At 37.4% G+C, this 70,614-nt stretch overlaps 7 protein-coding genes and 2 non-coding genes across 13 annotated transcripts in view; 4 read left to right on the top strand and 5 right to left on the bottom strand.

Annotated features, from left to right (window-relative positions):
• The window catches only part of LOC113316726 (proteoglycan 4-like), a 2,001-nt gene extending 269 nt beyond the window's left edge, over positions 1-1,732 (top strand). Inside the window, exon 1 of the mRNA XM_026564872.1 lies at positions 1-1,732. This exon is cut by the window's left edge and continues 269 nt beyond it. Coding sequence (XP_026420657.1) covers positions 1-1,732 — 1,732 coding nt within the window.
• Positions 1,733-24,594: 22,862 nt separating this feature from the next.
• Positions 24,595-26,045, bottom strand: LOC113317412. The gene is made up of 2 exons (XM_026565528.1): positions 25,972-26,045; positions 24,595-25,552 (listed from the first exon to the last, which is right to left on the bottom strand). The coding sequence occupies exons 1-2, from the start codon at positions 25,977-25,979 to the stop codon at positions 25,093-25,095; spliced, it is 468 nt and encodes a 155-aa protein (XP_026421313.1). The 5' UTR covers positions 25,980-26,045; the 3' UTR covers positions 24,595-25,092.
• An 807-nt stretch (positions 26,046-26,852) lies between these two features.
• Positions 26,853-28,966, bottom strand: LOC113318496 ((S)-coclaurine N-methyltransferase-like). Of its 3 annotated transcripts, XM_026566666.1 has the most exons (8): positions 28,678-28,947; positions 28,494-28,602; positions 28,178-28,402; positions 27,986-28,085; positions 27,797-27,907; positions 27,617-27,706; positions 27,462-27,520; positions 26,853-27,201 (listed from the first exon to the last, which is right to left on the bottom strand). In XM_026566666.1, the coding sequence occupies exons 1-8, from the start codon at positions 28,841-28,843 to the stop codon at positions 27,006-27,008; spliced, it is 1,056 nt and encodes a 351-aa protein (XP_026422451.1). In that variant the 5' UTR covers positions 28,844-28,947; the 3' UTR covers positions 26,853-27,005. The 3 variants fall into 3 exon arrangements, with proteins under 3 accessions (XP_026422451.1, XP_026422449.1, XP_026422450.1); XM_026566664.1 differs by having other exon boundaries at positions 27,462-27,706; positions 28,678-28,966; XM_026566665.1 differs by having other exon boundaries at positions 27,462-27,706; positions 28,494-28,593; positions 28,678-28,956.
• Positions 28,967-38,259: 9,293 nt separating this feature from the next.
• On the top strand, positions 38,260-40,365 carry LOC113319382 (uncharacterized protein At4g33100-like). The gene is made up of 4 exons (XM_026567643.1): positions 38,260-38,472; positions 38,562-38,646; positions 38,743-38,822; positions 40,030-40,365. Exons 1-3 carry the CDS (start codon positions 38,381-38,383, stop codon positions 38,818-38,820), a joined length of 255 nt encoding a protein of 84 aa, XP_026423428.1. The 5' UTR covers positions 38,260-38,380; the 3' UTR covers positions 38,821-38,822; positions 40,030-40,365.
• A 773-nt stretch (positions 40,366-41,138) lies between these two features.
• Positions 41,139-42,261, bottom strand: LOC113316725. Its single transcript, XM_026564871.1, has 3 exons — positions 42,058-42,261; positions 41,388-41,957; positions 41,139-41,201 (listed from the first exon to the last, which is right to left on the bottom strand). The coding sequence occupies exons 1-3, from the start codon at positions 42,259-42,261 to the stop codon at positions 41,139-41,141; spliced, it is 837 nt and encodes a 278-aa protein (XP_026420656.1).
• A 130-nt stretch (positions 42,262-42,391) lies between these two features.
• On the bottom strand, positions 42,392-44,170 carry LOC113315270. 2 transcript variants are annotated; one of them, XM_026563573.1, is made up of 5 exons: positions 43,810-44,170; positions 43,086-43,580; positions 42,845-42,997; positions 42,592-42,741; positions 42,392-42,505 (listed from the first exon to the last, which is right to left on the bottom strand). In XM_026563573.1, exons 1-5 carry the CDS (start codon positions 44,126-44,128, stop codon positions 42,444-42,446), a joined length of 1,179 nt encoding a protein of 392 aa, XP_026419358.1. In that variant the 5' UTR covers positions 44,129-44,170; the 3' UTR covers positions 42,392-42,443. The 2 variants fall into 2 exon arrangements, with proteins under 2 accessions (XP_026419358.1, XP_026419359.1); XM_026563574.1 differs by having other exon boundaries at positions 43,086-43,535.
• Positions 44,171-63,041: 18,871 nt separating this feature from the next.
• TRNAL-AAG lies at positions 63,042-63,122 on the top strand. Its single transcript has one exon. It is a non-coding gene; the product is annotated as a tRNA-Leu (tRNA).
• Positions 63,094-68,093, bottom strand: LOC113317303 (putative disease resistance protein RGA4). Of its 2 annotated transcripts, XM_026565434.1 has the most exons (2): positions 67,205-68,093; positions 63,095-66,734 (listed from the first exon to the last, which is right to left on the bottom strand). In XM_026565434.1, exon 2 carries the CDS (start codon positions 66,604-66,606, stop codon positions 63,370-63,372), a length of 3,237 nt encoding a protein of 1,078 aa, XP_026421219.1. In that variant the 5' UTR covers positions 66,607-66,734; positions 67,205-68,093; the 3' UTR covers positions 63,095-63,369. The 2 variants fall into 2 exon arrangements, with proteins under 2 accessions (XP_026421218.1, XP_026421219.1); XM_026565433.1 differs by lacking the exon at positions 67,205-68,093 and having other exon boundaries at positions 63,094-67,176.
• Positions 68,094-68,210: 117 nt separating this feature from the next.
• Positions 68,211-68,291, top strand: TRNAL-AAG. The gene has a single exon. It is a non-coding gene; the product is annotated as a tRNA-Leu (tRNA).
• The last annotated feature ends 2,323 nt before the right edge of the window (positions 68,292-70,614 follow it).

Raw genomic sequence — 70,614 nt, 5'->3', positions numbered from 1 at the left:
CGCCGATGATGTCCCCGCCGGTGTTGCCGACAATGGTTTTTCGAATTTGTCGTCGCAGCGAGCATTGGTGGAGGAGGATGAACCTATTCAACTACAGCACCGCCACCACCACCAAAATCATCTCCGGTATCGGCCTATGGAGACGGATCAACCGTGGATTGGGTACTCTAATACGAATCCGATGATGTACAGTTCAGTGGATAATCTGAGCAGTTTATCTTCTACTAGTAGTAATGTCAGGGGCGGAATGAGAAGGAATAGCAGTTCATATCCTGATCTCCGGCAAGAATCATTGTGGAATCAGGCACCGGAAACCCGAAGATTTTACGACGATATCAATGTAGATGGATATCAATATGGAGGTGAACTCAATTATCTTCATCGCCGTCACCCATCAGATCCAATTCCCGCTCCGGTACCATCTGAGTATCAGTACGGTGAATCAAATTATCTCCAGCATCACAATTCGGCACCTGTTCCGGCAACCGTGCCGGAATCTGATGATACTAAATACTTCAGTGACACAAAAACTATACCTGTTGATACATTTGTGGTGCGTCAACAAGAAGTTTCATTACCGGAACCACCACCAGTAGCAGAACCAACAGAAAAACCACCACCACCACGATCGCCAGAAAAAACACCAGCACCACCATTGCCTGAGAAACCACCCCAACCGCCACGACCACCCACGGCGGTGGAGACTAGAAGAAAAGAACGGGCAGAGAGACGAGCATTTCGGTCTATCGAACGCAGAGAGAAACCGGTTGAAGAAAAGAAAGACTTGGAATCTGAAAAAGCTCAAACACAACCTTCAATCCCACCACCATCTGCAGCACCACCACCACTACAACCAGCGGAACCGTCGAAATCAGAGCAGAAGAGTGCTAAAAGTGAAAGAAAAAGAAGTAGCAATGCAGCAAAAGAGATAAAGAACACTTTTACTTCACTATACAATCAAAGAAAGAACAAGAAAAAGAACAAACAGAAGAGTAAAGAGAGTTTTGATGATATGTTTCATCAAATGTTTGAAGAACCAGCATCTCAATCATATGTGGGTCCACCACCATCGCCGCCACCTCCGCCACCACCTCCTCCACCACCTTCGTCAGTTTTCCATCAACTATTCAAAAAGAGCAGCAAAACAAAGAAAATCCATTCAGACTCCGTCCCACCACCGGCTCCCCCACCACCTCCAACAAAACCATCTCGTTCCTCCAGAAGAAGAGTTCAAAATCAAGACCCATCTCCACCAACGCCAGAAATCACCCCACAACCAGCCCGGTCACCGCCAAAACCAGAAACATCTCGGCGCAAAAAACCCTCCACACCGGGTAAACCACCGTTGCCAACATCCAGGAGTTCAAATGCTTATTTCCCAAGTGATGAATTATATCCCAACAGCGGCAACCAATCCCCATTAATTCCAATGCCGCCACCTCCACCACCACCGCCATTCAAAATGTCAGCAATGAAGTTCGTTGTCCGCGGCGACTTCGTCAGAATCCGAAGCCGGACTTCTCGTAACGGGTCAACTGAATTGTTAGATGACGCACCATCAGCTCAGGAATCACCAATGGATACACCAATTAGTACACCAAGGATTATGGATAATGCCACTGACGGAGAATCATCAATTCCTTCATCGCCATTCTGTCCTAGTCCTGATGTTGATTACAAAGCTGATAGTTTCATTGCTAGATTCAGAGCTGGATTGAAAAATGAGATTTAATTGCATCTGAAATCGATACATTCAGCTCGGATGCACCAAGGTTCTACCGATTTCACTCAAAAATGATTAAGATGTACAAACAGAAAGAAACGAAATGTCCGAGCATGATGCACCATATCACAAATCATGGCATATAATCAAACTATGATTAAGTTTCAGGTTGATCTACATCTGCATTGTTATTAAATCATTTCATTTTTTTAGTTTTATTTTTGGATTGTTGATTACAGAAATACACATATACAGAGGATTATAATAGTATGTTCATTAATTAGGATCTGATTTTTTTAATATTAGAGATTTCTGTAAAGATTTATATATGAGATTAATGAGAGATTGGATTTGGTACAGAATTTTATATGCGTTTATCTTAATTTTGTATCTGTTAATTACTTAGATTAGTAGTTAATGGGAGAGTGGGAAAAGTGCTAGTGTTTGTCTGGCATGATGTTTGGGTTTGGGAGCAGGTTTGAGCAGTGAAGAGTTAGGTCATGTGAGGTGTAATCAAATCGCTTTATGACATAAACTAACAAATTAGTAAATCATAAGCAAAATTTGCATTTGGCTTTAATGGTTTATCCACCTGACATCAACTATCTTCAAGTGAAGTAGATCCGCTTACAGTAGAAATGGCAGAGTTTTCAAATGGAATCGAAAGTTGAGTTCTTCCCTTCCAACCCCAAACAACAAACTTTCTTCAACTTTATAACATTTCACATTTTCCCCCATTTAGGAGTAGATGTTGAGATTTTCCTTTTCCCTCTTACATCAACCCTGTTTGGTCATTTCAGATGTTTTGAGTTATCTGTTATCCACACATACTACGTTATAAGGGCTCGCCATAATTAGATGGGTTTGAATCATTTTATAATTTTTTTGATAGAAGTGTAGAATCAACTGACATCATCTAGTCTTGCACGAAAATGATATACATCCCCGCTCCCTTCCCCCACTCCTTTTCGCCGTCCATGTGTCAAGTATTTGTTGGTTAAATTCAATAATGATGGGATTCCCTGCTAGTCTCAATTCAGAAATCAAGGATTAAGACCGATAACACCTAATAGGGAAAGGGAGTGGGGATAAGTGTAGAACTTCCGAATCTTGCACTAAACAAATTGTAATCTGAAAGATAATATTCGCAAATGCTTGGGAATCACACACATTGTAAGTACAAATTTTTTGAAGTCCGGCGAAGCTACTAATTTAATTTAATCTATGTTGTTGATATATGCTCAAACAAAACACACAAAAATAACATTACCTATTAAACAAACATGATAGCCCTATTCCTATGCACACGCCAAAAAAAATGATGTTTGGCATACCAGGTGGCATGGCAAACGGATTGCGCCATTATGGGAAAATCGTCTTATCGCTGGCGACATTGTCAATATCGCTCGCTAGAAACTCCACCGCCGACGTTATAATAAATATCACCAATGTTCGAATTATTGACGCCTATAAACACCGCAGCTTACTCTCTTCTCTTCTCAATTCTTCTTCTCAAATCTTTTGATTTTCTTTAACTTCTGTTCTTAAACTTAAACAATTATCTTTTGATTTTCTTAAACAAATATGGAGAGAAGAAAAAGAAATATAAAATCCAAAAGATGTACTAGTACCCAAGCTAGTGGAATAAGTTTGATACAAATTATGAGTTTGGCAATGTCAGACAAGTAGCCGCGCGAAGGTATGTTATCTAATCACATATCTGACCATGAGGAGCGAGCTAGTTTGGTAACTTTAAGAGGTGGAGGGACTGAGTTACGTACGATTTTTCAATTACTTCCCTATGTTGTTCAAGAGAGAGTTAGAAGATTTCCTTGGCGACATCTATATCAAATATAACCTAGAAACCACATGACTCAAGGAGTTGAAGTTATTTTAGAACGATGTGGAAGACTACAAACACGTTCTTTTTCAAGGACTTTGAATGCGGTAAGTCAGTTTTTTCTAGTAATTTAATTCTTAGATTATGTGTTTTGTTTTATAAAAATCAACAAATTCTAATTATGAAAAATTATTGTTAATAGGAGTTACACCGATAGAATTGTACATGTTAACGGGAATTCCAAGTGCTGGAAACTTACTTCCATTTAACAAACTAAATTGGTTATCAGAAGATAAATGGAAACAAATTAAGACTTCCCTTATATTCAAGTGATGTAGAAGGAAATGTTTCATATAGACAATTAAAAGTGCAAGGGTTAAAAGTGGCTGGGTTGAAGGCATTTTTGATATGTTATGCTAGGAAAATGAATGAAAACAGGGTAGCTGGCAATGAATATTTGTTCCCCGACCATTACGAGGAGCTCGGACGTCTCTTTGTATTGTGGACACTAGGCCAATGTCTATTTCAAAATGCTAGCTCAGTGGTGTTAATTGGGTTTCTCGAAACATTAGAAGATTTAGAGCAAGCACCAACGTATGATTGGGGGTCTACAATTTTATCAGAGATTTACATGGCCCTCAGTGATTGCTCGACGCGTGTCAAAGATATTTTTAATTGTTTTGGGGGAGTTCTGGAGGTAAGAACCAATATTTTTGACACTATGTATTTGTTTGTCATTTTCACATGGAATTTTATTAACCAATAATGTTATTATTTTCAGTATTGGTGGTATATTAATGTGGAACAAGGTAAAAGAAAGCAATACTAGATTGCTATAAGCAAGAAGAGAAGAGAACTCAAGCAAGAAGAGAAAGATAAGTTTTGTGTTTAATAATTTGATTGAGTAATAGATAGCTCTTACAAGACTTAATCTAGCCTTTATATAGGCTTGAAGAATAACTAAACTAGGAAACTGAAAACTAAAAGGAAATCTAAAAGAATCCTAAAAATAAGAAAGACTGAAACTAGGAAACCATGGAAGCCAAACCTCTAAGCGGAATCTTATGGAACTGTAGTATGCCCTGCATCGGTCCCCCCTTCTAGAGTAAAGCTCGTCCTCGAGTTGTCCAAACAAACCAGAAGTTCATTGTCACCATGAAACGTAAAAATCTCTTGAACATTAAATGTGTTGGAGATATTCCAATCATTTGGTAGATCAATAACATAAGCATTATCATTGATCTTCTTTAAAACCTTGAAAGGACCATATTTCTTCATCTTGGTTTTGTTATAAGTACCCACTGGAAATCTCTCTTTTCTTAGATGTATCATCACGAGCTCCCCTTCCTTGAAGGTTTTAAACCTCTTGTGTTTATCAGCATCCTCTTTATATTTAGAATTGGACTTCTCCAGTTTAGATTTTACTTCATTACGTAATTCAGTTGCTTTTTCTACAAAAGAGTCGGCTGCAGTGTTTGTACTCTGTGTGGTGGGTAAGGCTACCAAATCAAGAGTATGATTAGGTACTTTAGAGTACACAATCTCAAATGGATTTTTCCCAGTAGAACGATTCACAGAAGTGTTGAAAGCGAATTCCATATGTGGCAATAACACATCCCACTGCTTATTATTATCCAGGCACTTAGATCTAATCAAAATTCCCAAGTGATCTATTAACAACCTCAGTCTGTCCATCAGTTTGCGGATGTGAAGTTGTGCTGAATTGTAAAACTGTGCCTAAGCGCATCCATAAACTTTTCCAGAAATAACTCAAAAATTTTGTATCTCTGTCAGAAGTGATAGACTTTGGAACCCCATGCAATCTTACTACTTCTTTAAAGAATAAAGAAGCAACATTAGAAGCGTCAGTTGATTTCTTACAAGCTACGAAGTGAGCCATTTTAGAGTAACGATCAACTACGACCATAACAGAATCATTACCTCTAGCAGTACGAGGTAAACCAAGTATAAAATCCATACTTATATCAACCCAAGGTGCATCAGGAACTGGTAAAGGAGTATACAACCCGGTATTTTGAATTGAACCCTTTTCTCTCTGACAGACCATGAATTTTTGTACGAACTTTTGTACATCACGTTTCAAAGATGGCCAGAAATATCTTTCTTCAATCAGGGCAATGGTTATCTCTCCCAAAATGACCACCAAGACCACTGCCATGTAATTCTCGCATAATATGTAAACGTAAAGACCCTTGAGGAATACATAATCGATTCCCTTTAAAAAGAAAACCTTCTTGTATAAGAAAATCATCAACCCCATGAGTTTGAGAACTGCATTGATCCCATAGTTTGCTAAAATCTTCATCTTCTGGATAAATGTCTTTGATATAGTCAAATGCATAACTCTCATTACGAATTGTTGTTAATAGATGACTTCTTCTACTTAAGGCATCAGCAACTTGATTCAATTTGCCACTTTTATGTCTCACGGAGAAAGTGTATTTGTTGAGTGTGGAAAGCCATCGATCATGCATTCTGTTAACTTTAGCAGAAGTATTCAAAAACTTCAAAGCATGGTTGTCAGTGTTGACAACAAATTCCCTATGTATAAGATAAGTATGCCACTGCTTAAGAGATTGAACAAGACCAATAACTCTAATTCATATGTAGACCATTTCTTTTGTGCATCTGAATTCTTCTCACTGTAATATGCAATTGGATGACCCTCCTGTGATAATACTCACCAATACCAACAACAGATGCATCACAATCTATTTCAAAAGGCTTGTTGAAATTCGGAAGTGCAAGAATTGGTGCCGTACAAAGCTTTTCTTTAAGAAGAATAAAGCTTTTATCCATTGCTTCCGTCCACTCAAACTTCTCCTTCTTGAGACAGTCAGTCAAAGGTGCAGAAATAGAGCTAAAGTTCTTCACAAATCTTCGATAGAAAGAAGCCAAACCATGAAAACTACGAACATCACGAATAGAAGTAGGAACTGGCCAATCTTCAATTGCTTGAACTTTAGAAGGATCGACATGAATACCATCAGTAGAAATCACATATCCCAAAAATGTTACTGAAGAAGCCATGAAGGTACACTTCTTCAAATTAACATATAAGAGTTGTCAGCAAGAACTTGAAACACTTGTGAAAGATGTTGGAGGTGTTCTGGCTCACTGCGACTAAAAATTAGTATGTCATCAAAATAGACAATAAAAATTTACTGAGAAAGGGTTGGAGAACCTGATTCATAAGTCGCATAAAAGTACTAGGTGCATTAGATAACCCAAATGGCATGACCACCATTCATATAAACCTTCACGTGTCTTGAATGCTGTTTTCCACTCATCTCCACCTCGAATGCGTATTTGGTGGTAACCACTGCGTAAATCCAACTTAGTAAAAATAATAGAGCCCGACAGTAAATCAATCATATCATCAATACGCGGGATCGGAAATCTATAAGGAATGGTGATGCGATTTAATGCTCTGCAATCGATACACATCCTCCATCCATTGTCTTTTTTACTAACCAAGAAGGCAGGACTGGCACAAGGACTGTTGCTAGGTCGTATCAAACCCTTTGTAAGCAAATCATTTACCTGTCCCTGTAATATCTCATGCTCAGCAGGACTCAAGCGATAGTGTGCTTGGTTTGGTAACGACGCTCCAGGAATAAAATCGATGCAGTGTTGAATATTCCGTAAAGGAGGTAATGCAGTTGGTAGTTCATCTGGAAATAAAATATTATATTGAAATAATAAGGGCTTCACCTTTGCAGGCAACTCAATCATAGGCTTAGAATCTTCATGGGAATGTAAAGAATGTTGTGGGTGCAAAGAACGAATAACAGTGGCTACGACAGCATCAGTCTGCGCACAAGAGTTTGAAGTGGAATTGGATGGAATAAGAACCTTGGTTTTCCCATTATGAACAAAAGTGTAAGTATTCTCGAATCCATTGTGAACCGCGTGAAGATCGTATTGCCAAGGTCTGCCAAGAAGAAGATGGGTTGCCGTCATATTAATGACATCACATAAAACTGTGTCTTCATAACCCTCAAAAGAGAATGACACATAACACTGAAGAGTAATCTTCTGTGTGCTAGAGGCATTAACCCATCCTACAGTGTAAGGTTCTGGATGAAGTTACTGGTAGTTCAAGCTTCTTAACTACGTGATCAGCAATATAATTATCCACACTGCCACTATCAATTATCATCTTGCAGATTTTACCCCCAATATAACATCTGGATTTAAAGATACTGTGTCTCTGAGACTTGCATTGTTGAGTAAGAAATAATGGACGAATCATCCCAACAAACTCATCATCATCACCAGGTGAGTCTTCATCTTCGAACTCATTAAGCGCACCAGTGACTTCATTAATGAACTGAGGTTCACTAATCAAAGCATTGAATTTCCGATAATCACTAGACGTGTGCCCCGATTGCTGGCATTTATTGCACTTATCTCCACGAAATTTTGCATAAGTATTAGTAGTTCTCTGTTGCGGTGGAAATTGTTGTTGCCTGTTATGAAACCGATTCCCTGTAGTAGAAGGAGTTGGTTGCAGAGAGTGAGACTGCTGACCCGGCTGAAGATCAACTGGATTGGCTAAGATAGGTGTAGCCAGAGGTGGAGTATAAGGCACAATATGGCTAGGTTGTCGATGTGAATGGCTAACATCATCATAAGGAGGCATGGGAATAGTCAAAACAGTTGATGAGTGCCAAATATTGTATATATTTATCCCTTTTTGTTGGCATTTTACTCATCTTTTGTGCATTAATTCTACATTTTATCCCATATTCTGTATTTTCATTGTTTTCAAGAATAAATATTTTTATTAATTAATTTTGCATTTTTAGGCAATAAACAAAGTTCGGATGACTTGCGGAGCAAAAGAGCAGAAAAGTAGTGAAAAGCCTGGAGAAATCACGCAAGGAAGCCGCGAAGAATGGTGCGCACAACCTCATTTTCTACACACAAAATCGCCTCCGTTCTCAGCCATCAGATCAGTTCTCAGAAGCATCCGACGGTCGCTCCTTCATAGAGCATCAAAATCTGAAGTCTCTGCCGAGCACCACAGCGCTGAAATTCCAAGCCTTCAGATTAGATGGTAGTTGAATCCAACGGTCGCTCCCTTGCTGTGCATCAACGTTTGATATCTCCGCCTTACACTACAACACCTAACCCCATCTAGAGCCGTTAACTTCGTTGTATCAAAAAAATCTGACGGTCGCTACAAGCTTCACTTCACATCACCGTCCGATTCACCTACCAGCTTCGCATCCAGTGACTCAGCGACGCAGAACATCAAACTCGATACGCCCGACTAACACCCTATCACCCGAGCCCTACCACCTAACCAAACAACCCCCTTCTCCCATTCTATCGAACCCATCTACCACCATCACCCCCCTCTCTGCAGAACCACCTCCTTCCCTGCCGCACCACCATCATCACCCCCACTCTCTGTCACCACCTGCTCCGCCACCCACCTCTGTCACCACGTCAAACAATGATAACCCATCATTGTTCCCATCCCCCTAGTCCATCTAATTCACTTATTTCACACATTTTCAACCGAAACCCTAAAGTGTGAAATAGGTAAATTGGGTTGAGCTAGAGTGAAATTGAAGGCATGGAGAGGTAGAGAAGGACAAGTAGAGTAATGGGTTGCGTTCAATTTGATGTTGCTACATCAAATTAGGTAAGAATTCACCAACCCTAGCTCTGTCAGTTTGGGAATTTTTTTTGTAGAACCCTAATGTGTTGTGGGTATATACAAGACTGTGGGTATGTTGTAATAGTTATGTTTGGACTAGCCAACATCCAGGACTTTCATGTCCTGTTAAATGTTCAATTTCAGCTCAATTTAAGTTCATGATCACTATGTTCTGTTAATATCAATGTGTTAAGTTGCAATATCCTGTTAATGTTTCTGTTGAATGTGCAATGTCATGTTAGTTCACTGTTAATTTGTCATGTTAATGTTTGTTACTTTGTTCTGTTAATGTTTTTATTTTCATCTCCTGTTAACATGTGTCCTGTTTAGATGTTATTCATTATTAGTTCAGTTAGTTGTGTTCATGTTTGTTGTTGCTCCTGTCACTGTCAGTTACATGATGGAATGCTAGGCTAGATACATTTGAAGCATTGATGTGATTGTGTAATGGAAGAAATCAGTGCTCATAGCAAGCTGATTTTCTTGCCATTCTTGTTGTATGCTTAGGTTGTAGTGTTGATTGTGCATTGGGAGAAACTAGTGCTTATAGCAAGCTAGTTCTCTTCTCATTCTTTTAGTATATCTCCTGAATGCCTTAGCCTAGCCTTGCTTCATTTCAGTTTCTTCACCTCATCTCTGCCCTTGGCCTTAGGCCTTGGTTCATCTTGCACTGTTTTCTGATTGTTGTTGATGTGTTCTTTCCCTTTGCTATTTTGCTTTGTTCTCTGCCTGTTTAGTCATTGTCCTGTAATTTTTCTCCATTGTCTTTCCTGTTAACTGCCTTTGTTCTTTGCTCCTTGTTCTTTCCCTTCATTGCCTTGCTTTTGCCCTGTGGTTGCATCTCTTGCACTGCTTGTGCAGCTGCTGAGCAGCACTTGTGCTGCTGCTACTTCTTCTCCTGTTGCTTTCCTTCCCCCACAGCTGCTGTTGCTTTCCTTTCCACTGCTTGTGCAGCTGTTGTACAGTGCTGCTGCCATCTTTTCTTTCTCACTTGCCTTGCACTGCTGCATTGTTTTTCTTCATTTGTTTTTGCTTCACTGCCAGCTCTGCTTTCTTCTCCTGCAGTTCCTGCTGCATTACTACCTGCTGTGCAGCACTTGAGCTGCTGCCTTCCTTTTTCTGCCTGCTGCTGCTGCTCCAAAGCTCACTTCACTCCTGAGCCCAAGTCCAATTCAGTGAAACCAAAGGCTAAAGGCCCAACCAACTGAGCCCAAAGTTCAGTTCACTCCCAAAAGCCTCTGAAGCCCAGTTAAGGCCAAAGCCTAGTTCACTACCAAGCCCAAGTCACAAGTGAACCATTAAGCCCAATTCACTCAAAGGGTATTCAAAGCCCAACAACAATTTAGGAACCCAAATAGCTAGAAAACTCCAAAACACACCCGATCTCTGTGGATCGACCCGTACTTGCACGAGCTACAACTGACGACCGTGCACTTGCGGTATTACTGTAGGCCCCCGTTTTTATTGCGCTTAATTTTATACACTTCTCCGGGCCCACCAAGCTTTTGGCCGGGGATAATTTTTAGGAACTTTTTCAAAGCCTGCCAAGTTTTTGGCGCCGTTGCCGGGGAATGTTTTGCATTTAAATATAATATCTTTTAGAAGCCTATCAAGTTTTTGGCGCCGCTGCCGGGGATTGGTGCTGTGTTTTTCTTGTTGTTTTATTAGCTATTTTTGCATTTCACTGCATAGCATTTGCATCTGCATCTGCTTCACTTCATTTGCTGTTGGACCTGCTGTTCTGAACCTGTTTTTCCTCTGCTGGGACGCCACCAAGGAAAAGAACCAAAGCCCAACTGGGTTTTTGCAACAATATCAGAGCAGCTGGGCTGTGCTAAAAGGTAAGCCTAAACCCATTCCATTGAGAGAACCCAACCTGTGGGCTTCCAATTTTTTAATTGTGGGCATGTAATATTAAAGCCAATTTTTGGGCTTCTCTTATTTTCTGTTGGGTTTGTAATAATTTATTTGTGGGCTTGTTTGTTTAATTTGTGGGCTTGTTTAAATTCTTTCATTGGACTTGTATTTTGGACTCTGGGTTTAAACCCAGCTGAGCTTGTAACCGATTGTGGGCTTGCTTCCACTCAAGAGTGAACCTCGAAACCAAAGTTTTAAAACAAACGTCGGGCCTTAACAACTGGGCCAAATTAAACTTTCAAAATTAAAACTTGGATTTTCGTAGGCCGCAGCCTTCATTCCATTAGAGGACCAACAGTGGGCTTGCTCCCAATTTTAAAAACCAAATTTTATTTTCTTAATTTTATTTTCTTTTTAAAAAAAATAAAAAATATATATATATATATATATATATATTTTACGTTACTTTTTTTTTCCTTGTTTAAAAAAAAAAAAAAAAAAAAAAAAAAAAAAAAAAAAAACCCAAAATTTTTACTTTTCTCCCATCCAAAAACCAAATTTTACTTGCTCCCATTTTAAACCAAAAGTTTTCTTTTGCTCCCATTTTTAAACCAAATTTTCTTTTATATCCCATCAAAACCAAAATTTACCCATTAAAACCAAATAGTGGGCTTTGTGTCATTTCAAAATGGGCCAACCTCATGCTCTCCACGAATACATGTATCCGTCAATGAAAATTCCATTATCATGTATTGTATTACCTCAAACCAATAACCCTTTTAAAATAAATGCAAGCATGATACAAATACTACCTATATTTCGAGGGTTCGATTCTGAGAACCCCTATACTCATGTAAGAGAGTTTGAACAAATTTGTCGGACTATGCAACCTGATCATTTGTCCGAAGACTCTCTGAAATTGCGTTTGTTTACATTTTCTTTAAAAGAAAGGGCCAAAACATGGTTTTACGGTTTGAGACCACAATCAATCACCACTTGGGAACAACTCACTAATCAATTTTTCCAAAATTTTTTTCCACATCATAGGACCATCGCTATTCGTCAAAGTATCAATTGTTTTGTCCAATTGGATGAGGAAACTGTTTTTCACTATTTTGAACGTTTTAATGATTTGTTGAATGAATGTCCGCACCATGGAATTGAGAAGTGGAGACTTGTCGTCATCCTCTATGAGGGACTAGACTTTAAATCTCGAACCATGGTTGAGTCTATGTGTAATGGTGAGTTTATTGATAAATCTGTGGATGATGCATGGAATTTTTTAGCCGAGATTGCAGAGAAAACCCATCAATGGGAATCCGTTAGGGAAACAGGAACAACACCACATGATATGAGTCACCCCCATGAATTAGAGTTTTACTCTTGTAATAACTCCGACCTTAGGATTGAAAATTATCCTAGATTGCAAAATCCCTATCATGATGATGATGATGATTATGATGTTATGTTAGAAGAACATGTCTATACTGAAAATGTTATGGAACCTTTGGGTTCAAATACATTAGGCTTCTCTGCCCCGACCTTAATGCATGATATTTCTTCTAGTATTCCATGTGATGTTTCCCCTGATGTGCCGATACACGAGAATAAATCTGTTGATGATGTTGATAATTCTGATTGTAATCTTGCTAAACTGATTGATGATTGTGAGCATGATGTGACATGTGTAGATGAGTTAGAAGATTTTGATTTGATTGATAATGATATGCCTATTCTTCTACCTAAGTCACAATCTGATGGCCTTCCACCCAACCTAGAATTGGTTTGTAACAAAATTTTAAACCAACTTTTCTGAAAATTCCTAATCTAGGATTGGAACTGTGTGCTTCCCAAGTCCTCTTGGACTATTTTGCTTCAAAATATAACACTTTTAACGAGCCACAGTTGGAAATTGCATGTTTGCCCATCCCGAAAACAGTCCATTATGAGTTAGACCTTTTGAATCCTGAACCCTTAAAATTAAAAGATTTTGCGCTTAAAAGTAAACCTGTTGAAAAATTTAGGTTTAGGGTTGATTCATTCGGTTTTTCACTCTCATTCCCATTTAAGTCCAATTTTAGTGTTTTAAAACTTTCTTTGTCTCTACACTTTGTCTTTTGGGTTGATCCTCAACTCTTTAGACTTTTAGTGTATGGTGAATTTTTTTGTATATAATCCAGTAGATAAAATTTTAAAAAAAAACCCTTTTGTTCCTTTTGTATATATTTTGCTAATCCAATATGATCTCGGCTGAAATATGTTGGATTTTTGCCTTGAATAACGGAGTTTTAATTCTGCTTTCGCCGAAATCGGGTATTCTCTCTCCTTTTACTCTACTCAGCATGTCCCTTTCCATATGTTGCATCTTAATTCTTTCCATATTTTGAAACATTGAGGACAATATTTAGTTTAGGTTTGGGGGTATAGAGTAGATACCATGATAATTTGCCATAATTGAAAACAAAACTCAATCTTTTTGAAAAAATTGAAAAATTCCAAAAAAATTGAAAAATCAAAATAAAAAAATTAAAAAATTAAAAAATCATAAAAATGGAGCTCATTTACCTTGAAATGTTGACTCTTGTGCAAATATGTATTTTTATTAGGAGTCTTAGTCTAGATATTTAGGCACCCTGATTCTAGCACAATTCACATAGTGATAAGAAATTTGCACGCGCACGATCTACCAATACATGTATGGCCTCGATCTTCAAGGTGTTTGATAGGAAGTTACGATTGCCAATCACTTTAGAATACTGAACGAAACTTGACTAGCTTGTTCTTTGGTTGGTTGGGATAGAAGGTGGAGGTTACATTAAGAAAGACAACCATCGAATTTAACTGGGTGCATCAAAAAGGGCTACCTCTTGCAAAGTGTCATGTAATCTTTTGTTTCCTTTTGTATATGTATCAAAAGTGTTTCCTTTTTAAGAAAAAAAAAATATCAGAAAAATACAAAAAAATCAAGTATTTATCAATTCCATCATCTCTTGTTCCAAAAATAAAAGAGAATAGTCAATGTAAATAAGAGTCATGTAAAGAGTCATCTTTTGTGTTTTATTGTAATAAGCAAGGAAGGGTGTATGCCATTGATGTACAACGCGAGTAATTGTGAAATACCTCCAACTCATTCACAATTCTCGTAAAGTCCGGACAGCTAGCTAGATTTCGACCTCAGTTCTTAGCCTGAGAAACTATCTCTTGGTGATTAGTAGTCATGACTTCAGATCTTTCTTTACACATGTGTAGATACACTTTACACTCTTATCACATGTCCTTTTTTTGTTATCAGTGCTAGGATTGTGCCTTTGATAGCTAGATTGACATCTCCATTTTGCTGTGAGCTTAAACTGTTTTGCACATGTCACATTTGATGGAATCTGAGCTTATATTTTGTCCTTAGGTTTTGTAGGCACACCTCTGGTAAACCTTCACGAGACTTCAACTCGTCCACTAGGGACACTTAGTGGTTTAAAAGGCTTAGTGCATACGCTAAATGCATTCGAGAGACCAGCGACAGTGGTATAGTTAGGATTTCCTTAGTTTTGTTTTACTTGAGGACAAGTAAAATTCAGGTTTGGGGGTATTTGATGAGTGCCAAATATTGTATATATTTATCCCTTTTTGTTGGCATTTAACTCATCTTTTATGCATTAATTCTACATTTTATCCCATATTCTGTATTTTCATTGTTTTCAAGAATAAATATTTTTATTAATTAATTTTGCATTTTTAGGCAATAAACAAAGTTCGGATGACTTGCGGAGCAAAAGAGCAGAAAAGTAGTGAAAAGCCTGGAGAAATCACGCAAGGAAGCCGCGAAGAATGGTGCGCACAACCTCATTTTCTACACACAAAAGCGCCTCCGTTCTCAGCCATCAGATCAGTTCTCAGAAGCATCCGACGGTCGCTCCTTCATAGAGCATCAAAATCTGAAGTCTCTGCCGAGCACCACAGCGCTGAAATTCCAAGCCTTCAGATTAGATGGTAGTTGAATCCAACGGTCGCTCCCTTGCTGTTCATCAACGTTTGATATCTCCGCCTTACACTACAACACCTAACCCCATCTAGAGCCGTTAACTTCGTTGTATCAAAAAAATCTGACGGTCGCTACAAGCTTCACTTCACATCACCGTCCGATTCACCTACCAGCTTCGCATCCAGTGACTCAGCGACGCAGAACATCAAACTCGATACGCCCGACTAACACCCTATCACCCGAGCCCTACCACCTAACCAAACAACCCCCTTCTCCCATTCTATCGAACCCATCTACCACCATCACCCCCCTCTCTGCAGAACCACCTCCTTCCCTGCCGCACCACCATCATCACCACCACTCTCTGTCACCACCTGCTCCGCCACCCACCTCTGTCACCACGTCAAACAATGATAACCCATCATTGTTCCCATCCCCCTAGTCCATCTAATTCACTTATATCACACATTTTCAACCGAAACCCTAAAGTGTGAAATAGGTAAATTGGGTTGAGCTAGAGTGAAATTGAAGGCATGGAGAGGTAGAGAAGGACAAGTAGAGTAATGGGTTGCGTTCAATTTGATGTTGCTACATCAAATTAGGTAAGAATTCACCAACCCTAGCTCTGTCAGTTTGGGAATTTTTTTTGTAGAACCCTAATGTGTTGTGGGTATATATAAGACTGTGGGTATGTTTTAATAGTTATGTTTGGACTAGCCAACATCCAGGACTTTCATGTCCTGTTAAATGTTCAATTTCAGCTCAATTTAAGTTCATGATCACTATGTTCTGTTAATATCAATGTGTTAAGTTGCAATATCCTGTTAATGTTTCTGTTGAATGTGCAATGTCATGTTAGTTCACTGTTAATTTGTCATGTTAATGTTTGTTACTTTGTTCTGTTAATGTTTTTATTTTCATCTCCTGTTAACATGTGTCCTGTTTAGATGTTATTCATTGTTAGTTCAGTTAGTTGTGTTCATGTTTGTTGTTGCTCCTGTCACTGTCAGTTACATGATGGAATGCTAGGCTAGATACATTTGAAGCATTGATGTGATTGTGTAATGGAAGAAATCAGTGCTCATAGCAAGCTGATTTTCTTGCCATTCTTGTTGTACGCTTAGGTTGTAGTGTTGATTGTGCATTGGGAGAAACTAGTGCTTATAGCAAGCTAGTTCTCTTCTCATTCTTTTAGTATATCTCCTGAATGCCTTAGCCTAGCCTTGCTTCATTTCAGTTTCTTCACCTCATCTCTGCCCTTGGCCTTAGGCCTTGGTTCATCTTGCACTGTTTTCTGATTGTTGTTGATGTGTTCTTTCCCTTTGCTATTTTGCTTTGTTCTCTGCCTGTTTAGTCATTGTCCTGTAATTTTTCTCCATTGTCTTTCCTGTTAACTGCCTTTGTTCTTTGCTCCTTGTTCTTTCCCTTCATTGCCTTGCTTTTGCCCTGTGGTTGCATCTCTTGCACTGCTTGTGCAGCTGCTGAGCAGCACTTGTGCTGCTGCTACTTCTTCTCCTGTTGCTTTCCTTCCCCCACAGCTGCTGTTGCTTTCCTTTCCACTGCTTGTGCAGCTGTTGTACAGTGCTGCTGCCATCTTTTCTTTCTCACTTGCCTTGCACTGCTGCATTGTTTTTCTTCATTTGTTTTTGCTTCACTGCCAGCTCTGCTTTCTTCTCCTGCAGTTCCTGCTGCATTACTACCTGCTGTGCAGCACTTGAGCTGCTGCCTTCCTTTTTCTGCCTGCTGCTGCTGCTCCAAAGCTCACTTCACTCCTGAGCCCAAGTCCAATTCAGTGAAACCAAAGGCTAAAGGCCCAACCAACTGAGCCCAAAGTTCAGTTCACTCCCAAAAGCCTCTGAAGCCCAGTTAAGGCCAAAGCCTAGTTCACTACCAAGCCCAAGTCACAAGTGAACCATTAAGCCCAATTCACTCAAAGGGTATTCAAAGCCCAACAACAATTTAGGAACCCAAATAGCTAGAAAACTCCAAAACACACCCGATCTCTGTGGATCGACCCGTACTTGCACGAGCTACAACTGACGACCGTGCACTTGCGGTATTACTGTAGGCCCCCGTTTTTATTGCGCTTAATTTTATACACTTCTCCGGGCCCACCAAGCTTTTGGCCGGGGATAATTTTTAGGAACTTTTTCAAAGCCTGCCAAGTTTTTGGCGCCGTTGCCGGGGAATGTTTTGCATTTAAATATAATATCTTTTAGAAGCCTATCAACAGTATCTGGAGAAAAGTTTTGAGATGAATTGGTACCCCTGGAATTATTTTGATAACTCCCTTGTCTGGATGGATAAGTCCTAAAACGAAGAAGGCGATTTTTTATCTTAATAGCTTGCTGCACCGCTTCGACCATAGTAAAAACTGAATGAGTCATACCATTTTGTATTAATCTATTCAGCCCCTCAATGAATCTTGCAACTAACTGTTCTTCAGATTCTTTGAGTTGATTTCGTGCCACCAAATTATAAAAATCTGACACATATTCTTCAACAGTGCGTGCCCCCTGCTGAATGTTCTGTAATTTGATGAAAAGTTGCTGCATAAAGTCTCTAGGTAAGAACTTATCCCTGATCAAAGTTTTCATACGTGTCCAATTACGTATTTTCGGTTTGTTAACGTTTCTACGATCATCACAGATCTTATCCCACCAGGCTGCATCTCCTCCTTTGAGCTTGTAAGTCACAAGTTTGACCTTAGAATCTTCAGGGACTTCCATAAATTCAAAAAAAGCTTCTACCTCAAAGAACCAATCAGTTAGTTCTTCAATACGAAAATTTCCAGAGAAGTTGGGAATATTAGCTTTTAGCTTATATTCGGGTAAAGAACTGTAAGGGTTGTGACCAGTTTTTAAACGTCGTTCTTCAATCCAATTCTTCTCTAGATCGTTCTCACGTTCATCTTCATCATCACTGTCGAGTGTAGGAGAAACTAGCTTCTTCTTTGAATGACCAATGAACCCTTCATACGGTTTCTTAATGTTTAAAGTACGCAATACATCTTTAGGTACTTCATCATTCTGTAAAAACTGAAGTGTATCGTTTTTAGTTTTTTCTTCTAAGTCTACAAGCTCAGGCATATCCAAATCTATATTTATGTGTTTTGCGACCTTGAAAAGCTGATTCTGCATTGCTTCAAGCTTGTTATCTCTTAACCCTAATTTTTCCTCCATGGACTTATCAAGAGTTTCAGTAATGTTTTTTGCCAAAATCTCGGTATGAGATTTGATGAGAGCTTCGATTGCTGCTAGAATAACTGGTTGAGCAGTCATTTTTTTTTTTTTTTTTTTTGTGTACTTAAAAGGAATGAAAAGGTGTTGCGGAAGCGAAGTAAAGGATCAAGTGATAGGATGAAAAACCTAAAACTAAGCGGGTGATACCAACTAATGTGGAACAAGGTAAAAGAAAGCAATACTAGATTGCTATAAGAAAGAAGAGAAAGATAATTTTTGTGTTTAATAGTTTGATTGAGTAATAGATAGCTCTTACAAGACTTAATCTAGCCTTTATATAGGCTTGAAGAATAACTAAACTAGGAAACAGAAAACTAAAAGGAAATCTAAAAGAATCCTAAAAATAAGAAAGACTGAAACTAGGAAACCATGGAAGCCAAACCTCTAAGAGGAATCTTCTGGAACTGTAGTATGCCCTGCATCATATATATATTTTCGTGTTTCAGAACCGACTCTTAAGAATCATGTCAATGTATTTCCGATCATAAAGAAGTATGATTCCGAGAATTGGGCACTTACACAGATTGAAGATGGTCAACATACTGCTATTGTTCATAAGATTCATCAGTTGCGTAGAACAATCCTTAACCTTGTCTCCCATCCATATGAAGAAATACCTGAGTTCGAAGAAGAACTATCTCCGAGAATGATACAGCTAAGCCTTACAAGGATGGTGTTATACAACCCTATTTCTAAAAATGGTATTTGATATTATGGTGAAAGACATCTTATTCAGTTGCAAAGAAGCTCAGTGATAGCCATCAACCCTTATCCCAGTTCAGATATTTCAGAAGACGATTACTTCAAATTGATAAGGGAAGGTCATCATTGGCAAGAAGCTGATCAATTGATCCAGGAGCCAATGGACAGAAATGACTACCTATCTTGGTATAACACTATTTTCAAGCCCAATATTGCTATGCAACCGCAAAGATTTCCCAGCTTTAGGTAGGATGCCACTTGTCGATGAATTTCTTCCTTCCCAACCTCCACTAGAGACGGGTGACGCATTTTTATATCCTTCTCAAAGTTCATCGTCAAACATGCCACCATTTTCTCGGGAAGTACAAACTATATCCAGCACATCTGGAGAGGTTGTTACTTATCCAATTGTTTCTAGTGCACTTGATCGGACTTATCCATACTTGTGGATCAATTCTACAGAGTTAAATTGCAGTACCAGACCCAGTTGAACGATTTAAATTTTCTACTTTAGGGATTCCAGAAATTGCACTTGGATGAGTTGCAAAAACTGAGGGACAACATGATGTTTGACATGAGTCAAGGATTTGATGGTAATGACCGTTCAGGTAGTAGTAGGGGAATGAGTCCCAATATTAGAGGAATGAGTACCAGTGGTAGAGGAATGACTCATTTGAGTCCCAGTGGTGGAGGTAGAGGAATGAGTCCAATTGGAAGTCAGCAAAGTCGTGGAAGTGAAAGAAGATTGAGACGTTCTATTCAGGAATTACCAGAAAGTTCTACTCCAAATATAGTGTTAGATAGTCAAGTAGTACGTGGTGGTGAAGAAAACATTGGCTTGACTACAACTCATGCACGTATGTTTAGTATTATGCCAACTGACATAATGACTCCAAGTGGTGGTGTGTACATGGAAGGTATTAGGAAATAGACTCTGTATACCCCAATTGCCTCAACCTCATCAGCATTTCAACCATTCCAACAGTCATTGCAGCAAACTCCTCAAGAATATCAACAACACGTGTTTCAATATTTGTATCGTGTTCCCTTGCGCCCTGAACCCATTGCTTATCAAGGTTATGGTGATTCTGATGAGACTCAAGCACCAAATGAGTCTCAAACCGGCTCGCTAACTAATATGTTGAACAACACTCTTGATCCAGAAAACCCGGGAAATTGGATCTTTGGTCAGGGAGGAAATGGACAATGTAACGAGTAGTTTAAATGTAATCTTTTAGTTTGAAATGTAAGCAATTTAGTTGAAATGTAATCTTCTTCTTTTTTTTTAACTAATGGAAACTGTTTTTTAGATTAATATTCAATTACAAACTAGTTTTACATTTCATTAAAAATTAAGAATGCAAATACAAACGTATAATTTGAATCCCTGCACATGAACATTGTAGAGTTCATAACATTCGTCATGACTAAACAACCTAGGATTTTAGTTCTTAGGTTCTTCATTTGACAACCTAGGATTATCCCCTTTTATCAACCACATAGTTTGCTGATACTTTCTAACATTTTTATTGATGAAACAATAAAGATTTTGAAGACACTCATCTGTTCTTTTTGGATTTACATGACTTAATGTCGTGAACTTCTGAAACACAGTGTCCCATAAGTTAAAAGTCTCTAAATTGAAATCTCTATCGCTTGCAACTGAAACCCAACATCGAAATAGAGAAACATCTTCCTCTGGAGTAAAATCCACTTCGGTTTTGCGAGCAATAGGCACGTTTAAATGAATTTGAATTTGAAGTTGGGTTGGAATGGGTAGAAATTATGTATTTATAGAGGGGGAAATGGTAGCCGTTGGATGAAGATCTGATAAGCGTTGATCAGACCAGCGAGCGACAGATTGAATAACGCTGGCATTGCGATGACCATCCAGTGCTTACTTGACCATCGAGTGATGGACTCTCTATCGCTCGATGGAAATTCCGTCACGTATGCTTATATGTCAGGAATAACATATAGGCATATGAGTTTGGCAGTTTGACTTACCCATAGTGGGTGCATATATGCCAAAAATCAGTGTTTGGCATATGCATAGGAATAGGCCTTAGTGACATAAATACAAGTAGCATATCCATTTTGTAAATCGAGTCCCAATTGTGACACATATTTGAGACCATTGAACAGATTTTAGGTCATAGTGACAAAATTGATTCAAATTTTTTAGTACTTCCCATTTAACTATCTTTTGGAACTCATAATTATTAGTAATTTTAGGGAGTCAAGTAAAGAACAATGGTTGAACTAGTTGTTTTCACCGATGGGGGCGTAAGTTAAACTTCGACACGAAATATTGGTGCATCTCCGACTCTCCGTTGTTACAATAATCCAAAACAATAAGGCTGCTAGAAGCAAGTCACCAAATCCCGCGGCCAACTACTTTTGAGAAATTGGGTATCAAAGAATGAAAAATATAAGAACAAAAGAATGTTGTATCATTGACTTCAAGGCCTTGCGATTCTTTCCAACAAATATTTCGACCATTCCCAAATAATTGGCGAGTACAATCAGTCAATAAAATAATACTTTCAAGACACAATGGAGCCCTGACACTGTTGTTGGATTCCTCCCTTGACCCCACCAAGAACACACAATTTATAGAAATGCTTAGAGAGAAAAGAAGTCAGAGAATTTTGATGTTTCTTTTATGCTTGAATGAAAATAATACATCCTTATTTATAGGGGACTCATACCTATCGGGGATGCCTCATCATTCCCAGTAGACACCAATAATGTCTAATAAGAATGAATGTGTCTTTTGTGAACCATCACATCCTTTGAAGATGTCTTTTGTCTCCAACAAACATCCATTGCGTCTATTCGGCACAAGACGCTCCCCATCATGACGACAAACCAAAAATGCGAAAACCGTTTAAATTTTGATGTTATTGAAAACATCCTACAACTACAAAATCCCATAAAATATAATTGAGGTTGGCAGCTAATCGAATTTGATAACCCCTTAGAGCAACCACAGTGGGCGAGTAAAACTATAAATATGGTCCACAATGTAGACACAGCGGGACGGACTAAAGAGCAAAACCCAGACTAAAACCAAATCTCAGAGTATATTTGGTCTGGGACCAAGACCAAAACCAAATATAGTCGAGCGGACATTATAAGTGCGCCTGATACCGAGCGAAGGTATAATGTGAGCCTGATCCGTATGATGGTGGGGCGAAGGTACAATATGAGCCTGATGAGTGGGGCGAAGGTATAATGTGAGCTTGATGATGGGGCGAAGGTATAATGTGATCCTCAGTGAGGCGAAGGTATAATGTGATCCTGATGGATGGTGGGGCGAAGGTATAAAATGATCCCGTGATGGGGCGGACGTATAAAGTGATTCTGACCAAATTTACTCTTCCACCCTAGTGTAACACCACAGACTAAACTTAAATTTGGTCGTTTTTTTTAGTACTTGGTCTATGGTTTTGATCGCACCATTAGAATTGCTCTTATCACAGCTTCACTTGTAGACCATCCTTCCGGATTCCAAACCTAGTTTTATTAGATGCCCCTAAAGAAAAAGTAAGTAGTAGGTATCACTACCTCACAACAATTCGCCAATCCGCATCAAACAAGTTAGCTAGCCTATAAAAGTAAGAGGCAAGAGCGTGTGTTTGGCTTTAAATATAGTAACTTTTTTGGTGGGTCAAATTAAGTCAAGTATATAAGTACAATAATCACCGAGAAGAATGATTAGTGGAATTGGGCAAGTATCCATCCAAAAGCATAAAACCAGTCATTTTAAACATTTTTCAGGTGAAAAAGCGTACATCATATTCCATTTTAACTTCGTCATATCATGCACAACAATTCTCTCTAAAGCTAAGCAATTCATTGCTTCCTACTGTTTCTTCGTCACGGTACACTTAGTGGGATCGAGCGTAAAATTTGTTATTTTTAGGCCCATCCGACCCACAATGGCAATAAAATTTTCAAAGAAATATGGTACCAACATTACTTAATGAAAACTAACATGATTACTCATCTTTTTCGCTCTTTGTTGTTTCCGATCTTATTATTGAGAAGCATTCATAACAATAATTGTTTTGTAGAAATTAGTTGCAAGACTGACCATTAATATAACTGGGCTTGAACTTGGGCTTGAGTCTGGGAGTACTATGGGATGGGGATGGTCAGTTTCTTGAAACTGACAAGGAATGTTAGTTTTGAGGAATTACTTTATCTTCAGGTAGAAAGCACCCATGCACGTTTGGCGATAGATGTCTCTGTATGCATGCTCAAAGCAAATATTGTCAAAAGAAGCACAATTTACTAGCTAGTCGTAAGCGGTTTGAATTATAGGTTAGACCTATAACCTACTCATAAGGCAGGTCTAGCGCGATGGGTCTGTTCATGGAGGTAAACCAAAACCTTAAAAGAAAAAAGGCAACCTCACTCACTGCTATGTACTAGGGAGAATTGTAGGTTAGACCTACAATTAAGTTAAGTGTACTTTGTTCACTTGGTCCTGGTTTTTAAGGAATTCGAAAACATTCCCTTATAGAGAACTGAAAGGAACTTCCATACCCTTTTTCTTTTCTTTTTTTGCTTTTTCTTTCTAAGGTGGTTTGATTTTCTTGTACCCCTTGGTCGATCAATATATTTCTTTTCCTTTATTGACAAAAAAAAAAAGAAAAATAGAACAGTTTTGCACCGGCCACCAAAAATTTTGAGGTTTTAACTTTTGGCCTTCTATTAGAGAAAAAGAAAGAAAGAAAGAAAAGTCTTGGCCTTGATATGTTGAGTTTATTTTAGCTAATCAAGGAAAAATATCAGTCAAACCAAAAAGAGATATTTAATAATTTTGAACTTATATCTATGTCAAAGAAAAAAGTTCATTACGGATGGGAATTAGTAACAGTTTTTTTATCCTCCAATGTTATAAAACCAATAAAATTTGGTGGATTTGACAACCAGACGATCCAAGTTTTAAAAACTCTAGCATGGCCAGTTTACAGATGGGAATTCATTGGCTATAAAGATTCTATCCTCCAATATTTTTATATGCATTTATCTTATTTTTGGAGCTGTTAATTACTTAGATTAGTGGTTAATATCAGTACCTTTTGATATATATTAATGGGGGGAAGTGCTTGTGTTTGTCTGGCATGCAGTTTGGGTTTGGAAGCAGGTTTGAGCAGTGAAGAGTTAGATCATGTGAGGTGTAATCAAATCGCTTTATGACATAAACTAACAAATTAGTAAATCATAAGCAAGATTTGCATTTGGCTATAATGGTTATCCACCTGACATCAACTATCTTTAAAGTAAAATAGATTTCAGGCTCAGTCTGTGGAGTTTATCAGGAGTTGTAATGGATAGTGGTACGAGTGCAAAAATGTATGAAAAAAAAAATTTGATTACCACCGGTGACATGATGTTTTTCGGAGGTTCGATCTTTTAATTAGTCTGCAATCAAAGTTAATTACGGTGCCTACAAAAACACTTGCACTAACGCACTGACATGAAGTCTGTTACCTATGCTTTGGACAACGGTCCGATAAACAATATAGGTAAAAGAAACCTTCTAAGTAAGTAAATTTTTTTTTTTACTCCGCCTAAAATATGATGTTGACAAATTTTAGACTCAACTTTCTAGTATTATCTATCACTCAATATGCAATCAAAAACCATCATAAATAAAATTATTACACTAATTTTAATACTTTTAATTAGCGGGTTCAACTTCAAAGAACGGCCCTTTGATTTTTTTTTGAAAGGTAACGGCCCTATGATAATCACATTGTTCTCCCTTTTTCTTTTCACTTTTCACGAATAATCCAAGGACAAAATTGTAATGGCCGCTTTTTGAGCGATTGTCTCACTCGAGGCTGTTCCGCTCCAGATTGCCTTTGGTGAAGTAGATTTTAGAGCATTTCTCATTTTCCCGATTTAGGGATGGATGTTGGGCTTTCCTTTTCTTTAGAGCATTTCTCAGTTTTCCCGATTCAGGAGGAAACCTATTTTGAGGCATACTAGATAATGCCAAAATAGGGTCACTAAATCTATTTCGATCCTTCTCTCAAATTATCACCAACAACACCTGCTTGAGTAGGTTGTGAACTGCCCTTGCCCAAACAACTTCCTAGCAGTGCCACCATCATCACTTTTGTTCTTATCACCTCCAAGTTTTGGGCTTCTTCTCACTTGAGGCGACTTTGATACTGATTTCTTAGGTGTGACATCCCATTCTGGATTTTTAATCTTGACTACCAACTGAATGAAACCATTGCCATTTACCACAACATTGTCCCAAAACCAAAAAAAACACTGATCATTCTTTAGAGTCCATGGATGTTCATTGTCTGATATCCACATTAAAATAACTTCATCTATATCTTCCAAACACAACTTCCTGTGAACCATTTGCCGAAACATCCTCAGATTCATCTTATCTCTTTGTAACTTTTTGAAAGCAAACTGAATCTTACTGTCAATGCAATAACAACTTATGTCTCTAAATTTGCTTTTTCCCTTATCAATGTTTCCACTGAAATATACAGAAATACAAAACAACATTATAAGGCATTCATACAAATACAAACCAAATACAGACTCAATACACATACAAATACAAACCCAATACACATACAAATACAGACAGAAATTCTAAAAAAATTGACAATTAAAAAAAATAAATAAAAGACTTTCATCAGATTCAACCGCAGATTCTTCACATCATCATTTGTTTTCAATTTTAAGTGACAGACAAAAACAAAAGGAAGATTCCCTTTGTTTTTCACAGACAAAACAAAACAAAAAGATAAAAAATGACGAAAAAGTGAGGGTTTCAAAAAAAAAGTTATGGATTTCACTTTATATTGATCGAAAAAGCTTCCAAATCATTTGATTTAATCATGCAAGTACAGATCTAAGAAAATCAAAACTTAGGGTTTCAAAATATCTTACCTGGACATCACCTTTTCCTTCCAGTCGTCGCCATCGATGAAACCATTATCTTCAATAGACTGATGAATCAAACCAAAAACATCTATCGATTTAACTAATCGATTCAATTGAATCGCCAAACTATTTTTTCTTCTTCTCTGAGACGAAGAAAGAGAGACAGAAGAGAGGAAGAAAGAGAGGGTCGAGTGAAGATATTTCTCACCCTTTTAGATAAGTGATGGGTTTTTAGTAATTTGACCAAGTTTTTGACTAGGTAAACACGCATTGACTCCATTATGCAGGCCCAAGTGATGAAAGTAAACGGTGAGGGCATTTTAGAAAGTTTGAAAAAAACGGAGGCATTAATTTTATGGGTTTAAAAAAACGGGGGTACTTTATCAAAATTCCCTAAATTTTAATGGTGAGGAAGAACTATGCTCCATTCCGAAGTACCAAGTACCAACAGACTTTTAACTTGTCGGTTCCAACTGACTGGCATCTAATAAAACAGTGCTTGGGCTTGGACTTGGGTTTACGTTTGGAATTATGGAAGAACGACCGCTGAGGATGGATTTCCAAGGTTACATCCGGGATGGATTCTAATCCGTTGAATTTCAAACATTCCATCCGCATCCAATCCATTGGCAAACGGTCCGGACGTCCATCCACAAATGAACGGTTGGTCCGATTAAATCCGTGGATTACGGGCCAAATGCTCACCCCTAACTGAGGCACTAACACAAGTTGCCACCCTTCAGTATCCATTAGGAAAAAACAACCAGATGAGCAGAAAAAGTTTGATTTTGTGCACATACTAATGAGTATTCATGTACATTTCAATTCATCTCTCGGCTGCACGCGCGGTAACGATACCAGCTGTTAACTGCGTGTGGATATAGTAATGGAACAACCATAAAGCACCTGATGGTGAAATATTTATATTAACATTAAATAAAAGTTGCAACCAATCATTCTAAACAGTTTTTATTACGATGATATGGCATAATTATGATGTTAAACAACACACACAAAACGAAAGCATAAAACAAATTTTCTCATTTTTTCTTGAAGAGAAGATGGGTCAGCATCCATTCTTCACCATTCTTGTAACCAAACAACTCCGCTCCACACATGCAAAAAATCCTCCAAAAATTGAGCAATCTGTTCGCTTCTTCCTCAGTTTTAGTTATAGACCTCATTATTTCTTTGAATTCAACGATGTTTTTATCCATGTTTTTCAACCATTCTTCACTGCAAATCCAAAAAAATAAAATGAAAAAAAATATCTGCAGAGGAAGATATTTGTTCTGATTCAATTTTACTTAATTTGTCAAGTTAGAGACTTTATGCACAATTGAAAAAGAGATGGTGTAATAATATAGAGTTTGTGAAAATATTTATGAATAAGCTTAAAAAAACAATTAGTAAATAAAAATAACTATATCCACTTGTCCATATTTAACTCTGCTCTTGTAATTATATTTTGTGATCAGAATAATTATAATACTTACTGGGATCTAGAATAATGCTTTCCACTCAGAGTCCATTGATTCACAACAGCAACATCATCCTGCCATGCCATTACAGTTTCAAGAATCATGCGAGAGTTATGGTTGAGTGCAAGAAGCACAATATATTTCAGCCTAAATTTTGTGAATGAACTTACTTGAAAGTAAAGAAGCATTGAAGCAGACGATAGAGTCAGGGTTCCAGCAGGGAATACGTAGTTAGTGTACCAATCTTCTGCATCAACAGGCTACAATAATTGACAACAAAATCAGTATCCTGTCAAATACGTTAACTTGAAAAATTTAATAGAAATGAGAGACTATGGACCAATATATACCTCATAATGGTAAGCTAGAGTCTTATGGCAAACATGTTCCACGAAAAGAAGTCCATCATCTTTCATCCATTCTGATATTTTCTTAAGAAGCAATTGATAGTTCTTCATATGCTACATAGACGAAAAAAGTAACATTATATTTGTTCATTTCGTCAGATAATCTTGACTTGATCAAAATTTATGTCATACCTCAATCAATTCAACTGCGAAAATCCGATCAAATCTTTCTTCAGTTTCGTAAGTTGTTATATCAGCTAATAAAACCTTGACGTTGGTCAACTTAAGCTCCCTGGTTGAGTAGAAATACACATATCAACTGTCATGATCATACAAAGTGAAAGTCCAAAAGTTCAAGAAGAAAAACCAAGCTGATACACTTACTTGCATTTTCCTTGAATGTAATCTTTTTGTTCCACAGAACTTGTTACTCCAGTAAATTGACATTTTTTAAACTTGTTTGCACCATAAAGAGCTACAGCACCCAATCCACACCCTAAATCAAGTACACTCTGACCATCTTTGATCTGTGCCCTCTCCATATACAAATCCAGCATCGCTATCTCAGCTTCGTCCAACGTTGTTGATTCATCAGTGTAGTAACCAGCACTGTATATGCAAACATTCAGATCAAATTTCCAGCCAGAAACTAGACAAAAATTGGTACCAGCAATGAACTAAACTTCAAAAAACCAAATACCTTTGTTTCATGTTGCTTCCATGTTGGATCTTTAAGAATTCCATAGGCGCTTCGTAGAGTTTCAAATCCAAATTCTCCATCTCAGTTGCCATTTTCATACCTTTCAAAGCTGGATATTCAATTGATGATCAATCTCAATATTTAACGAACAAAGAAGTGCAATAAAAGAGATAGTAACACTTACAGTGAACCAAGTCAAGAAGCTGAGAAAGCTGTTCTTCATGGGTTTCTTTGTAACCCCATCGGAGACGTTTTTCTAATTCAATTCTAATCCTTTCTCTAATCTCTTGGTCCGGTATCAACCCAAGCTCCATGTTCTGCAACAGCTCTTCCTTTGCCATTAACTGCATCTTCTTCAACTTGCAAAGAAAAACACACAACAAAGTCTGTTGATCTTCCAGTGAAGTTCAGACAGAGAGTCAGAGGTGGTGGTGGTGGTTGTAGTGACTACTACTATCAATGATGTGGTTTTTATAATTTGAAACTGACGTCATTTTTATAATCTGATAAAGAAAAAGTGAGCTATCTGACAAAGCCAGTTCCATTATTCAAATGCATGGGGTCGGGGATGTAGCGTTCAATGTTGGCGGACCTGCACGCCAATTGCTTTGACATGCTTTGCTTGGCATGACCACGTGCTTCCCGTGACTCTGCAGCGCTCATTGCCAAGATGATTTTTTCTATATGTTTTGAGGACGCATGGGAGGAGGCAGCTTAGACAAATTGATGCGACGGATCTTTTTCAAGTGTTTTATTTTATTCATTTTTCTTCTTTTTCTTTTTTGCAGTCATGAAGAGGTAGTGTCAAATTTCTTCTCGAAGGATGATTTTCTTAATTTGGTAGCAGAGTTTGACTAAAACTTGAATTTGATACAATTATTTCAACATGAAAAGATGGACTTGGATCAACACGAAATACAAAACAAATGAGAGCACGCGGGGTTGTTGTTTTTATGTTGCGTGAAATATTTAACTTGTTGAATTAAGTGACGAGTTTCAAGTAGATTTTTATTATAGGAAAACCCAGAATGGATGGTGACTTTTCAGTCATGTTAGATTGACTTGGAGTCAATAAAGGAAAAATAGATAAACAATTCCTAGGTTTTAGTTATGTTCTCTTGATTCTTACCACATTCACCATGAGGTAGGCACAGTTCAACACAGTTGTTTGATTAACTAATCATTGCCACTGATCAGATCATCGTTCTACTTTCTTGTACCCCGTAAAGTTGTATTTCAAAACATTGAAATTCATGGTGTAAATTATTTTGTTGATAATTGATAAGGCCATTGATAATTAGGGCTTTTACACGTTTTAATCATTTTTTATTTTATTTTATTTTTTTATTTATTTTTTTGAAGAAAAGGGGTAAAATTTTATTGATAGGAAAAAAATAAATTACAAAAGGCTAAGGCCCTGCCCCTCGGCCCGAAAATAAAATTTAGAATTAATTACAATCCAAAACTTCTACCCAATTTGTGTTTGTGTTTGTTTTTGTTTTTGTTTTTTTTTTTTGATACTAAATTTTTTTTATTAATGACTTGTGTTTTGATCTCCAGATAGGAGAGTACAAATTGCATAATCAAAATCACTGAAAAGTTCAGTTGAGATTCTAGTTTCTCTAGCTGACCTAGCAATAGCATTTGCTACTCGATTGTCATCTCGACTTACATAATCATTAGTACATAAAGCATAGGAGGAGCTCAAATGTTTTATTTCCTTTATTATATTCCTATTCTCCCACTGGATGAGAAGTGAATGGCCATTTATGGACTGTACCACGAGCTTTGCACCTGCCTCTATCTGGATCCTTGTATGATTCAAGCTTTTTTCCCATAATAATGCCTCACGTATAGCCATACACTGCACCGCCTCTGGAATTAGTGCTCCATTTCCATAGGTTCCTTTGGTGCCAATGCAATGACCTGTAGAATTACGTAGCACAATACCAGTGCCAAATTGGTTAAAATCTGAATCAAAAGAGCCATCTATATTGTATTTCAATATGCTTTCTAAAGGAGGTTTCCATCTGGATAACTGAGAGGTTGTTATAACAGCAGCATAAGATTCATGAATATGGGAGGCAAGATGATAATGGATTTTGTGTATAGAAGTGAAAGGGTTAAGAGTGACTCCCTGAAAAACAACATCACAACAATCCTTCCATATTATCCATGCTCCTATCATCAGAGTATAAATCCATTTATCATCCTTAGTTTGATTATACTGAGAAAACCAACTTGTTACCCATTATGAAACAGTGCTGCAGTTTTCTCTGACTGTGTCTATGTTGATATTAATACCTCTCCAGACTGTTCTGGCATGTTTGCATTCAAGAAGGATGTGCTCAATAGTTTCTGCATTGTGGCCACAAATATCATAGTTTACTTCAAGACTATTATTGTACATTGCTCTCTTGTATTCAGATGAGTGAAGTCCTCTTATGCATTTCCATGCAAAGAGTTTAATCCTATGTGCAGCTTTGCATTTCCAGAGTGGTTTCCATACTCTCCTATCTATTGTTCTTCCTTCTACCTGAACATCACTATCATTGTAAGACAATATTTTATAAGTGCTTTTTACAGAGAAAACTTCATCTTTTGCAGGCATCCAAATCATGATGTCTTTTTTGTTGTTGTCTATAAAGAGAGCTTCAATTTTAAGAGCAGTGTCAGCATCAAATAAGAAGTCAATTAGTTGAGTGTTCCACTGAGTTGTTCTAGAGACCATTAACTTTTCCACAGATTCATAAAACCTATAATGATCATTTTGAGGTGAAGGTGGATGAAGCATACCAGGAATCCATCTGTCTCTCCAGATTTTTGTTTTTCTCCCATTATTAATTTCCATGAAGTAGTTATGCTGCACAATCTCTAGGCCTTTTGAAATCCTATTCTAGATATAAGAGAAACTTTTTGCAGTAATAGGTTGATGAAGTAGATCTCCATTTTTGAAGTATTTGCTTGATAGAATTCTAGCCATTAAAGTGTCAGACTCACTGTAGATTCTCCAGGCCAATTTGGTAAGAAGAGCCAGATTCAGCTTTTCCAGGTCCCTAAAAGCAAGACCACCCATTTCAGTTGGTCTACAAATATTCATCCATGCTGTAGGATTATATCCCCTGCTAGAATGATGTCCCCGGAAGAATTTCCTCTCAATAGTTGTTAGCTGCTGAAGAAGAGTAGAAGGTAACTTAAAAGTCTCATTTGGTATATGGGAACATCATTGAGAACATGCTTAATCATTGTACCTCTTCCTGCCTATGAAAGAGAGATAGATGACCAAGTGTTAAATTTGCTCTCAAAATTTTCTTTAATACTTTTGAATGCTTCTTGCTTTGAATTCCCAATAATTAATGGTGACCCCAAGTACTTCTCTTTAGAGTTCATGCTTTTGACTCCCAGTATTTGCTTTATTGTGTCTGCAACATCTGGCTTGGTTTTCTTGCTGAAATATACTGCACTTTTCTCAAAGTTGATAACTTGTCCTGACTGAGAGATAAAGTGTTGAAGTAGATCCAATAAGTTCTTGACTGTGGTGACATTTGCTTGAGTAAAGATCAAGCAGTCATCTGCAAAAATCAGATGATTAATGGCTGGTGCTAAGGCAGCCACTTTAATTCCTTTGATTCTATTTTCTTGATGTGCTGCTATGAGTTGTCTTGAGAGAAACTCCATGACAAGAATAGATAGGTAAGGTGATAAGGGATCACCCTGCCTAATACATCTTGTTGGTTTAAATGCTTCACAAGGTGACCCATTAAGCATAACTGAAAGTTGGGTTGTGCTGATGCATTGTTGTATAAGATCACAAAAATCGTCATTAAAACCAAAATAAGAAAGAACTTTGATTAAGAAAGGCCACTCCAACCTGTCAAAGGCCTTTGACATGTCTAGCTTAAGTGCCATCCATCCATTCTCTCCTTTTTTCTTCTTCATTGAGTGAATAATCTGTTGAGCAAAAACTGTATTATCACTGATGAGTCTCCTTGAAACATAAGTATCCTGGTAAGGGGAGATAAGTTTCTCCATTACTGGCTTCATTCTGTTGACAAGAAATTTAGAAACAATTTTGTACGAAGTGTTACATAGACCAATTGGCCTATAATCAGCTGTATTTATATACTTTTTCTTCTTGGGGATTAAAGAGATGTATGTCTTATTGATCTGCTTCAGGATAAATTTGGTTTCAAAGAAATTCTTGACCATGTTGCAAACATCTTCTCCAACTGTTGCCCACTGGCTTTTGTAGAAACCAGCTTGGAATCCTTCTGGTCCTGGAGAACTCCAATTTTCCATGCTTTTGAGAGTAGAAAATATCTCTTCGTTGCTTGGAATTCTGGTGAATGTAGCATTCTGTTCTGCATTAATAATTGATGGAATAATGGAGTAAAAGTTATCCTCAATTACTGGATTGCTGGTTGTACTGATGCTTTTGAAGTGATGAGTCAAGTGATGTGTTATTTGATCTCTAGTTTGAAGCCAGTTTTTATTATGATCTTGAATATCATTTATGTTGTTCCTTACTCTTCTTTTGTTGACTTTTGTGTGAAAGAATTTGTTGTTGGTGTCCGTATCTTTAATGAAGTGATCCCTTGCCTTTTGTTGATAGAATTCTGATTTGATTTTGTGCAACTTATTGAGATCATTGTTGATTCTGATGATTTCACCTTCAGTATTACTACTTTAAGGAAGTTCTTGTAACTGGTTGAGTTCCTTTTGCAGATTGTTCACCTTGTTTTTGATGTCACCAAAATGTTCTTTATTTCATAAGGAGAGTTCCTTTCTAGCTGTGGACAATTTAGTAACCAGGAGAACCAGTAACACCGGTTTGCCAAGCATTAGCAATGATAACAGAACATATTTCATCATTGAGACAAGTGAGAAAAAATTTAAAAGGATTCCAGCAATTAGGTATGGTTATATCAGTGTCTAGCATAATTGGGCTATGGTCACTTCCTAGTTGAGTGAGGTGTAGTAATCTAGTGTTAGGGAAATTAAGATTCCAACCACCATTAACTATACCCATATCTATTCTAGATTTAATAGACCCAGTTCCCATATTATTGTTGCTCCAGGTATAATTCTTGCCTACCAAGCCTATATCTTCTAAACCACTATTAGAAACTATGGTATTCACCCAACCATCAACAGAAGAAGTAGTGCATGTGTCACTATCATTTAAGTGAAAGTTTAAGTCCCCTAGAACTGCCCAAGGAATGCTATTATTCTCACTAATCTGTTGAATATAACCCCATTGTTCTTTCTTCTTAGTTCAGTTGGAAAAGCCATACATACAAGTTAAAAGAAACTCTGGCTTACTAGGGTCAAATTGGACTAGCTATAGCATTAAACATATTATAATGAGTATCAACAATGTCACACATAAAACCATTCTTCCATAATAAAACTAGACCTCCTGATAAGCCTTCAGGTTCAATGTATCTCCAATTGGGATATTGATATTGTTTTAAGAGAGGCTGACACTTGTTTCTACTTATTTTTGTTTCATACAGAAATATAATGTCAGGATTTTGAGCTCTGATAAGTTCACTTAAATGATTTCTAGTAGAAGCAGTTTTAAAACCTTGGACATTCCATGAAAGGATTTTCATATTTGCAAAAAGAAAAATGATGCGGACAACAAACAAATTATGAGAATTCTTAAGAAGTTCAATATGCAAGAAAATTAAGGTGCTAATAAATAAGAAGGTAACAAGGTAAATGTAAATATGATTAAAAACAGAATGAGATAGTAAAGAAACAAATATATATGAGAAGTGTGTATACCTGATCTCCCTTATCTGCATTTACTATTTGGTTATCTCCAGTGCTGACCATGTGAGCTGTTGAGGAATCTGCATTGGGAGACATTATGGTACTAGTGGATTCAGGATTCTGGTCAGCTTCTTCACTTACTTCAGCTCTTTGTCTCTTGCCAAGTCTATTCTCTTCTTCATTCTTACTTCATGTTGCCTTAGCAAGAAGGAAGTCCAAATTGACAGCAATACCACTTTTAGGAGGTACAAAGACTGCAGTCTTCACAGTGGATTTGGTGTTCTTCTTTGAGACAGGTGCCTTGCTTGTAGAAGTTATAGCAATATTCTTCCTTACATTATTCATGTTCCCAAAAAAATAAGGTTTTTCATGGGCCTTCTCCAGAAATTTTTTTGCTTCCTTGCATGCAACCTGACAATGCTTGATCACTTAACATTCTTTGCAGATACCTTTTGGTTGTCTCTCATAAAAAAAAATATCCAGCGCGAGAGACCAACATTAGTTACATCTTTAACTCCTCTTCTCAATGGGATTGTCAGATCTATGTTGACATAGACTTTGACAAGTGCATTACCAATTGGGATTGCATCCTTGGGTTCAATAGGAATGACTTGACCCATTAGCTCTCCTATTTTTGTCACTGCAGCCACATTCATCTGCTCAGGCATCAAGTACATTAAATGCATCCAAAATTGTTGAAAACCCCAATGCTTCTCAGTGTATATCATGTCTGGGATGTAATCATGTACCACTAGAAGATTCTTGTTGATGCTCCATGGCCTTTCATTGATGACTGTGTTCAGTAAAATCCAATTACTGAACTTGAAAATTATGATGTTAGGGTCAGTTTCAATGATTTTCACATCTTCCTGCTTCATAAATTGCCAAGCAAAACCAAGATGCTTAGCAACTGTGTCAGCTTTCTTCTATGATTATCTTGCCTATTGCGCTTGCTTCCCATTTTGTTTCTTCATCCCCTTCCTTATCTCCTTCTTGAGAGAAATCTGCTATTTCAGAAGTATCTCCCAGATCAAGAACCGCTTGCTTGAACTTGTTAACCAGATCTCCCACTTGAGTAGAGCTCTCTCCTTCCATCTTGGCGGTACCAAAAAAATTATTTCTGAAAGTTAACTCTTGGATTGGAGTAGATAAAGAGGTTGAGAAGATATTAGGATATATTTAGTTATTAAGAATCCATATATTTAGGCTATTATCATTGATTTCAAAAGTGATTAGGTTACCGCCTTTGAGGTAAGTTGTGTAGCTGGCTTTTGACCAGAGAATAATCAGGAAAAGGAAAATCTGGTAGGTTTTCTTGAATTTGAATTTTGAAAAATTTAAAAGGAGTGAGACGCGGGCTTCATTGTAGTTACATGTGCCTTCCTCCACCTTGTACCATAATGTTCTTCACAAATTCCATCTTTAACCAAACGATTTTTTAGCAAGCTCCGCAAACGCAATAATCAATACACGTAAAAAGGAAAACGCTATTGGAGATAACTCAATCTTTAAACACATGATAGTGAAAATAGGAAGATTAGTTACACATTTTGAAAAGATAAGCAAGTAGAAGAGAAGAGACTTAAGCTTCTAAATTGAGAAGATGAACCGGAAACAAAACTAAAACATGAAATAGTATAAAAGGATTGAGAACAAGTGAAGACTAAATGTTAAAACATTAAAGAAAAACTGTAATGAATATAAAAACCGAAGAGATCTAGAAAAATTTAAAAACTTTTTGATTTTGAATCTGTGATGTGTGACTTGTAGTATTCTGCCTATGCCATATCATTTTGGAGAGAGCATATATTTATTCCGTTTCTCGTCTCTAATGAATCACAAATACATATACAAGCAGCTGGCAATCACTTAAATTGATTGTATAAGCTGCTTTGCAACATGTTGTGAAGATGCAACTGGTATAAGAACAAAAGTGGTTAGAGGGAAACAATTTTTGACGGAGCTCCATTGATATATGAATCCTTTCACCTCTGTTATCAGCTTGTTCTTGTCCTTGTGACGTTTTCTTGACATTACCCTATTGTTTCTTTACACGTTTTAATCATGAAAATAATTTCCTATATATCCCGGATAATCACTCATTTTTTTGGTGTCCATCGTTACATCAAGTTTTACTTGGCAGTGGATTAATCTAGCATGCAGTTCAACTTTATTATATGCTAAAAAACAAAACTCGATGTTGAGATTATTAGTCCTACATTGTCTGCGTTATCTAAGATCATGTGGTTTATTAATCCTTAGAATCACTCCATTCATTACCAATTGGTTTTGAATTGGATGCCCATTTTCTAACATTCAACACAGCACCTATGAATCATTATTTTTTGGGTTATCTACTCTAAGTCTAATATCATGCGGTTTATTAATTCTTTAGGGTCACTCAACTCATTGTGACATTGGTTTTGAGTTGGAAGCCCATATTCTAACACTCAACACAACATCTATCACGTACTTATATATGGGATAGGATCCAATTACATGGTTATAAAGAAACTATCATGACATGGCGAGACCATTTTTTCTACAAGATCCAGATGAGTCCGGTGATTTCAGCCGGATCCAGACGAGTCATGTGAGTCAGGAGAAAACGAACACACTCTTACTACCAATTTGGCCTATTACAAAAAAGTGGAAGTAACTTTTTTTCAAAAATGGGGTAGTACTATCTTTTACTTTCCCCGTTTCTGAAAAAAAGATATTGTTATTATTATTATTATTCTTTTTTTTCTTTTACAGAATTACAAATTTGGAATTCAGGTAATTAATATAATAAATAATGATTTTGTCATTGTGCTACAGTGATATTAGCCACTAATCATTTGTACAACTGGATATTTTCAGTTGTACAACTGGATATTCGGGTTTTTCAGGAGCTTGACTCTTATATTTGAAGTCGAAAAAAAGATAGTTGAGGACTTGTGTTTATAGTCTTGTGATTCTTTCTGTACTTGAAAAAAATTTGGTATAAGGAAAGTTAGAATGGATGGGAAAAAGCTGACTTTTGGTCAAAAAAAATTGACCAAAGATCAAAATCCGTGGAAATAAAAACTTCTCTCCGCTCTATAAATTCTCAATCACAGTTTAGTTTTTTACCTCGAGTATTTTTCTTTCTTCATGAGTGAATACAACATAATCTTCAAAGTTCAAACTAACCTACGTCTTAATTTTCATCCGCATAAAAGAAAAAGGAAAAAAAAAAAAAACTACGTCATACGCTTTATTTTTGGTATACATACAAATACTCTATTATCTAATTTCATGGTTGTGAATCATAAACTAAGTCTTCTTCTAATTCTCATTATAGTTTTAATGATTCTAATGATCAAATAATAATTAAGAGAAAATTAATGCGATTACAGTGTTTCGACAGTAATTATATCAATAAGAACACTAACCTTTTATAAAGCTCTAATTTCGACGGTATTGATAAATATAAGGGGAGGATTCAATGACATGGTTATAATGACACTATCATGACATAATGAGATCATCTTTTCTACGAGATCCAAACGGAAATGAATTTTAACTATTCTCTTGGTGACATGTTCCTTTTATAGAGCTCTTTGATTACTACGTACAACATGAACAACATCTGACTCAAAAATATGAGTCAATGACTTGCTCCCATGAGTCAGAAGTATTTTATTACCTGACTCAAACGGATCCAAGTCAGGGATTAGGTCTGACTCATATCACGAGTCAGATTTGACTCAGAAAAAGACAATCTGATATCTTACTTGGGGCGAGTCAGGGCCGAGCCAGATTCAGACCCCGAGTCACCAAAAAACAAACATGCTTCAACTCTTGTTCAGAACCGCATAGAGTAAAAAATGATGAGTCAGACAAAATATACTCTTCTCCTCGAATTCAAGAAAGATGAAAATCCAACGGCCTTAAAAACATCATAACAAACGATGAGTCAGACAGAACTTACTCGTTTCCTCTGTACTTCTCCAAACAGGGGTACTTCATAAAAATTCCCAAATCAAAAATTTCCAAGGGTTTTGTGGAGACACAGAGGGAGGCTGAAATCTCCAGTAATTGAATCGAACTGGGGGTTTAAAGGGGGTTCGAGATTAGAGTGTTTTATGGGTAAGAAGGAGGAGGAGAAGAAGAAAAGCTCTATATCAACATCACCTTGTGCTCAACTTAGATCTGCGTATCATCAATGCTTCAACAAGTAAGAATCTTTCCCTCTACCCACACCCCATATCTCTCTTTGAGTGTGAAAGAAGAGATTTTTTGACAGTTGATTATGATTTCTCACAGGTGGTATTCAGAGAAGTTCTTAAAGGGTGAATGGGATAAAGAAGAATGTGTTACAGAATGGCAGAAGTACAAAGCTTGTCTTTCTGTAAGTATAGTTCTTGGATTATTTGATAATGGGTCTTGTTCTTGATGAATTTTGACCTAATTTGACTTGATTTTGACCTGATTCTGTATTTGATAGGAACATCTTGAGGTGAAACAACTAGCTAGGTTCTTGGAAGAAGAAGCTGATTCTGGGTTTCCGATTTCTGCCGAATAGAGGTGTGTGGTTTTACAAATTTAATTGAATTTTTATTTGATTTTTTTTTTAATGATTTGTAGAGAAAGTTGATAGTTTGAGGGAGGACTGGAAGTTAGGGTTTTGGAGAAATTTTGATTTGTGGATGTTGACTTTGTTTGTCTTGATTTGTTATGCCGTATATTATTGGGAGAATGCTAGAGATGTAGCTAATTGCTTGCTAGCAAGTCGCACAAAGTTGCTTAGCACAATTCATGTGGCTGCCTTTGTTTGTGTAGAAATTGAGATATAATTTTGGGGTAACACATCTCCGGAATTCAAAGTTGTACATAGAAACATCGTATTGCATGTGTTGATTCATGAAATGGAGTTAGTTGCGTGAGAGCTAGTTGTTTGAGAAGCAATTTTGTTCATGTTTTTGTCTCTCTCTTCTTTGGAAACCTGATCAATATCTGCTACGGCGAAAACCATACTGAGAGCACACTCATTAGTCGATGAGCAAGGTGGGAATTTAGTAGGTGCTTTCCTTGAGTATGTTGAACTATTTAAGCACTCCAGGTTTCTTTTTTAGAAACATTACCTGCCTGATAAATCATACCTTCTTTTGTTTGGCATTTTTTCTCTTGGAAAAACCTATTTTTTTCAGCTTAAATGAGTTGATCAATTACAGCTTGAAGCGTTAACTCTACTAGGATGTTACATTCTTGAAAATTCGTTATGTTGAGTTCAAACACTTTAGTTAAGTATTGCAGAAAGCATGTGATCAAGTTTTCATGTCTGAATATGCTTATTATTTGCTGGGTTATGTTCATATATGAGAAAGCTGCTAAAACACTCGAGCGTTTGTATGAGAAGCAGAACAACCTCGTGATTGATACCCATACGGCTTCTACGAACCTCCATTGGTAAATTAGTACGAAGGCGGGTCCCTTAGTTAAGAATATTTCACCCATTTTCGACTTAATGATAGAATTGCTAGTCTGATGGACCTTCAGTGATTGATGCAGAAAGACTCCATAGTGATGTCTAGACTCCAGACCCAGATCCAGGCCTACGACTAGTTAGTAAGAATCTGGTATACTGATACCTAAGGATTACAGAATCTAGGTTTTCCTTATATTACTGTTCTGCTTCCACAATAACAATCTCGACCAGTTTTCTTATTGGCAACCACAAAATTTTATATATGCACATTCATCTTTACTGAACTGTGCTTTTAATGGACTGCAGGAATATGACTGACAAATGTGCAGAAGAAGGGACTGGAATGGAGATAAAGGGACCATGTTTGATAGGTTATGGAACTGCTTCTTCATTCTATCCAGGCTAGGCAACAGTGAACATAATCTATCATTTTTCATAAGCACGTTGATGCACAAACCAAAGGATTTACCATACTGTGGTTAGCAAACAATTCTAATTCAAAGGGTTGATTAACTGTAACAGAAAGTTGATTGCATCCTAATGGAAGGTTCATGATGTATTTATACTGTGAATATTTGCTTTTATCTTGATGCAGTCGTCTTAAAGCCTCAAATCTGATATCATTTATCTTAATTTAGCTAACCAACTGCGTCATATGTGTAAAATTAGGTTTCTGTGATATGAAAATGTACTAATATGACCATTAATTGTGGTGACAGTGGTGTCAACTTTCTGTAGACCAGCCTTGGATTCTCCCTGTTTTATAATGGTTCTTAGTAAAGGTGTAGCCGTCCGTTGTAAATGGATGATTGATAGGTTGATTGTGAACCAGAAGGTATAATGGGTACTGAAGAGTTGTAGAGTACTGAAGGCTGCAGCAGAAAAAGGAAATCCTTGATAATTCTAAATACAGGTTAGTTATTAGAGCTGATTTCTTGTGTATGCGCTGGGCGCACTTCAGGGACCAATATTGTTAAGTGATGATTATCAAGTTGAGTTAAAAAAAAAAATGACTTGTTGACAGTGGGTTTTGAACCCACGCCCTTTCGAACGAGCGCCTTAAGCTGGCGCCTTAGACCAACTCGGCAATATCAACTTGGTGACAACATTTCCATTCTGGTTTTAATGTTACCTACTCACACTTGCGTTAAACCCATCACCGCTGGCATTTGAATGATCCCAGAGTGACAGTGCAAGTGGAGGTTACTCATGGTTATAACCACGCTCGTGTGATTAAATTTTCTGGTGTTTTGATAACTGATGTTAGTATTACACGTTAAACATTCAAGGTGGTCTAGCAAATTAAGCTAGTTGGAGTACAGAAGAACCTTCTTGGTTGAGCCTAGACTTCCAAATATCCACTGGTTGCACTCTGAAGGGAAGAATAGTTAATAATGATGCTCAAGAAGTATTAGTCACTCAAATGCAAGATCGGCTCTAATATAACTAAACCTGATTCCGCAGAACTCTTTAGTACTCTGCAAGATCCATTTTACCTTCCGGTTAACAATCTATGTACCAGTTGCCCATCTTCCAAAATTCGCTGTTTGTAGCTTAAAAAATGTTTTCTTGGTTCAGTTCTCCTTCTCTTTCTTTTTCTTATTACGCTTCATCACACGTATGCTGTGTTTTCCAAAGATGCCTGGCCAGTATGTAGACTTAACCATATCAATGAACAGCGGCAACTGCAAGAATACAAATAGGATCACAGGAATAGACCCAAACAATGCAATTGGAATTGGAGCCCATGTAAACCGATGTCCGATAACAATAGTAAGTGCTGCCCCAAATGCTACCATGATGGTGGCCATAGATATGAAGAGGGATGCAAGGCCAATGATCAGTTTTTGTGGTAAGGATTTGAGAAAATCCTTTTCCCCATAACGAGATGTGTATATAGCTAAGAACATGAGTACTGAAGTGATGGCGGAGAATAGAGCCAAGGCATCCGCTACTGCAAAGACTGTAAAAGAATTCTTCTCCAAAAAAATTGGAATGCCGTTGTTCCTGCTGTTAGTATCACTAATACTACCACCGGGTACAGTAATAGATGCTGCAAATGCGACAGTTGCAATGAGGGCAGCTACTAGCATGCATGATCCAGATGTGTCTTTAATCCACTTTTCTCCTTTCTCCATTAAATCCTTGTGTTGTTCAGTGAATATGAATTGAGCTGTATTTCCATCTTTGTTTCTCAAATACTTATCTTTTTCTGGTACAATATTTTCCACCCCCTGAACGTAATGCTTATACAATTATATATTGTTCAGGAACAAAGACTAAACATAATATATATCCATATTGTGTATCTGATGATCTGTGAATTATTATTACCTTAAACCACTGTATTTCCCGTTGCATCTGAAGAGCGGCACCAGATATCGAACTGAGTTGACTAGAAGGTGCTAATTTTGCAGCATAATGTAAGATACCATTATTGCTTTCATCTATACTAGAAACAAGCTCATTCTTGGCGTCGTCAGGGCAAGTTTCGAATATGACGCTTAAAATCTTTTCATTTCGTTCTTCAATAGTCATTTCTATCATTGTTTTATTCCCAAAATCTTCCAAAATTAGGTAAGGAAATTTTCGAAGACACTCCACTACACATTCAACCGTTCCATATGTTATAGCTGTCTTCATAGCACAAGAATTGTCGAAAAATTCTGATATTTCAAACCTACTCATTGTTTTATCAAGCTGCGCTAACATATATTTAACTAAACAAAGAGGGCTTCTCTGTGCATCAACTTTTGACTGTACAACTTCTTTATACGAGGCACTGAAATAACAATTAAAACAAAAATCACCGTTAGAACTGCTCACCAGTGTTTTTTGAGTGCCTAAAGTTTCCCAAGTAAAGCCTACCTCGTGTTAAGTAAGGCATGAGATAAGTTGAGATAAACTTCGTTATGGTGCGACCGGAACTTCTCGAGGGTGTACTAGAGCTTCCCAAAAGGTTTTCTTCGTCTCCTGTAGTGCCATGGTTAAATGTAGAACCCATATCCACTTGAATTACTGTACAAACAATGTCACAGATGCATGGTCCGATATTCATTTTAATAAATGATACACTGATTAAAGAAGCAACAAATGATTTTCTTTTTTTTCTCTGACTTACAGTAGTAGATGCACCGCTGCCACCAAGCTAGCTGCGCTCCACTTAGAAATACGAATGGCCTCTGAATCATAACTTCTAATCCACATGATTGAGTTATCTTTGTTTTCTCAGTAACCAGTTTTGGAAACCGTTGGACGAGAGACAATGCCATATCTACACACAAAATGTTCAATAATTGTAGCGTTAATTAGTTCAAAATGACTTTGAGCATATCATAATCTTACTAGTGCTTGTAACAAACCATAGAAATTCGCATAAAGTATATTCCGCAATAGCCCAGCACCACCATGACCAGAGAAGGGACTTGGGTCCTCGTCCCTTGTTTCAGAGATAAGATACTCTAATACCTCCTTTTGTCCATCTGAAGCGTGTTTTGCTGCAATTTGCAGTGGTACTCTTCCTTTTTTATCACGTATTTGTGTCAGATTACGGTTTCTTCGTACCATCAATGCAGCAGTTCTGACATCTCCTACCTTAGCAGCAATATGAAGTGCTGTAAAACCGCGACGATTTCCCTGTAATGCAAGTGATTCTTCTGGCATGACATTCACAATTTCCTGTACAAACGTCACTTGGCTCTCATACGCAGCTATATGTAATGCTGTTTCTCCGTAAACTGTTATTGGTTCTGTTAGCGCTGCTGGATAAAGGTTGAGAAATTCCCTAGCTGTTTCCCAATCACCATTAGCTGCTGCTTCCCATAGTTCCTCGTATCCATTCCAAATATAACCGTCATCTTCTTGATTTAACATGTAGGAACAAAATTAAGCGATACGAAAAGCTCTCAGAATGAAATTTGAGAGGACCATGGACAATGAAAATGTAAAATGGTCACTAGTTGTTGGATTCAACTCTACAAAAGAATATAGGTCTGGTTTTCTCACTAAATAAGCTATGCTAATCTTAATTTTTACTCGGGGCTTTGGTACAAACGATAATGTAGCCTTCGTTGTTCATTAACTTACCAGATTTAACTTCCATAACGGTCGTTGGCTGTTCTTGTCCATCTTGATCATGTATCTCGACGATCTCCTCTAATGATAGCGATGATGTATTGCTGGTGTTTGCCGGTAACTCATCAGCACGGTTGCCGGATACACCTTCTTCTGGTGGTGCTAATAGTGCTGAATCTGTTGATGCAGCTGGAGACAAAACCACTGATACAGACTGAAATTTGTGCACTTGAGATTCGACGAGTTTACAAAGCATAGCTTCAATCCTGCCAAGCATGGCATCTTGAGAATCAATTATGAGTTTGCTACATAGCCTTAATGTTTCGTCCATTCGGTAATCACGGTCGATGTTGTTACCTTCTGTAGTACTAGCCATATCTATGGAGCTTGATCAAAGAAGAATTTCAGTTAGTTTCACATTCAAGATGAAGAATAGGATGTGCTGTGACTGTGAGTGAAGTGGGGGTAGGTGTGAGAATAAGAGAGAAATGTTGAGAAAAAAAGGATTAAAGACAAAATGTCTTAGTTTCGTGGAAACTATATTGTATTACCAAATCGCTGGATCTGAGTTGTCTAGCTAATGATCGATAATATAATCAAAGCTTATTTTACTGCAATTGGAGATGGGTTTGGTGGGTCAATACTCCAGAGTTCAATGACTAATGCAACGGAATCCTCTTCTGACATAACGGGGTTTAGTTTGAAAAACATGACTCCATTTTTGTGAATACTCGAGCGTTTGGTTAAAAGGATATTACCAGGGCGTGCTAAGATAAGAATCACTTCCCTTATTATAAGGGAATTAAAATGTCATGCGGAGGATACTCGTCAGAGAATATGTTCAGGGTTCAGGGATATACATAAAACCTTTTTTTATTGTATGCTTGGAATGAGATATACATATGAAATGGGAGAATACATCAAAAAACAACACAACTTAAAAAAAAAAAAAAACACACAACATATAACAACAGACAGAGAATCCTAATAATCATCCCAGGAATCGGACCGTTTCCTGAATTTTACATGATTCACTAGTGATCTTCGTAAATTTATCTTCTTAGCTAAACGCGAATCACCCCAAGTTCCGGTTTTGTTGCTGCTGCTACTTCCATCTGTTTGCTTGCTTACTACATGTGATTCATTTGCAAATTCTGCTCCAACATCAGGTTTCTTTGAGGTACCGTTTCCGTTGCTACTACTTTGATCACCTGTTGCAGGCATTTTTTCTTGTTGACTTTTTTTTCAGAGATGATTTGGACTTGAATAAAGAGAACATGATTGAAGAATATATATATTGAGTTTAAGTCCCTTGTGTTTTTGGGTGAGTTTCTTCCTTGACGAAGATAAGAAAGAAGCTAAAGAATATATACTAGTTTACAACAATCCAAACAAGGATGTGAACATAATTCTTTTTGGTTCATTAGTCAAGAGTTCCTTTTTTTTTAATCGATAGGGTTAAGTAGTAAAATGCCCCAAAATCGACCTTAAGGTTGTGAGAATACCCCGGGTGTTAGGAAAAAGATTGAAATGACCCAAAATTCTTATCAAAATGTCCCATTCCGATAATTTTACCTATAATAGTCAAATTATAGGTAATTTGACTATTATAGGTAAAATCCCGGAATGTTTTGGCTTCTTCCAATTTTCCCATCGTGTATAAAACAGGTGAGATTTCGACACGTGGCAACTCTATAAAATGGACATACACAGATGAAGGGATATGTTTTAAGGAAACAGTAGTTTTTTTCTATTTACAAATGACCAGCGTGTCCTATTAACTAGGATTGTGACACGTTTGACATTAGTTACAACATTTCAAATTGACGGCTACAGATAAAGTGCACAATTAGAAGATAAAGCGCAGATAAACTGAAATTATGTCAACTCATGAATTAAGAAATAAAACCATCATGTCGGGCGCTATTTCTGTCGAAGGGCAAAAGATATCATTCATAACACAGTTGACCAGTCAAAATCTGTCATAATGCCTCATTATGACTATTATAGGTGAAATTAACGGAATGGGGCATTTTGATAAGAATTTTGGGCATTTCAATCTTTTCCCTAACGCCCGGGGCATTTTCACAACCTTAGGGTCGATTTTGGGGCATTTTACCACTTAACCCTATCGATGGGTTAACCCCTTATGCCAGCTTATTTGTCACAAGGGTATAAATGTCATCTTATCACACGTGTGGAACCACATGTGTGCTAATTTGACCACTTAACCATCTCTAACGGCGAAAGTAACAGAATGGGGCATTTTGATAAGATTTTAGGGCAATTCAATCTTTTCCCTAACGTCCGGGGCATTTTCACAACCTTGAAATCGATTTTGGGCATTTTGACATTAACCCATCGATATTAGTTAAGAATTCTTAATTACTAATAGTACACATTTAGAGAAGCTTCCTACAGGTTCATCATGCACAGTGCATCCATTTAATATATGATCAGAAACTATATGCGAAGTTTCATAAACACACGACCATCGCTCGTTAGATAGTGAACAAAATCGGACTACCCAAAGAAGGTTATTAGCAGAAAGATTATCTACTGGTTTGTGCATCCATTTATATAAGCAATTCTAACAAATCTCAACATTTTAGTCCCTATCCTTCTACCAGTGGTTGCAGAAGGTAAAGGGTCTGCACTGAATAGTTTAAACACCGACCAAATTACCTGGTCAATTACCTAATCATATCATCACAACAACAAAAAATTGAATTTCCTTCTTGAAGAAGATGTTGAATTCCTACTCGGAGGACATTGGATAAGATTTTATCAAAAAAAAAGACATTGGATAAGATCACCCTTGCATTCACGCAAGGTCTAAATGTTAAGAATAGTGACAAACAATGAGAAACTGGGGCGTGGGTTGAGAATCCCTATACAATGGTAGTAAGTTTGTGTTTGTTGTTAAGGAGTTGCTCAATTTCTCCTTTTGCGCCGTGGTTGTCAGGATTTTGCATTGACAGTTGTAGCATTGTCTTGCATTCATTTTCACTTTTCTTTTAATAAAATCTAAACCTTTTAAGAGCCGGAAAAAAAGAAATTCTAAAAAGAATCGTTCCACGTTGTCTCGGTGTTTTTGGGTTCTGCCGTCAAACAGTCGTCTGCACGGTCCATTAATATACCACGTTGTTCTGTTTCTATACCAGGATTATATTATTGAGCACTTGAGATCTGACGCGTTTACAAAGCATCGCTTCAACCCTACCGAGCATGGCATCTTGAGAATCAATTATGAGTTTGGTACATAGCCTTAACGTGTCGTCCATTCGGTAATCACGGTAGTTGAAGTCGTTACCTTCATTGGTAGTACTGTCCATATCGATGAAGCTTGATCAAAGAATAATATTTGTTTATTCAAGATGAAGAATATGCTGTGCGGTGTGAGTGAAGTCGGGAGGTGTGAGACAGAAAAATGTTAAAAAAAAAAAAAAAAAAACCTTAAAAAATGGCTTACCGTAATATCAAATTCCCTCGATTTGTGTTGTCTACCTAATACCAATCAAAGCTTATTTTACAGCCACTGTCTATGTTTATTTAGCCAGTTGGGTATATTTCTTGTTTTCTTGTAAAAGACTTACTATCAATTTTCATTTTATCATAAAACTAGGCCAAATTGGAAATAATATCTCTTTTTCAGAAACGAAAGGAGTACTATTTTCATTGGACGTGATTGTTTTGATTGAAACAAGCACCCTCATATATATTAACCAGAGTGTTTCGAGTTCATCAATATACATGTTTGATCGTAAAATTGTCAGAGTTACAAGCACCCTCATATATGTGTATGACCAGAATTGATCGTCTGATCATCTGATGGGAAATATCGGGATCCATGTAATAATAACTGGATAGTAAGAAGGTCGTATAAGGGTCGGAGAAGCGACTATCTAAGCATATTGAAATACCATGCCGGAAAGAACTAGTCCTCTATGTTTGAAGAAATAAGATATACAAATGATACAAAACAAATCAGCAATCACAAAGTGGATCAAGAAAAAACAGCCATCACAATTTATTAGAAACCGAAAAATACAACTAAAACACACAACTTTAAACAACAAAAACAGCCAAACATAAAGAACACAACAAAATATATAACAGACAGAAAATCCTAATAATCATCCCATGAATCGGCCCCTTTTCTGAATTTTACACTTTTAATTAATTTCTCCCTTAATCTTCGTCCATTTTGTTTTTGCTTCTCTTTGGCCAAATCATCTGCTTTAGGTTTCTGTGAAGCTCCGATTTGGTTCTTGCTGCTACTTTCGTCTGTTCCTTTTGCAGGCGTTTTGTGTTGTTGATCACTTACTTTTTTATCAGTAGATGTAGACATGATTGGAAAAAATCTTGAGTAAAAGTTTTTCGGCGAGTTTCTTCCGGCTTAACGAAGATGAGAAGACTAGTATATATAGTTGGAACGTACCCAAACAAGCTGTTAACAAATGATTAATTAACGAGTTCATTGGTTAAGACTTGTATTAATTTTTAATATTCTAATAGTGCAAATTCGGAGAAGATTACCCACTGGTTCATGCATGAATCACGCATCCATTTAAGTAATCAATTCTAAACATTTCAGTCACTATCTTCCTACCAGTTGTGAAGTAATAGGTAAAGAGTCTACATTGCATTGAATTGTTTAAACGCCGACCAAATTACTCAGTCAAAATTAATCATATTCATATCTTTATAGAATGATTTTTGATTTGCTTCATGAAGAAGATATTGAATTCAAACTAGTTAAATAAAACAAGGAAGTCCAGTACGTGAGATTCAAACCCTAGGGTTTGATGAAGAAGATGCTTCTCAATTGGAGTTGGTGACTGAATGTTTTGAGTTTGCATTGATCAAAAAGCTTGCTGCCCTAGATTTGACTTCCGACGATGATGATTGGTGTTGATAACCATGGAAGAGAAAAGAAGATGATGTTGTTGTGATAAGAAGAAGTTTGTTGCTTCCATTTAGAGAAGAAATTTTTGTGGACTGTGAAAAGATCAGGTCTAGCAGACATCACTAACGGACGGTTGTGACTCTTGTTAAAGTAACATGTGAATAGAAGATTAAGAGATGAAGATGAGATACAATGCTCGGTGATGAGTTTGATGAGTTTTAGTGTTTTGGTTAGCAAGTTGAATAGAACACAACGAGGTGTTTCTAGCTTGTAAAGGATTTGTTAAGAATGGTGTTCCGCTACGATGAAGAAGAACGTGAAAAGAAGTTTGTGATGGTTGTTATGGTATAGCAGTGAGTGTTTGATGATTGTTGTGAAGAAGATTGGTTTGTGAATTGAGTTTGATAATGATGACAGAACTCTGAAATGAGAAAAGACAAGAATGTGTTAACGTTTATCAATGGAAGAAGAGGAATGGCAAATGAGAAAAGACAAGGACGTGCAAACGTTGATCAATGGAAGAAGAGGGTTACGGAATTCTCGTTGAATGATATCTTGGTTTAAGAGAGGATGTTGGAAGTTAAACCAAGATAAAGTGATTTGGTTCGTGGATCAACATATGATGTTGATCCAGTCCAAGTGGATCAACTGATGCAGTTGATGCAGTCAAGTTGGATCAGCATACGTCGTTGACACACTGTGCGATATTTGGAAGTTGGAGCTAACTTGAGAAGCAAGTCTTGTCGGTTATTGTATTTAGGGTTTTACTATGTTTAGACTTTCTTTGTGTTTCTAGAAGTGTGCTTTAGTTAGAGTTTGATTTTATTAGGAAAGTACTTTGAGTGATTGTCAAATTTGTGAGACTATAAGAAGAATTGTACACTGAATTTGATTATCAATGTAGTCTATTATTTGCTTTCGTTTGTGCTCTCCTCTTTATTTCTCGATCCTACGTATGGTATCAAAGCAAGGTGAGAGGAAGAGGGAGGAGAGAAATATAGAGTTTGAGAAGTTTTTCCATTGTTTTTCGTTTTAGGGTTTAAGAAAAAGTCGTTGTTTAGTTCTGCAATAAAATAGTTTTGATGAAGAAGAGTTCCGATGAGTTTGAAGGTCTGCAAGTCGTGTTGCTGTGTTGGTGTGTGTGTCTTAACCAAAGTTCGAGAGTTCAACAAAAAACAAAAAAAAAAAGATGGAGTTTTGTTGCTGATATTTGTGGTCGACGCTCATCTGCAATGTTGAGATATCAACATGGACTTCATTAGGGAAGCCCAATTAAGACCAGGTCCATTTGATGATTCACTAGAATTATCTAGAGCCTGCTGTTGCATTATGTAAAATGAGTCATTAGAAATATCTGGAAAACAAATTAGTCACGTGTTGTCTAGGCCTAGTATAGTTGTCCAGTATGTCTCTAGAATAATCTAGAGTAAATTAGGTGTTATAAGTATCTAGCCTAAGTTAGATGGTCATGTATATCTCCTAAAAATAGGAGACGTTGGTGTACTTGTAGGATATGTGGGAAAGGAGCAAATATCTCCTTAATGAGAGTAATGGAAAGAGCAATGCTCTCCCCACCGGAGTTGTGAGATTAGTGGTGGTGTGAGTGGTTAAGTAGCATGCATAATGAGATATATAAGTGCACATGAGTATTTCGTGAGAGATGTATATGTCTAGAGTCTGAGTGTATACAGATTTTGGTATTACCGAAATCTTGGTTCACCGTATAGTATCAAAGCTTTCGCGCGTTAGACTCAACACGCAAGAGCTAGGAGATGTTGCTAATGGTTTGTGATCTATTCCAAGGTCGAAAGTTAAATAAAACAAGTAAGTCCAGTACGTGAGATTCAAACCCTAGGGTTTGATGAAGAAGATGCTTTTCGATTGGAGTTGGTGATTGAATGTTTTGAGTTTGCATTGAACAAAAATATTTATGCCCTAGATTTGACTTCCGACGATGATGATTGGTGTTGATAACCATGGAAGAGAAGAGAAGATGATGTTGTTGTGATAAGAAGAAGTTTGTTGCTTCCATTAAGAGAAGAAAGGATTGTGGACTGTGAAAAGATCAGGTCTAGCATACATCACTAACTGACGGTTGTGACTCTTGTTAAAGTAACATGTGAATAGAAGATTAAGAGATGAAGATGAGATACAATGCTCGGTGATGAGTTTGATGAGTTTTAGTGTTTTGGTTAGGAATTTGTATAGAACACAACGAGGTGTTTCTAGCTTGTTAAGGATTTGTTAAGAATGGTGTTCCGCTACGATGAAGAAGAACGTGAAAAGAAGTTTGTGATGGTTGCTATGGTATAGCAGTGAGTGTTTGATGATTGTTGTGAAGAAGATTGGTTTGTGAATTGAGTTTGATAATGATGGCGGAATTCTGAAATGAGAAAACACAAGAACGTGTTAACGTTTATCAATGGAAGAAGAGGAATGGAAAATGAGAAAAGACAAGGACGTGCAAACGTCGATAAATGGAAGATGAGGGTTACGGAATTCTCGTTGAATGATATCTTGGTTTAAGGGAGGATGTTGGAAGTTAAACCAAGATACAGTGATTTGGTTCGTGGATCAACATATGATGTTGATCCAGTCCAAGTGTATCAACTGCTGCAGTTGACGCAGTCAAGTTGGATCAACATACGTTGTTGACACACTGTGTGATATTTGGAAGTTGGAGCTAACTTGAGAAGAAAGTCGTGTCGGTTACTGTATTTAGAGTTTTACTATGTTTAGACTTACTTTGTGTTTCTAGAAGTATGCTTTAGTTAGAGTTTGATTTTATCAGGAAAGTACTTTGAGTGATTGTCAAGTTTGTGAGACTATAAGAAGAATTGTAAACTTAATTTGATTATCAATGTAGTCTATTATTTGGTTTCGTTTGTGCTCTCTTCTCTCTTGCTCGATCCTACATATGTTATCAGAGCAAGGTGAGAGGAATAGGGAGGAGAGAAAGATAGAGTTTGAGAAGTTTTTCCATTGTTTTTCGTTTTAGGGTTTAAGAAAAAGTCGTTGTTTAGCTCTGCAATAAAATAGTTTTGATGAAGAAGAGTTCCGATGAGTTTGAAGGTCTGCAAGTTGGGTTGTTCTGTTGGTGTGTGTGTCTTCACCAAAGTTCGAGAGTTCAACAAAAAAAAAAGATGAGTTTTGTTGCTGATGTTTGTGGTCGACACTCATCTGCAGTGTTGAGATATCAACATGGACTTCATTAGGGAAGCCCAATAAAGACCAGGTCCATTTGATGATTCACTAGAATTATCTAGAGCCTGCTGTTGCATTATGTAAAATGAGTCATTAGAAATATCTGGAAAACAAATTAGTCACGTGTTGTCTAGGCTTAGTATAGTTGTCCAGTATATCTCTAGAATAATCTAGAGTAAATTAGGTGTCAGAAGTATCTAGCCAAAGTTAGATGGTCAAGTATATCTCCTAAAAATAGGAGACGTTGGTGTAATTGTAGGATGTGTGGGAAAGGAGCAAAAATCTCCTTAATGAGAGTAATGGAAAGAGCAATGCTCTCCCCACCGGAGTTGTGAGATGAGTGGTGGTGTGAGTGGTTAAGTAGCGTGCATAATGAGACATATAAGTGCACATGAGTTTTTTGTGAGAGATGTATATGTCTAGAGTCTGAGTGTATACAGATTTTGGTATTACCGAAATCTTGGTTCACCGTCTGGACATAGTATGAAGCTTTCGCGCGTTAGACTCAACACGCAAGAGCTAGGAGATGTTGCTAATGGTTTGTGAGCTATTCCAAGGTCGGAAGTTAAATAAAACAAGGAAGTCCAATACGTGAGATTCAAACCCTAGGGTTTGATGAAGAAGATGCTTCTCAATTGGAGTTGGTGATTGAATGTTTTGAGTTTGCAATGAACAAAAAGATTGCTGCCCTAGATTTGACTTCCGACGATGATGATTGGTGTTGATAACCATGGAAGAGAAGAGAAGATGATGTTGTTGTGATAAGAAGAAGTTTGTTGCTTCCATTAAGAGAAGAAAGGATTGTGGACTGTGAAAAAATCAGGTCTAGCATACATCACTAACTGACGGTTGTGACTCTTGTTAAAGTAACATGTGAATAGAAGATTAAGAGATGAAGATGAGATACAATGCTCCGTGATGAGTTTGATGAGTTTTAGTGTTTTGGTTAGGAAGTTGTATAGAACACAACGATGTGTTTCTAGCTTGTTAAGGATTTATTAAGAATGGTGTTCCGCTACGATGAAGAAGAACGTGAAAAGAAGTTTGTGATGGTTGTTATGGTATAGCAGTGAGTGTTTGATGATTGTTGTGAAGAAGATTGGTTTTTGAATTGAGTTTGATAATGATGGGGGAATTCTGAAATGAGAAAAGACAAGAACGTGTTAACGTTTATCAATGGAAGAAGAGGAATGGAAAATGAGAAAAAGACAAGGACGTGCAAACGTCGATAAATGGAAGATGAGGGTTACGGAATTCTCGTTGAATGATATCTTGGTTTAAGGGAGGATGTTGGAAGTTAAACCAAGATACAGTGATTTGGTTCGTGGATCAACATATGATCTTGATCCAGTCCAGGTGGATCAACTGCTGCAGATGACGCAGTCAAGTTGGATCAACATACGTTGTTAACACACTTTGCGATATTTGGAAGTTGGAGCTAACTTGAGAAGCAAGTCGTGTCGGTTACTGTATTTAGAGTTTTACTATGTTTAGACTTTCTTTGTTTTTCTAGAAGTGTGCTTTAGTTAGAGTTTGATTTTATTAAGAAAGTACTTTGAGTGATTATCAAGTTTGTGAGACTATAAGAAGAATTGTACACTGAATTCGATTATCAATGTAGTCTATTATTTGCTTTCGTTTGTGTTCTCCTCTCTCTTTCTCGATCCTACATATGGTATCAGAGCAAGGTGAGAGGAAGAGGGAGGAGAGAAAGATAGAGTTTGAGGAGTTTTTCCATCGTTTTTTCGTTTTAGGGTTTAAGAAAAAGTCGTTGTTTAGTTCTGCAATAAAATAGTTTTGATGAAGAAGAGTTTCGATGAGTTTGAAGGTCTTCAAGTCGTGTTGTTGTGTTGGTGTGTGTGTCTTCCCCAAAGTTCGAGAGTTAAAAAAAGAAAAAAAAAAAAAAAAAAAAAAAAAAAAAAGAAGAGAAAAAGATGGAGTTTTGCTGCTGATGTTCGTGGTCGACGCTCATCTGCAATGTTGAGATATCAACACGGACTTCATTAGGGAAGCCCAATCAATCCCTGGTCCATTTGATGATTCACTAGAATTATCTAGAGCCTATTGTTTCATTATATAAAATGAGTCATTAGAAATACCTAGAAAACAAATTAGTCACGTGTTGTCTAGGCTTAGTATAGTTGTCCAGTATGTCTCTAGAATAATCTAGAGTAAATTAGGTTCTAGAAGTATCTAGCCTATGTTATATGGTCAAGTATATCTCCTATAAGTAAGAGATGTTGGTGTACTTGTAGGATGTGTGGGATAGGAGCAAATCTCTCCTTAGTGAGAGTAAGGGAAAGAGAAATGCTCTCCCCACCGGAGTTGTGAGATGAGTGGTGGTGTGAGTGGTTAAGTAGCGTGCATAATGAGATATATAAGTGCACATGAGTGTTTTGTGAGAGATGTATATGTCTAGAATCTGATTGTATACAGATTTTGGTATTACCGAAATATTGGTTCACCATCTGGACATGGTAACAAAGCTTCTGCGCATTAGACTCAACATGCAAGAGCTAGGAGATGTTGTTAATGGTTTGTGAGCTTTGCCAAGGCCGAAAGGTAAATAAAACAAGGAAGTCCAGTACATGAGATTCAAAACCTAGGGTTCGATGAAGAAGATGCTTCTCAATTGGAGTTGGTGATTGAATGTTTTGAGTTTGCATTGAACAAAAAGATTGTTGCCCTAGATTTGACTTCCGACGATGATGATTGGTGCTGATAACCATGGAAGAGAAGAGAAGATGATGTTGTTGTTGTGATAAGAAGAAGTTTGATGCTTCCATTAAGAGAAGAAAGGTTTGTGGACTGTGAAAAGATGAGGTCTAGCAGATCACTAACTGACGGTTGTGACTCTTGTTAAAGTAACATGTGAATAGAAGACTAAGAGATGAAGATGAGATACAATGCTCGGTAATGAGTTTTAGTGTTTTGGTTAGCAATTTGTATAGAACACAACGAGGTGTTTCTAGCTTGTTAAGGATTTGTTAAGAATGGTGTTCCGCTACGATGAAGAAGAACGTGAAAAGAAGTTTGTGATGGTTGCTATGGTATAGCAGTGAATGTTTGATGTTTTTTGTGAAGAAGATTGGTTTGTGAATTGAGTTTGATAATTATGACGGAATTCTGAAAAGAGAAAAGACAAGAACGTGTTAATATTTATCAATGGAAGAAGAGGAATGGAAAATGAGAAAAGACAAGGACGTGCAAACATCGATCAATGGAAGAAGAGGGTTACGGAATTCTCGTTGAATGATATCTTGGTTTAAGGGAGGATGTTGAAAGTTAAACAAAGACATAGTGATTTGGTTCTTGGATTAACATATGATGTTGATCCAGTCCAAGTGGATCAACTGCTGCAGTTGACGCAGTCAAGTTGGATCAACATCTGTTGTTGACATACTGTGCGGTATTTGGAAGTTGGAGCTAACTTGAGAAGCAAGTCGTGTCGGTTACTGTATTTAGAGTTTTACTATGTTTAGACTTTCTTTGTTTTTCTAGAAGTGTGCTTTAGTTAGAGTTTGATTTTATTAAGAAAGTACTTTGAGTGATTATCAAGTTTGTGAGACTATAAGAAGAATTGTACACTGAATTCGATTATCAATGTAGTCTATTATTTGCTTTTGTTTGTGCTCTCCTCTCTGTTGCTCGATCCTACATATGGTATCAGAGAAAGGTGAGAGGAAGAGGGAGGAGAGAAAGATAGAGTTTGAGGAGTTTTTCCATTGTTTTTCGTTTTAGGGTTTAAGAAAAAGTCGTTGTTTAGTTCTGCAATAAAATAGTTTTGATGAAGAAGAGTTCCGATGAGTTTGAAGGTCTGCAAGTCGTGTTGTTGTGTTGGTGTGTGTGTGTTCACCAAAGTTCGAGAGTTAAAAAAAGAAAGAAAAAAAAAAGAGAAAAAGATGGAGTTTTGTTGCTGATGTTCGTGGTCGACGCTCATCTGCAATATTGAGATATCAACACGGACTTCATTAGGGAAGCCCATTCAATCCCAGGTCCATTTGATAATTCACTAGAATTATCTAGAGCATGTTCTTGCATTATATTAAATGAGTCATTAGAAATATCTAGAAAACAAATTAGTCACGTGTTGTCTAGGCTTAGTATAGTTGTCCAGTATGTCTCTAGAATAATCTAGAGTAAATTAGGTTCTAGAAGTATCTAGCCTATGTTAGATGGTCAAGTATATCTCCTATAAGTAGGAGACGTTGGTGTACTTGTAGGATGTGTGGGAAAGGAGCAAATCTCTTCTTAGTGAGAGTAAGGGAAAGAGCAAAGCTCTCCGCACCGGAGTTGTGAGATGAGTGGTGGTGTGAGTGGTTAAGTAGCGTGCATAATGAGATATATAAGTGCACATGAGTGTTTTGTGAGAGATTTATATGTCTAGAATCTGAGTGTATACAGATTTTGGTATTACCGAAATCTTGGTTCACCATCTGGACATGGTATCGAAGCTTCTGCGCGTTAGACTCAACATGCAAGTTCTAGGAGATGTTGTTAATGGTTTGTGAGCTTTGCCAAGGCCGAAAGTTAAATAAAACAAGGAAGTCCAGTACGTGAGATTCAAACCATAGGGTTTGATGAAGAAGATGCATCTCAATAGGAGTTGGTGATTGAATGTTTTTAGTTTGCATTGAACAAAAAGATTGTTGCCCTATATTTGACTTCCGACGATGATGATTGGTGTTGATAACCATGGAAGAGAAGAGAAGATTATGTTGTTGTTGTGATAAGAAGAAGTTTGCTGCTTCCATTAAGAGAAGAAAGGTTTGTGGACTTTGAAAAGATCAGGTCTAGCAGATCACTAACTGACGGTTGTGACTCTTGTTAAAGTAACATGTGAATAGAAGATTAAGAGATGAAGATGAGATGCAATGCTCGGTGATGAGTTTGATGAGTTTTAGTGTTTTGGTTAGAAATTTGTATAGAACACAACGAGGTGTTTCTAGCTTGTTAAGGATTTGTTAAGAATGGTGTTCCGCTACGATGAATAAGAACGTGAAAAGAAGTTTGTGATGGTTGCTATGGTATAGCAGTGAGTGTTTGATGTTTGTTTTGAAGAAGATTGTTTTGTGAATTGAGTTTGATAATTATGACGGAATTCTGAAATGAGAAAAGACAAGAACGTGTTAATGTTTATCAATGGAAGAAGAGGAATGGAAAAAGAGAAAAGACAAGGACGTGCAAACGTCGATCAATGGAAGAAGAGGGTTACGGAATTCTCGTTGAATGATATTTTGGTTTAAGGGAGGACATTGGAAGTTAAAGAAAAGATTTGGTTCGTGGATCAACATATGATGTTGATCCAGTCCAAGTGGATCAACTGCTGCAGTTGACGCAGTCAAGTTGGATCAACATACGTTGTTGACATACTGTGGGGTATTTGGAAGTTGGAGCTAACTTGAGAAGCAAGTCGTGTCGGTTACTGTATTTAGAGTTTTACTATGTTTAGACTTTCTTTGTGTTTCTAGAAGTGTGCTTTAGTTAGAGTTTGATTTTATTACGAAAGTACTTTGAGTGATTGTCAAGTTTGTGAGACTATAAGAATAATTTTACACTTAATTTGATTATCAATGTAGTCTATTATTTTCTTTCATTTGTGCTCTCTTCTCTCTTGCTCGATCCTACATATGGTATCAGAGCAAGGTGAGAGGAAGAGGGAGGAGAGAAAGATAGAGTTTGAGAAGTTTTTCCATTGTTTTTCGTTTTAGGGTTTAAGAAAAAGTCGTTGTTTAGTTCTGCAATAAAATAGTTTTGATGAAGAAGAGTTCCGATGAGTTTGAAGGTCTGCAAGTCGTGTTGATGTGTTGGTGTGTGTGTCTTCACCAAAGTTCGAGAGTTAAAAAAAAGAAAAAAAAAAAAAGGAAAAAGATGGAGTTTTGTTGCTGATGTTCGTGGTCGACGCTCATCTGCAATGTTGAGATATCAACACGGACTTCATTAGGGAAGCCCAATCAAGCCCAGGTCCATTTGATGATTCACTAGAATTATCTAGAGCGTGCTGTTGCATTATATAAAATGAGTCATTAGATATATCTAGAAAACAAATTAGTCACGTGTTGTCTAGGCTTAGTATAGTTGTCCAGTATGTCTCTAGAAGAATCTAGAGTAAATTAGGTGCTAGAAGTATCTAGCCTAAGTTAGATGGTCAAGTATATCTCCTATAAGTAGGAGACGTTGGTGTACTTGTAGGATTTGCGGGAAAGGAGCAAATCTCTCCTTAGTGAGAGTAAGGGAAAGAGAAATGCTCTCCCCACCGGAGTTGTGAGATGGGTGGTGGTGTGAGTGGTTAAGTAGCGTGCATAATGAGATATATAATTGCACATGAGTGTTTTGTGAGAGATGTATATGTCTAGAATCTGAGTGTATACAGATTTTGGTATTACCGAAATATTGGTTCACCATCTGGACATGGTATCAAAGCTTCTGCGTGTTAGACTCAACATGCAAGAGCTAGGAGATGTTGTTAATGGTTTGTGAGCTTTGCCAAGGCCGAAAGGTAAATAAAACAAAGAAGTCCAGTTGGTGAGATTCAAACCCTAGGGTTTGATAAAGAAGATGCTTCTCAATTGGAGTTGGTGATTGAATGTTTTGAGTTTGCATTGAACAAAAATATTGTTTCCCTAGATTTGACTTCCGACGATGATGATTGGTGCTGATAACCATGGGAGAGAAGAGAAGATGATGTTGTTGTGATAAGAAGAAGTTTGTTGCTTCCATTAAGAGAAGAAAGGTTTGTGGACTGTGAAAAGATCAGGTCTAGCAGACATCACTAACTGACGGTTGTGACTCTTGTTAAAGTAACATGTGAATAAAAGATTAAAAGATGAAAATGAGATGCAATGCTCGATGATGAGTGTGATGAGTTTTAGTGTTTTGGTTAGCAAGTCGTATAGAGCACAACGAGGTGTTTCTAGCTTGTTAAGGATTTGTTAAGAATGGTGTTCCGCTACGATGAAGAAGAACGTGAAAAGAAGTTTGTGATGGTTGATATGGTATAACAGTGAGTATTTGATGATTGCTATGAAGAAGATTGGTTTGTGAATTGAATTTGATAATGATTACGGAATTCTGAATGAGAAAAGACAAGAACGTGTTAACGTTTATCAATGGAAGAAGAGGAATGGAAAATGAGAAAATACAAGGACGTGCAAACGTCGATCAATGGAAGAAGAGGGTTACGGAATTCTCGTTGAAAGATATCTTGGTTTAAGGGAGGATGTTGGAAGTTAAAGCAAAATATAGTTATTTGGTTCGTGGATCAACATATGATGTTGATCCAGTCCAAGTGGATCAACCGCTGCAGTTGACGCAATCAAGTTGGATCTACATACGTTGTTGACACACTGTGTGATATTTGGAAGTTGGAGCTAACTTGAGAAGCAAGTTGTGTCGGTTACTGTATTTAGAGTTTTACTATGTTTAGAGTTTCTTTGTGTTTCTAGAAGTGTGTTTTAGTTAGAGTTTGATTTTATTAGGAAAGTACTTTGAGTGATTGTCAAGTTTGTGAGACTATAAGAAGAATTGTACACTGAATTTGATTATAAATGTAGTCTATTATTTGCTTTCATTTGTGCTCTCCTCTCTCTTGCTCGATCCTAAAATAAGAATATGGAGATAGTTCAAAAGCATACTAATGTCAATAGCATAAGAACTGCGAAATGGTTCTTTCGAATATATTTCTTCAAAAATCTAGAAGAAGATTACTAGTTCATATATGATATGACTCAGAGATCTCACTCAATTATGAACAGCTGCTTGCTTGTCTAATCACTTCTTAATTTTTGGCTTCTTAATTTTGATCGACTCCATTATTTTTGCACCTTCCTCTCCTAGTCCTTTCAACGAAACTACCGTGTTCATGTGTGGCAGAACTTAATAAAACTGTTGCATGTTGGAGCTCAACTTTTGACCAAATTTTCTCGTTAAATCCACCAACCTTTTCGAGGTAGAAGTTTTTGGGTCGTAAATATTGAGATAATCAGCAGTGTAACTTAAAACACAGCCGCCCTTTGTAATACCTAATAGTTCAGCATCTGGAAGTAATGTGAACTCTCTAGTCCTAGCCGATGATTGGTATTGTTCCTCATGCTGATTCATGTCGTGATTATGATTCTTCTTTTTATATAGCCATTCGTCATAATATGCTTTTCTGTTTCCTTTGTAATGATCGTAATATTTCTTGGTATAGAACAAACACTCACCTAAAACCCCTATTTTCTTTGTCTGACACGCATAGTTAGTGTCTAGTGGTAAAGTTGGTAGTGCGGAAACTGTTCAAAGTTTTCATCAGCCAAATCGAATACCACAATCTTCCAATCTGAGGCTTTCCAGTAAAGACCTCCATTCACATAGACACCTCTGTTTCCAAGAGGTCTAGAATCAAACTCTCCAACATATCTCGATCCACAGACACTACCTAGAGTATACACCATTACCTTTACAGAGTTGAGTATTTTATACGGTGTGACAACTTTGTACTCATTGGTTGAAGGAAGGTAGCCAAATCCACACGACGAATAATATTCATATGGAAAGTTTATCTTAGGTTTAGGAATTGTGACATACTCTTTGGTCATGGGGTTACAAACGGAAAATCTGTTATTCCCATACTGAACACAGATCAAACCATTACAAGAACCAACTAGGGTACTCTTAAACATATATGAATTAATATTTCTTATCCTATCGTCAATATGATTTTCAATATATTCAAAATAATAGAGGTGAACATTCTTACCCTTACCCACGGCTACAAAACCCAACTTACTAGCATAACGATTCAGACGATTTATGTGCATCCGGGAGAATGATGGATCTTGAATGAGGTTTCTCCATGCTTTGGATACTGCCAGTAAGAATATCTGTTATAATCTCTGCTGGGAGAAGGTTAAAACTATCCATCAGAGTCGGACCCCTAACCGCTTCTTGTTATTGAAGAAGAATGCAGCGGGACTTGCGTATTAGTGGTCCTGTATTGTGAGAACCGAATATTTATAGGGTTGGTGGAAATTCCAAAAATAGGTTAAAAGAATGGTTGGGATCAAAGTAAAATAATTAGAATGGTTCTTTTTACCCTTGTATGAAATCAGACATGCCTAGTATGACGACGAGAGTGGATAGCTAGACCAATCCAACAAACATAAAATTGATATGCATGGAATTCCCTTATGCATGTCAAATTAACTACTGAATTCCATATATAAGACCATAACTATATATAAGAATACATCTTTGTGTTCATTAATATCAAGAATATTACTTGAGATGATATCCTCAAACCTCTTCGATCTCCAAGTCTTTCCATGTGTAAATTGATATTCTAGTAGTACTTGCTTTCTATGACATTCCATATGCATAGTTTACCTTCATTAGCTAGGAAACAAGATCAATGTGACCAAAATTGATGAGTGTTGATCATCAATATTATCAACTATTCTACCATTTTGCAATAGTAGTGAGGAGTCAGTGGAACACCTTTTCCTGCATTGTTCTTTCGTATGTCAGATTTGGGAGCACTTTTTACAGCAGTTGAGCATTGTTTGGGTTCATCCGACGACGGTACTCAAATTCTTATGGAAGTGGAAACTGAAGATATCTATCAAGCCTCTAGTTTTTCTGAGATACTGTGTGCCTTTTGCTATATGATGTACTGTGTGGTTGGAAAGAAATGACATTCTAATTGCAAAGAAACAAGTGAGATGGTAAAATGTTGATATGGCCGAGTTGGTCTAATGCGCCAGCTTAAGGCGTTGGTCCAAAAGGGCGTGGGTTCAAATCCTCCCAATGTCAACATTCTGCCAAGAGATGGGAGATGGACTTTAGGTAGTCAAAAATATTTTTGCAGTCTCCTTCCATGCTGGAGAAGGAAAGATTTTGCTCCTTTTCCCAATTTTCCGCTTGCAGTAACCATAATGCTTCTGCTTTTTCTGGAGGTGTTGCTGCAAGGGATCCTTCTCTTCTTACCCAAATTTTTCCTGCATCATATTTAAGGAGCTGGTTCATTTTTTTTATTATTTTCAAGATTCATCCATATTTATTTTATGTTTGAGAGTATTTTGGCGCATTCCAAAGAGTTTTTGACTGTCTAAAAGGGGCTTTAGAGATACCGTAGTGCTATCTCTACTTTTCTCTCTATGCCAGAACTTCAAGTGTCTTTGAATGTCTAAAGCAATTTGTTGATGGATTCTCTGTTTCTTTTCAAAAATTATGTTACATATATCCTTCCATATGAACCAAATCTTAGTCAATATTGTTCCTAAAGGAATAGTTGTGCTAGGTTTTTCCATCCAGTCTCTACATGATACATCTATAAATGTAACAGAGTTGCAGAATTTAAGAGTAATAAGATAAAAGTTTGAACCCCTCACTGATTTAGCATAATGACAATGGAAAAACAAATGTTCTAAAGATTCGTCAGCATCACAACCAAAAGAGCATAAGGGTGAGACATCTTTCATAAATCTTGAGAGCTTAAGGTTTGTTGAGACTGCATTCTTGATACATTTTCATGTGAAAATTTGTATTCTTTTTGATAGATCTGAATCCCATAGTCCTTTCCAGAAAGAGTCTGGGGCATAATTAAATTGTTAGCGTTAACTATGTTTCCATTTAGTTTGGCATACACGGATTTTACTATGAACTCTCGGGATGTTGTTAACAGCCATCTTAGTCTGTCTGGCTTAACACTAACATCCATATTAAGAACATTGAGTCAACTAATATATCATTCCACTTTTTAGTGATAGGATCAACGAGAACCTCCACAATTGTTAACTGTGAGTTATTTTCATTTCAATAAAGGCTTAGATTAGTCTCTAGACCTGACATCCAACTATCTTTCCAGATATTTAACTCCACATGCCCTTAACTTAGTTTGTGTTGGCTAACAGTATAACACAATGGAGGGAACATACAAAGAGGGCTACATTCATTCTTGACTGCACAAAGACATTTTATCTGAATCGGAGCTTCGCAATCCCCCTTGAGGGGAGTAAGATTGTGGCTTCAGGCTAGCAACGTACTTAGATTGAGGTTGTTTTTCGCTGTCTGATGTGTTCACAACACAAATTCGCATAGCCTTTGTATTGTTTGACTCATGTCATAAAATTCTTTATTCACTAACAACAACGTTGATATGGCCGAGTTGGTCTAAGGCGCCAGCTTAAGGCGCTGGTCCGAAAGGGCGTGGGTTCAAATCCCACTGTCAACAATTCATTTTTTTCTTCGCATACAAAAGCACATGAATAGGCAAACATTACATAGTACAATAAAAGAGAGCGCGGCCTATACTGTAAGCGTTGGATTGCCAAAGTACAGTTACAGTCGACTTGCAAACATAATCAATTTCAAGGCTGCGGCCCTATGAACTATACAAGCAAATGAAACCAGCAAATTTCCAAAATGAATATCAACTTATCTTCTTGGATGAAGCCAGGATAATAATTCGGCCTCATGAATCAAATATCATTATCAATGTCCAGCTTAGCAACGGAGGACAGGCATGTCCGCGGGTCATATCTGAACTTCAACTCCTTGCAACCTTTGATAGTGATTTTCTGGAGAGATGTGCAGCCACGAATATCTGGAAAAACTGTCAGAGCTGGGCAATCAATGAACTCCAATTCTAGTAGGTGAGAATTAGAGACTGGTTCTTTCTCGTTCTCAACGGAGCTAAAACCTCGAAAATCAGTGCAGCGTCTAACTGATAAGCTTTCAAGACGATGATTGTTCCGAAATATACCTTTTTGGAGAAAGATGAGCTCTGGAACCTCTGTTATACTGAGCTCAACAAGAGAGGTCAGGTTACTCAATATTGAACTGACTGCATTCCCATTGATATCATGCAAGTGCAATTTCTTTATATTTGGAAACATAGTCGGCGTGGCTGTCAGCTTACAGCACCCATGGATGACCATAAACTCAAGGCAAGGGAAGGAGTTGGGAAAACTCGAAACATCTTGTGGTGGAGGAGCAACCGATTCTTCTAAGTCTGACATAACCCAAAGCTGTAGATCAATTAACGAAGGGAATGCAACAGGCTTCTTACAGGTATCAGTTTCTTCTTCATAAAACTCATTACCTAGACATTTGATAGTATCAGAATTGCATATTCTAAGAATCCTAAGAAATGGGAGCTGCCCGAGTGCTGGTAGCTGCTTAACTTTTCTGCAGAGCACTAGCTGCAACCTCACCAAGTTGGGTAGGCAAGATGAAACTCCCATCCATGATGGGAACTTTGAACCCATAAATTCAGTGACAAACAAATTCTTCAAATGAACAGGAGGTTGTAAAGCTTCCATCACCACACCATCTGCATCTTGCTCGCCAAAGTCTCTAAACAGCCTACCACCCCAGTCTAGCCATAGGAGGTGAAGGTTTTGTTTCCCGGTTAAGTTTGCACTCTCAGCATCCTTTCGATCTCTCAAATTGTGGAGATTCCAAATTGCTAATTCTTGAAGCAAATTTAGACCATTCAAATCCACAAGAGCCTCATTCCCTGGTTCAGTGACCTCCCCAGCTACATACTTTAATGTTTCAAGGCAATTTAGCCGTTCTATACCTTTTGGCATCTCATCTTCATCCCTGTCATGTACAAAATGTTTCAACTTCCGCCAGTTAGAAATATCTTTGGGAAGCTTACATCTTCCAAATCTGACTGTCTCCAAATTGCTGAGGCTGTTGAGGCATGAGTCGGGTAATACTTCAATACCAGTATCTTCAAGATCAAGGCATCTCAGAAGTTTCAAGTCCCCAATATTGTTAGGTAATACGTCCAAATTTTTGCACAGCTTAAATTCCAATTTCCTCAAATTTTTGAAACTTGTAATGCAATCAGGTAATTGTGTGATCCCCGCACCTGAGACATCAAGCAACCTTAAATGCTTCCAAGCTCCGATACCGCCAGGGAACATCTGAAATTCAGTGCACTGAGAGAGGTTCAGTGTCCTCAAGTTACAGAACCTAGTGACGGATTCAGGTAATGTTGTAATCATAGTACACGAGAGATTAAGATGCCTCATATTTTTCAAAGACCCAAAGTTTCTAGGAAGCTCTTGAAACTTGCTACTACATAATACCAACGTCTGTAAATTATAAAGACTACAGATATCATTCAAAGAATGGCTAATCTCGCAGTAAGAAAGATTTAGATACCGTAAATGTCTCAAATTAGACATCGAAGAAGTTGGTACTGTCATGCCCCGGAACGCACTCATGTCTAATACGCGCAAATTCTTAGCACCAATGAAGAAACTCTGAGGATTCAAATATGTACCTGGCCCGTTTATCGTAACAACTGTGCGCAATTTCTTTCCATTACTCAGGGCATCACAAAATGCTTCTAAAGATCCTGCATCAGCAACATATGCTAAACGGTGAATGTTAGAAATATGTTCCATCTCATGAGCCTTCAAAGACGAGTATCCATGTTTCCCAACAACAATCTGTGCAAGATCATGAATAAGATCATGCATCTTGCACGTCTGGATATCACCGAATTCATCCTTCTCAACATCTTGGAAGAATGAATATGACAATAAAATGTTGAAATAGTCATTCCCAATATCTTCCGTTGATTTTTCCTTTTGTTCATCCGATGATTGCAGGAACCCTTCTGCTATCCATAACCTAATAAGAGTTTCTTTTTCAATCTTCCAATCCTTCGGAAATACTGAGCAATAAGAGAAACACTGCTTCAAATGTGCAGGCAAATTATCATAACTTAATTTCAGTATTTGGATGATTTTGCTGTTAGTTTCTGGGATATCCCAAATCTCATTTTTCATTATGGATAACCAATCCTTAACATCTTCTTTCGAGTGCAACAGACTTCCAATAGTTCTTGCTGCAAGTGGCAAACCACGGCATTTTCTTGCTATCTCCTTTCCTATTTCCTCCAGTTCTGGAGTTTCCGCAGCTCCACCAGGGGCAAAAGCTTCCTTTTTGACTATATACCAGCATTCATCCACAGATAGCTGCTGTAATTTGTAAGGACAAATTGCCCCACGAACAACAGATGCTACTTGGTTTACACGAGTAGTGACTAAAATCTTACTTCCCTGAGCACCAACTACCAACCACCTCTTAAATGTAAGCCATTCCTCAGCATTCTCATTCCACAAGTCGTCTAGCACTAGCAAATATTTTTTGCCAGTTAGATGCTCTTGAACCATGTTTACCAATGTATCCAAAGTAAGGGATGAATCACACTTGGTTCTGGTAATGGACTCCACAATACCTCCTCGAAGCTCACTGAAATTAAAATGATCCGATACACAGACCCATACTCTTGGTTCAAAGTGTTTCACTATTACATCGTCTTTGAAAACCAATTGCGTGAGCGAAGTCTTGCCAAGTCCCCCCATACCCACAATAGGTATGACAGAAATTTTCTCGACTTGGTTATTTGATGCCGAAGAGTTGATCAACAACTCAACTATGTTTGACTTATCAGATTTCCTTCCAAAAATTTCTGAATCTTCTACAAAGGCTACAGTTTCTCGGTATTTTCGTTCACGATGTCGATCAGCAATAGAATTACAGCAAATCATTTGCAACTGAAAGATATCCTTTTCCTTACATATTTCGTCAATAATTTGATTAATATCCTTGATTTTTCGAGCCATTTTTAAACGAAATGTAAGTGGGTTGGAAGAAGAAACGAGATTCCACACCTTAACCCTCTTTCCAGTCATTTCAGTTCTCCGCAAGACTTCATATGAGAACTCATCCAATACACCATCAGCATCATAAGCAGCATCTTTAAGCCGCTCCAGCCACAATCTCGCCGAACTGTCGCTTATCTGGTTCCTTTCAGCATCATCTGTTACAGAAGCAAGCATTTTCAAGGTGTTCTGAAGCTTTTTAAGATCATTCTCAACACCCCAAGCAAGACCAATTTCCTGAGCAGCAATAGAACCCAACTTCTTTAAGATTTCAGTTACACCACTAACAAGAACTGTTTCGACCACCATGATGGATCTGGCTTGGCAATACCTCGGAATTTAGATGAACAAATTAGCAGAAATGATTCCAGTGAACCAAAGAGTCAAATCTTTAATTGTTCATTACTAGAATGGTGCAATGTATAACCAAAAGTCAACACGGGAAACTCAATGTAAACTAGTAGGAAACTGAAGTTTGAACTATGTTTTATCACAACACAGTGGAGTCAACCATATTTTTAAGACAATTACTAGTTCAAATTTGTGTTAGAGTCAACTTATGGACAAAACTTATAGGTCTTACTTACACAAAAAATATAAGAAAAGATATGACAGTAAGTCAACATACCTCATCTCACTGGAGCATTTAATCAAACGACTGCTACACAAATACAATGCGCCAATGCTAGCACAGTTCTAACACCCCAACCCGTCGCCTGCTTGAATTCCAAAATCCAAGCATGCATGCAGATGAGACCCATTGCGACCTAAGATCATTTTCCTGAATATAAGGCAATGAATCAATTGCTAGTATCTTTGTTTAACTCAATCACACACAGAAAAAGAATTGCATCCCAAATACGTGCTTTACTTCATACAATCATAGAGATCGGTTGAATGCGTAAATTTCCTTTAAAGTTGACTACGGAATCATGTTACTATATATTACGGAGTATTACAGTTGCTGTGGTGTCGATACCTCAGCCTTAGCCCTTGCGTTATTCCGCACTTTCTAAAACTATTAGGGACAAGCTTCACTGTTCATGCGCACAATGCATAACGCATTTGGGTTCGAATTCAAGTTACATCCAAAATCCATTTGTGCACCGCACAATGACATCCATTTCACAGCAATAAAAAAAGGATCCACACGGCACATATGTAGCACAAAAAGTCAGATCTTTAATTGTTCATTACTAAAACGGCATGGCATAGTTTTCTAAGAAATTGAATAATTTAAGCATGAAAGAGTCAACTATGGAAAAAATAATCATACGACAGTAAGATAACATAACTTATCTCATTGAGGCATTTAACCAAACGACTTAGATACACAACTTGCACACCTGCTAGAAGACTATAGCCGGTCTAACATCGCGGCAAAAAAATCGAACTGCCGATTACTAGCATCATTTATACTGAATCAAAAGCAATTTTCCAATAGCTAGTGTCTATGATGTTAATCTTTGCTCCAAAAAGAATAGACCCCAGATCGGTTCTCTGTGTTTCATGCACCTTAGAACTTACAGCGCAAAATTGGACTGAGAAATTGGTATCGGCACATTTTGAAACTTTTGGGTTTAATCTTGGTTGATAAAGCCGTAAGGGAATCTAGAGACAACTTATACATCAACGTTGATATGGCCGAGTTGGTCTAAGGCGCCAGCTTAAGGCGCTGGTCCGAAAGGGCGTGGGTTCAAATCCCACTGTCAACAATACAATTTTTTCCCGTCCTTTTTTTTTTAAACTTCAGCTTCTCTTTTGCAACTTCAACTCTCATTCCTGAAGGAAAATTTGCTTCAAAAGCAAGCCAAGTGCAGGTAGCAATTTACTATTTTTGGCTGAGCGCCTAGCTGCAGTTAAGATGCCTCACATTTTCAAAGACCCAATGTTTGTAGGAATGGGGAAATAATGAGAAATATAACAAGTCAGGTTTTGCAGAAATGTCTAGCTTAGTTACGAAGGACAGGCATGTCCGCGGGTCATATTTGAACTTCAACTCCTTGCAACTTTTGATAGTGATTTTCTGGAGAGATGTACAGCCACGAATATCTGGAAAAGCTGTCAGAGCTGGGCAATCAATGAACTCCAATTCTTTTAGAGATTTGTTGTCTATGTGAGAACTGGAGATGGGTTCCTTCTCGTCCTCAGCTGAACAAAAACCTCGAAAGTCGGTGCACCGTCTGACTGATAAGCTTTCAAGAAGATTGTTGTTAACAAATAATCCATGTTGGATAAAGAGCTCTGGAACTTCTGTGATACTAAGATGAGCAAGAGAGGTCAGGTTACTCAAGATTGAACTTACTGCACTGCCATTTTGATATCATATAAATGCAGTTTCTTCATATTCGGAAAGACGGTGTGACTGTCAGTTTACGGCACCCCTGGATGATCATAAACTCAAGCCATGGGAAGGAATTGCTGAAACTCAAAACATCTTGTGGTGGTGGAGGAGCAACTCATTCTTCTAAGCCATACATAAACTGAAGTTGTAGATCAATTAACGAAGGGAATGCAAAGTTTTTTCACAGGAATCAGTTTCTTCTTCGTAAAACTCGTTACCAAGACATTTGATAGAAAAAGATTTGGATATTCTCAAAGTCTTCAGAAATGGGAGCTGCCCAAGTGCCGGTTGCTGTTTAATTTTTCTGCATAACACTAGCTGCAATCTCACCGAGTTCGGTAGGCAATGTGAAACTCCCATCCATGAGGGGAACTTTGAACCCATAAAGTTATTGACAAACAAACTCTTCAAATGAACAGGAGGTTGTAAAGCTTCAATCACCACAACATCTGCACCTTGCTCAGCAGAGTTTCTAAACCACCTCTGCACCGCATCTTCCCCAATGTCTAAAAACCACCTAAAATTCCACTTTAGCTGCAAGAGGTGCAAGAGTTTTTTCCCCATTAAAATTGCGCTCTTGGCATCAATTCGATCTCTCAAATCGTTGACATTCCAAATTGTTAATTCTTGAAGCAAATCAAAACCATTCAAGTCCACAAGAGCCTCAATCCCAGGTTCAACAACCTCCCCCACGACATACTTTAATGTTTGAAGGCAATTTAGCCGCCCTATACCTCTTGGCATCTCATCTTCATCCCTATCATGTACAAAATGCTTCAACTTCGTCCAGTTAGAAATATCTCTGGGAAGCACACATCTGACTGTCTCCAAATTGCTGAGGTTGTGAAGGCAACATTCAGGTAATACTTCCACACCAGTACCTTCCAGGTCAAGACATCTAAGAAGTTTCAAATCGCCAGTGATTCCGGGTAATGCTTTTAAATTTTTGGGTAACTTAAAATAAAATTTCCTCAGATTTTTGAAACTTGTGATACAATCAGGTATTTCTATGATCCTCGTACCTGACACGTCAAGCAACCTTAAACGTTTCCAAGCTTCAATTCCTCTAGGGAACGTCAGAAATCACGGCTAGTGGGTTGGATGAAGAAACGAGATTACGTACCTTAACCCTCTTTTTGATCATTTCATTCATATGAGAACAAATCCAGTAGATCATCAGCCTCATAAGCAGCAACCTTAAGCCGCTCCAGCCACAATCTCACCGAACTGTCGCTTATTTGCTTCCTTTCAGGTGTTTTGAAGCTTTTTGAGATCATTCTCAACACCCCAAGCAAGGCCAATTTCCTGAGCAACAGTAGAACTCAAATTCTTTAAGATTACGGCTACACCACTAACAAGAACTGTTTCTACCGCCATGATAAATCCTTAATTAGCTTGGTAAACCACAAAATTTCAACAAAATTTAGATGAATAAATTAGCAGCAATGAAGAGAAAATACAAAAGTCTGATGATTACAAAATGGAAAAGATAAGAGAGCAAAATTTCAACTATCTAGATAATTTTCTAAGAAATTGAATAATTCAAGTATGTAAGAGTCAACTATGGAAAAAATAATCATATGACAGTAAGACATAACTTATTTCATTGAGGCATTTAACCAAACAGCTTGGTACACAACTTGCACTCCTGCTAGCGGCCTATAGCTACGTTCTAACGTCGTGGCGCCAACATA

This window comes from Papaver somniferum, chromosome 10, assembly GCF_003573695.1.
Source record: "Papaver somniferum cultivar HN1 chromosome 10, ASM357369v1, whole genome shotgun sequence".
NCBI classification, from domain to species: Eukaryota; Viridiplantae; Streptophyta; class Magnoliopsida; order Ranunculales; family Papaveraceae; genus Papaver; species Papaver somniferum.
The sequence above is the reverse complement of the archived record's forward strand: the minus strand, read 5'-3'. Positions and strand labels throughout refer to the sequence as shown.

Bases quoted from the DNA above. Each gene is read 5' to 3' on its own strand.
- LOC113318496 (XM_026566664.1), bottom strand. From the start codon at position 28,843: ATGCAGTTAATGGCAAAGGAAGAGCTGTTGCAGAACATGGAGCTTGGG. The intron at 28,603-28,677 runs GTAAGTGTTACT...TTGAATATCCAG, and splicing joins GCTTCTTGACTTGGTTCACT to CTTTGAAAGGTATGAAAATG. The intron at 27,707-27,796 runs GTATATATTGGT...CAATTATTGTAG, and splicing joins CTCTAGCTTACCATTATGAG to CCTGTTGATGCAGAAGATTG.
- LOC113319382 (XM_026567643.1), top strand. From the start codon at position 38,381: ATGGGTAAGAAGGAGGAGGAGAAGAAGAAAAGCTCTATATCAACATCA. The intron at 38,473-38,561 runs GTAAGAATCTTT...GATTTCTCACAG, and splicing joins TATCATCAATGCTTCAACAA to GTGGTATTCAGAGAAGTTCT. The intron at 38,647-38,742 runs GTAAGTATAGTT...TGTATTTGATAG, and splicing joins AGTACAAAGCTTGTCTTTCT to GAACATCTTGAGGTGAAACA.
- LOC113316725 (XM_026564871.1), bottom strand. From the start codon at position 42,261: ATGACTATTGAAGAACGAAATGAAAAGATTTTAAGCGTCATATTCGAA. The intron at 41,958-42,057 runs GTAATAATAATT...CATTACGTTCAG, and splicing joins GGGAAATACAGTGGTTTAAG to GGGGTGGAAAATATTGTACC. The intron at 41,202-41,387 runs GTTAAGTCTACA...TGGATCTTGCAG, and splicing joins TGCCGCTGTTCATTGATATG to AGTACTAAAGAGTTCTGCGG.
- LOC113315270 (XM_026563573.1), bottom strand. From the start codon at position 44,128: ATGGACGAAACATTAAGGCTATGTAGCAAACTCATAATTGATTCTCAA. The intron at 42,742-42,844 runs GTAAGTCAGAGA...TTGTTTGTACAG, and splicing joins GCAGCGGTGCATCTACTACT to TAATTCAAGTGGATATGGGT. The intron at 42,506-42,591 runs GTAGGCTTTACT...TTGTTATTTCAG, and splicing joins CATGCCTTACTTAACACGAG to TGCCTCGTATAAAGAAGTTG.
- LOC113317303 (XM_026565433.1), bottom strand. From the start codon at position 66,885: ATGGTGGTCGAAACAGTTCTTGTTAGTGGTGTAACTGAAATCTTAAAG.